Consider the following 72,089-nt stretch of genomic DNA (forward strand, 5'->3'; position numbering starts at 1 on the left):
GATTCACCTGAGAGAACCAATATAGTGAAAATAGGATTTCCAAAGGGGAGGAAAGGAGAAATAATAATTACTTTCTGAGCAAAACTGAAGAGGGGAAAGATTCAGAAAACATTTAGGAGATAAATACAGTAAGGTTCTTCACTATCATTAATCCCATTTGATCATGTTTTCAGAAACAGCTACAATCCCTTTGATTAATTCTTGTATTTCCCAAAACTTTAGTTAAGAAGTCTAATACTTCAGATGATTTCATCTTAAGAATAAGTCTGAGATGATGTTAATTAGTTAAAAACCTATCAAACACAAACAACAAGTTCCCATTGCACAGCACAGGGAAATGTATTCAATATCCTGTGAGAAATCTTAATGGAAAAGAATATGAAAAAGAACAGATAGACAGACAGATAGATAGGTCTCAGTCACTTTGTTATAGAGGAGAAAGTAACACATTATAAATCAACTATACTTCAATAAAAACTTGTTTTAAAAAGCCCTATCAAACACTTGCTTCCTAAAGAACTGGAGGTAAAATTTCTATAGATAGTTCCAGCATTGTGCATCTAGTTGACACACCGCAGCAGGCAGGTATACTTCCTTCGTACACGGTCAAGATTTTTTTTCACCTCCATTTTACCATTCAAGATTCCCTAGAGTCTCATAATTTACCATTAGAAATGTACTCGTGGACTTTCCTGGTGGCGCAGCCGATGGGAATTCACCTGCCGATGCAGGGGACACGGGTTTGATCCCTGGTCGGGGAAGATTCCACCCGCCGAGAGAAAACTAAGCCAAGTCAGCCACAGCTACTGAATGCTGCACACTGGAGAGCCCGTGCTCAGCAAACAAGAGAAGCCACTGCAATGAGAAGCCTGTGCACCGCAAGCAGAGAGTAGGGCCGCTCCTCGCAGTTAGAGAAAGCCCTTGCACAGCAGCGATAGACCCAGTGCAGACCAAAAAAAAGAAAAAAGAAAAGAAAAGAAATGCACTCCTTTAGGGATATAGCAGTAATTTCATGACTGAATGCAAACATTAGAGCTTAATTCAACGCCTTTCGACACAAATCAATGTTAACTTGTTACAGTTTATTAGTTCATTTGTTATCACAAGGGAACGTGATGCGAACAGATTGCTTATAAAGGGTAATGGAAATGATAGGTTAGATTTTTAGGGAGGTCAGACCCAGACAGGGGATTTCAATGGGTCCTCGGAGAACCACTGAAACAGCTTGGACTTGAGATCAGAAAAGGCAGGGATGCTCAGGAGAGAAGAAGAGCTCGTCCGAAATAAAACTCACCATTTCTTTTTGCCCCAATCTACCTAACACCTAATTTTTCTCTTGTGTTCTCTTTCTTTAAGATTCACAATGACTTAGGAGTTCCCTGGTGGCCCAGCAGTTAAGATTCTGGACTTTTACTGCCTTGGCCCAGGTTCAATCCCTGGTCCGCACATTACAACAAAAAAAAGAGAAAAGATTCACAATATTTGACTTCGTCACTAAAACTTTTTATATTCTTTATATTCTGGGTTTAGGGCACATCCACCCTGCTACCCCAGCCAATACTCCTGCAAGCCACCTTCCATGTTCAGTCATCAAGTTCTATTTTCTGTCTTACATATTTAAAAAATGTCTCCAAGACCTTTGATCAAGTGTTTGCTATATGTAACAGAACTAGGCTGTACTGTGTACAAAGTGCCAAGGCGTGCCTCCATCCAACAGATTAGTGGTTCTCTAAGTGTGGTCCTCAGATCTCTGAGGTCTCCGAGACCTTTTGAAGGGCTCCTCAAGATCTAAGCTATCTTTATAGTATTACTAAGATCATAATTTGCTTTTCTACTCTGTAGGCATTTGCATTGATGGGTAAGATGATGGCACCATAGCATAAATCAGTACAGTTGATGTGAAAGTGGCTTAGCAATCATGTGTTCTTCACTGCTACACACTTCAGAGTTGTTTTTTTTTTCACTTAAGTTTCCCTTAAGAATATCCTTGATGGAGTAAAAACTATTATTTTTACTGTCTTAATACTTGAATACATACCCTTTTTATATTACATGGAACAAAATGGGATGTATGCCGTTAAGCACTTCTGCTACATAACTAAGTATGACTGTCGTGAGAAAAAGCACTCAAGTGATTGGTTCGAGTTGCCAGATGAATTAATGGCAAACATTATGCTTTTTGGACTTGGGTATCTGGCAGATATTGTCTGAAAAATGAACAAAGTGAGCCTGTCAATCTAAGAAAAGCAATTGGCAGTATTTTTTGCCAAGATAATGCAAGCTTTCAAGGACAAATTAGAATTTCAAAAAACTCCTATTTGCCTCTCTGAACTTAACAGCTTCCCAATACTAAAGACTTTTCTGATAAAATCAGTGGTGATATTAGTGAATGCAGGTTTTTTTATATTGTATAATGAAATAGGTCAATAATTAGAAAATCTGTGGAACTCAGTGAATGAATATTTTCCAAATGACCAATGCCTGATGTTACAAAATCATTCCTGGGTAAAAGATTTATTCAAATAAAAATAGAAATAAAGATAGCCTTGAAACAGAGGAGGAAAATTTCACTGGCTTTAGTTTCCATAGTACAGATAATGGCCAAGAAGTGACCAGTTGTTGAGTTTGGTGGTAGTAGAAAAGGAAAACACTTTTGTATAATTGTATCAGGAAAAGCAACTAAAATTTTCATCTTTTTTTGAACTATATGTTTGTATGAGGCTGTATTTTCTTCATACACGTTGAGGAAAAAAACATGCCACATCAGAGTATAGAAGCACTTAAGAAAATACAGTTGTCTTCTATTAAAGAGATTTGCAAGCTAAACAATCCTATTCACCTTTATTTTTATTTTGAAAGTAATACATATTTCATAAATAATGCTATATATTGTTACCACAAATGAGGAGACACTTCTCTGAATTTTTAATATGGTAAATATTGATAGCTACAGCCCACAATAAAAAAAAAAATGCTTTTAGAAGTTTCCATTGTAAGAAAGTAAACAAATTCTGAGACCAAAATGTTTGAAAGCTGCTACAGTATAGATAATTACATAAAACTGAAAGTCAACCAAGTTCAAATTTTCTTAAGCTCTACAAGCCTGATATTAAAATTTTACAAAATCAGCATTACAATTTCTATATGTATGTCTTATTGTCCAGGTATGATAGGCCCTTACATTTGCTGTGTGTTTCCCCAGTTAAATTAGGTTTTCCGTATAGAGAGTGATGTTATTTGGGCAGTTTCCTGTTTAACACTTAGTGTTCTCCCTAGTTCAGCCCTCTGTTATAGGAATGTCAGAAACATATTATGTTCTTTTATTTATTCATTCATTCCACAAACCTTCATGAAGCACTGTGGGAAGGCAGAAGGAATACAAAGGTCGTGACTTCCCTCAGGCAGCCTGCAGTCTAGTGGGTGAGACAGAGACAGAGAAGAAAATGAAAGATCATAAAAAGAAGTTTCACAACTATGATAAACATATTCACATTGTGTCATAAAGAATCAGAAGTAGCGCTCAGCCTGGGGGTGGGGGGCTAGCAGGAAAAGCTTCATAAGGACAAGGGACCTTAACTGAACGCTTGAAAATAAGGCAATAATCAGGCGAAAAAGTCAGGGCAGATCAATCCTGGCAGATGACTTTGAAAGAGCGAAAGGTATAAAGGTATGAGGGGCTTTCCATGTGGCTCAGTGGTACAGAATTCGCCTGCCAGCGCAGGAGATGCAGGTTGGATCCCTGGGTCGGGAAGATCCCCTCGAGGAGGAAATGGCAACCCATTCTAGTATTCTTGCCTGGAGAATCCCAAGGTCAGAGGAGCCTGGCGGGCTGCAGTCCATGGGGGTCGCAAAGAGTCAGGCTTGACTGAGTGACTGAGCACGCATAAAGGCAAGAACATGCGAGGGTGCAAGCAGTCCTGTGTTGCCGGGGCATAAAATGTGAGGCCGGAGGGGAAAACATGCAGCAGGAAGGAAGCAGGAACCAGAAGATGATCCGAGACACGGTAAGTAGCCTGAGAGTTCACTGATGGGCCAGTGGGGTTTAAGGGCACTCCAAGAGGCCCTGGCAAGAACAGGAAACTGCAGGTCTGTGGCTATAACTTGGACAGGAGCATGATGCTTTAAGAAGGATTTGTACTGTGTAGCGCAAAGAACTCTGCTTGATACCCTGCAATAACCTAAGTGGGAAAGGAATTTGAAAAACAACAGAGACATGTGGCTGTATAACTGAATCATTTTGCTGTACACCTAAAACTAACACAACATTGTCAATCAACTATACTCCAATATAGAATTAATAAAAATAAATGGATCTGGATGCTTTTCTCCAGTTTGACACAATCTTTAGTATCCTCCGTGGTCTTGTTCAGGTCCCTCCTGTTCCTTTAGTCCCTCTCAGTTCCCCCCGCTACTGACTATTTTACTGACACTCAGGCCATTTTTGTTTCATGTCTTATAGATGCTTCTCATCTGTTTTTTTTTTTTTTTTTCAAGCCCAGTTTTGTTTCTTAAACCCCTGGTATGTGAAGCCTCCCTCCCCCTGGAAAAAAGATGAGAACTCTCTGGAAAAAAGAGAATTCCAAATCCCTTTATTGGAGATTTACAAAATGCATGTGTATATTAATGTCACCAATAAGATCTGTGTTAAACAAAAAGCAACTACTGTAATTTTGTTTAATGCAGAATTTTCCAAACGAAGCCAACCATGGGACCACCCCATTTATTAGGAGAATGTCAAATAGTTGGGGAGTGGAATGTTGCCAAATGAACAAATAAATGAATAGGTCAGAAAGTTTCATTACCATTGAAGAAGCAACACGTGGACTGACAGTGGGGTTTCCAATCCAGCCTGTGGATGTGGGAACACTGTGGGATGGCATCTTTGGGATAAGAAAGGAAAATAACTGCCACGTAGGTAGGAGTGTCACGTGAGGAATGTAATTTACGGGCCTGTGCATGAAGCTACTGCGTCAAGCATTTGTTGTTGCTCTTTAGTTGCTCGATCATGTCCAACCCTTTTGTGACCCCATGGACTGTAGCCCGCCAGACTCCTCTCTCCATGGGATTTCCCATGCAAGATTACCGGAGTGGGTTGCCATTTCCTCCTCCAGGGGATCTTGCCAACCCAGGGACTGAACCCGAGTCTCCTGCATTGGTAGGCAAATTCCTTACCGCTGAGCCACCAGGGAAGTTTGGGCCAAACGCGATTCAGAGAGTTGAGGGAACTCCTTGTAATCTGAAGAGCAAGATGCCAAGGAATAAAAGACTTGCATAAAGCATTGAAAAATGGGACTTCCCTGGTGCTCCAGTGGTTAAGAATCTGCCTTCCACTGCAGTGGAGACAGGTTCCGTCCCCGGCCCGGAACCTAAGATCCCACATGCCCAGGGCATCTAAGCCTGCACACCGTAACTACTGAGCCAGCACGGCAATGAAAAATCTCACATGCTCCAACTGACAGACCTGAGGCAGCCAAAAAGGAAGAAAGAAATATTTTAAAAAGCACTGAAAAAGAATGGATAGGGCTAACTATGAAAATCACTGTGGGTTTAGTAGTTATCATACATTTAAAAAATCTTTGAACTCAATAAAGATTTGTAAAAAGGATGAAATATAGAATTGTCTCCCCAAAGAAGAAAAATAATGAAGAGGAAGAGAGGGAAAACAACCCTGATTTCCCAAAGTGAACAAACAAAAAGTAGGAAGAAACCCAGGACCTCGCGAAGGAGACCCATGTTTGCTGTTTCTCTACTGGAGTTTGAAAGCTCTTCTCCCGTTTCCCCCATCAAACTTGAGGTGCATACACGTATGCATGCTAAACGCAATTTTAAAAATTTACTTATTTTTAATTGGAGGACAATTACTTTACAATATTGTGTTGGTCTCTGCCATACGTCAACATGAATGAGCCATGGGTATACATACGTCCCCTCCCTCTTGAACCTCCCTCCCACCTCCCACCCCATCCCACCCCTCTAGGTTGTCACAGAGCCCTGGGTTTGATCTGAATCGGAACAGATCATTTCATTTGTTTGGGTCCTTTTTAACCCATCCTGGTTGCTCTTCTTCAAAGCATGATGAGCTCTAAGTGTTCAACCGAGAACACAAACTTTGGCGACTCAGAGATGTGCCATTGTGAAAACTCTCCCCTCTTGGAAGCATCCTTTCGAGAACTATGCAGAAAGGGGACACACACTGAAAACATACGGACACAAAGCGAAAACATCCGAACTTCTTAGCTGTGTTTTCACTGGCCGGCACCTCCATTCTCTCCTACTGAAACAGTATCAAATTCTGTGAGCAATGTTCCTATTTTCATTTTCTCGCCAAGGGTACAATTCTGAAGAGAGACTTTTGAAAAGCCCTAGAAAGTTTTCCTTAGCAAGGAAACCCAACATTTAAGGCCACCTCAGCTTTGTGTAGCATTCTCCTTTCCTGATTGGCAGCAGGATGGGCCCTCCTGGGTGGCCCACCTCCCAGTGTATACTCTTATTTTTAGGACAGAAAATAACTGCCAAGTGGTAGCAATGCCATATGACCCAACTCTTTTAGCATCTATGGTCCTATATGTGACCTTACTGGATCCTCTCTCTGTACTGTTTCTGTCTTCTTCTTTCTTTCTTTTTTGTAAGTCTGACTTGGTTTCTATAAGCTTCCTGCTGCCACATTCAAAATCTGCCTCATTTAAAGCCACTTTGAGGGTGCAGAAACCAGGGTTTGGGGAAGAGGGTTCTGGTTTTCTAAGCTTGCCAAAATACACAATCAGAATCTATATTTGGAACCTGTATGCTAGAGGCTGCACCCTCAGTATTCCTGAGGATGCTTCCTGCAGAAAAAAATGGGGGGGGGGGGGTCGTGGGAGGGAAGAGGAGGTGAGACAGACAAGAAGGGCCTTCAGACATCACCAAGTCCGACTTTTTAAATCCTGTAGGGGAAACTGAGGCTCAGGGATGCCGACGGACTCAGGAACGCGTGTAACGTCACCTTCATCCTTGACCAAGGCACTGCCTCACCTCTCCCCGTACCCAGCTCTTGGACGTTCAGAAAGCCCATCTCCTCGAGCTTCAGATGGCGGGCAAGTGGTGTCTGGGAACCGCTGGGCCAACCCACAGCCTCCACCCCCGAGGGCCCCGACGGGGAGGGAGGAGGCCTTTGAGTGAGAGAGGCAGGGAGGGAGGGCGAAAGGAAGGAAGGGGAGCCCGGGGTGGGAGTGGAAGAGGCAGTTTGGCCCGGGGCGGGTTGGCTCGCGGGGCCAGCCCTCCCGAGGCGGTTTATAAGAGTCGGGGCGGCCGGGAGCCCTCCCCGCTGGTCCGCGCGCCCCCGGAGCAGCGCCGGGTTCTGAGCGCCCCGCGTCGAGGCCCGCCTGGCCGCGCGCCGGCTCCGCGCCGCCTTCGGACTTGAGGGCGCGGCAGCCCAGCCCGGGAGGGAGGCGAGCGCCCGAGCCAGGGGGCCGAGCGCCATGCGCCGCGCCAGCCGAGACTACACCAAGTACCTGCGCGGCTCCGAGGAGATGGGCGGCGCGGGCGCCCCGCACGAGGGCCCGCTGCACGCCCCGCCGCCGCCCGCAGCCCCCGCGGCCGCCGCCGCCTCCCGCTCCACGTTCGTGGCCCTCCTGGGGCTGGGGCTGGGCCAGGTCGTGTGCAGCGTCGCCCTGTTCCTCTACTTCCGAGCGCAGGTGAGTGCTCGCCCCACAGGGGCGTGCGGGTGGGGCGCGCCCACCTCGACCCGCCAGCACTTGGCAGGCGGTGGCAGCACTTGGCAGCGGTAGGAATGTTTGGGGCCCACAAGCCGGGCTTCCCCGGATCTTGCATATTCCGGAGGGGAAAGCGACTCAAAAGAGAGCGTGTGACTGCGGGGCAGCCGGGCGCGGGGCCCGGAGCGCTGGCCTCGGTCCCCGCGCGCACAGCCCGGCCCGGCTGATGCGCTGAGGCTGGGCTCGCCCAGCGTGGTGCGTTTGAATTTCCCCCGGCGAGACCGCATTGGTCGCTCGCCTCTTTTGGAAACGATTACGCCCTTTTCTCCCCTTCTGTATCCTCCTTGGAGCAAAGAATGAACTTATTGATGTTCACTTAGGAACAAAATGGAGCGTCTCCAGTTAGGTGTCACCGACCGTTTCCCTTCCCACCCACCCCCCGGAGATTGTGGGGTCCTGGGGCTGGTTGCTTTGCACCGTGCCGAGGTGCGCGCGGAGCCGAAGGTCGCAGTGCGTGCCCTGCCCGCAGCCTCTGGAGCATCGGGTGGCGATGCCCAAGGCACCAGATGGACCAAAAGACACAGCGCGGCCAGGGACGCCTAGTCTTAGAAGCCGGGCTCCTCTCGCTCGGGGTGAAAGAAGAGAGAAGGGCCCACGTGCCTGCCCATGAAGGTGGGCGGAGGAAGGAAGCGAGACGTGTGTGGAGGTGGTGAAGTTCTCTGCCCTGGCACAGCCTGGCGACGATCTAGCAAATAACCAAGCTTTTCAAAGATAGGGAAACCGGCTAGGGACTGGGGAGAGATAGTAGAAAGGAAGGGGTAAATTTGTAACATTATGCTTTCTGGTGGTTTGTGTTTTCTTGGAAATTGCTGTGCAGTTGCTTGGATTCATTCAAATATTCTTGTCTGGTGCTGTAAACTCTTTCTCAAAGGAAGTGGGGGGCTGACTGTGCATTTTTTTTTTTTTTTATGGGAAAAGAGAGCTGGGTTTGGACTTCATTGGTTTTCAGATTCAAAGGTGATTACTAAACTAAATTGGATGCGTGAGACATGGCATTGCCTGGGTTGTACAGGTTTTTGACATGTGCCAGAGTCCTGAACTTGTCATCATAGACTTTTTGCTAAGTATTCAGTATCCACTAATTTGCATTTTGTAGAACTAGTTTGTGAACTGAGACAGAAGTGGACATACTATGCACAGTATTTTATATTTGTATTTGTGTATTAATAAAAATATTTTCCTATTGAGAAACTTTTTCAGAAATCACAACTTTCAAGTAGTTTGGTGTTCAGTCTCTCAGTCCTGTCCCACCCTTTGCGACCCCATGGACTGCAGCAGGCCAGGCTTCCCTGTCCTTCACTGTCTCCCTCCCGGAGTTAGCTCATACTCATGTCCATCGAGTCGGTGATGCCATCCAACCATCTCATTCTCTGTCACACCCTGCCCCCCTTCTCCTCATGCCCTCAATCTTTCCCAGCATCAGGGTCTCTCAGAGTACATAAATCTATATGAAAGTGATGAAACATGTTTCTTTCATTGGACTGTGCTGCAGCCAAGAATGACTGATTTATCCATTTTCTCATCCGGTATATGGTCCTGCCCCCTCCCCCATTGAATACTTATATACTGAGTGCCTGCGCTGCACATGGCACCATTCAATGGTGCGGAATACGAGTTAAGAATCATTTGGTCAACATACAGTGCCCACCTACTGTACTGCACGCATGATGCCAGGTAACGATGGGGACTCTAACAAAAGACTCTAAATTCCTAGTCAAATAAGAGAGAAGCATTGAGAAAAGAGGCAGGAGATGCAGTCGTTCCCTCTGTTTAAATTTAACTAATTAATTGATTAATTTTTACTTCTTGGTCCTGGGGCCTGTGAGTTCTTAGTTCCCTCACCAGGAATCAAACCCACCTCCCCTGCATTGGAAGGGCAGTGTCTTAACCACTAGATCACCAGGGAAGCCCCAGTACTTCTCCCTCTTTTATCTCTTCTAACACCTTAGCATTATGGCATTTTCATAGCAGGAATTGTGAAGTGAGTATTCAGCACTGAAAGAGCTAGGGGATGAATGGATTGTAGGGACCAGGAACAGCTTACATTGACAGGAACCATGGAAATGTGACCATTTCAAAAAGAATGACTTGCTGGGCTGTTGAAGAAATTGTTTGACTTCTTTGTAGGGAGTCCCAGTATTAATGGTCTGGTGGGCTGAGAAGTCTAGCCTTCTCATGATCCTTTAGCAGTCTTGATGTCACATGGATAACAGTGAAAACTTTCAACTATGTTTTCCAAAGTCCACATGTAAGTTAGTAAGCCTGGCTAGAAAAATTTCATCTGGAGAATTTAATGTCATCGAATTTCTGCGTACAGTTTTCCTAGATGTCATGAAGATTGGGATTCTCCAAAATTATGCAAAATGTATTAGCCATTATGCTGAACCCAGCTTTGGGCTGCATTTTTTTTTTTAAGTGGCCTTCTTCAGTAAAGAAGTAATATTTGGAGCAATGTTTTCATAGAAATACCCCACGAGATGTGGTTAGGTTTTGCTAAGGATGATATTTAAAGGAGATACATTCAGAAGAAGTTCCAGATGAAATAGAATGTTTGGAATTTGTTTCAAAATAATAACATGGATGCTTGTAGATGAAACCAGATGCACCGGTAACTGCTGAAACCCCGTGGTCAGTACCTGTAGGTTCAGTCTACAGTTCTTTACACTTTGGCATTTGCTGGAAGCCTTCTTTGAAAGTTCCAGCTGGGAGAATAGACCCAGTTTGACCTGACATCGGTTGAACGTTTTCACTTACATCAGTTCCTTTGGATGAGAACTTGGTACCAAATAAGAGATAGATTTTTGATTTCCACTCAGTTTGTGGGTCACTTACTTGGAATTCCTGAATGCATTTGAGTTAGAATGAAATCATCTAATACCAGGTAACATATTTGCAGTTTATAGTAAAAAAGAAAAGAAAACGGAGCCAGTTTTATTGTTTTTGTTTAAAAGTGAGAGAGGGAAGTCTTGAAAATCCTCAAGAATCACAACATTGTTAATTGGTTATACCCCGTTAAAAAAGTAAAAAAAAAAAAGTTCCATTTAGTTTTAAATGCATTTAGAAAAATATCCCCAAATAATGTAAAAAAAAAAATTATAGTGACTTAAAACAAGTTTCCCTTTCTTAACTCATGTTTGAATAGTTAAAAATGAATCTGCCTCCCGAATGTTTGCAGATTGCTTGTGCCTAAATTAAGAAAAAAAAAAAAAAAAAAGAAAGAAAGTACTAGATCCAGCGTAGATTGGCTTTCCCCCCACCAACCTTGCCAAAGGAAAAACAGCATGTGGTTTATGCTATATATTTACTACATAGCATTCATACTTTGGTTTACAAAGAAAAAAAATCCCTTCCAAAAAGTTGCTTTTAAATATTGGTGTGTATTTAAACACACATACACACAACATCCATATAACCATATTCAAGTTTAGAACTTAGCTGTAAGATAAGTGTTTCAGAAAACTCAGTCTCTCTTCCCTTTTAACTCTTTCCCCAAACCCCCAGCATGCACACCAACCTCCCTGGGCTGTTCTTTACCCAAGAAGGAGAGCTGTCACTACCAAAAGTCTGATGTGGAGGTGTGTGGGCTGTCGGCTTGAAAAAACAGAAAACGAAGTAGCACAGATGGCAAGCATCCTGCCTCATTTAACCTTACAAGCGATGAAGTTTCAAGGAAGCTTTCAGACTGAGTTACTTTCATGTGAACCATACCATCTGATAAATGTGTTTATGGAGTCCAGTTTAAATCAGATATTCAAGATTCACTTAATATTTTCAGTCATTTCTAGGTACAGTGAATTCATTTGTAAGTCCGTTTACTGTGATTTGGGGATTCCCTGGTGGCTCAGACAGTGAAGCATCTGCAGGCTGTGCAGGAGACCTCGGTTCGATCCCTGGGTGGGCAAGACCCCCTGGAGGAGGGCATGACAACTCACTTCAGTATACTTGCGTGGAGAATGCTGTGGACAGGGGAGCCTGATGGACCACTATCCATGGGGTGCAGAGAGTCAGACATGACTGAAGCAACTTAGCATGCACGCACATGGCTGGCCCTGCACCCCTGCACCTCTGCTCTGCCCTTTCTCCTGGTCTGCATTTGCAGGCACGGAGAGTCGCAAGGGCAGCGGACTAACAAAGACATTTGGTTGTAGATGAAAAATAAGTTCCTAAGACACTTGCGCCACTGTGTTCACAGCGGCATGTTCACATCAGCCGAGACAGGGAAACACATGTCCACTGACAGATGACTAGATTAAGAAGATAGGGTACACATAGATAACGGAATAGTACTCAGCCATAAAAAGAACGAAACGATGGCATTTACAGCAACATGGATGGATCATTCAAACTTAAATAAGATAAAGACAAATACCATATGGTATCACCTATATGTGGAATCTAAAATAGGACACAAAGGAACTTATCTATGGAACAGAAATAGACATAGAGAACAGACTTCTGGTTTAGAAGGTGTAGGAGGGACAGATTGGGAGTTTGGGATTAGCAGATGCAAACTGCTATACACACACACATATATATATATATGTATAACTGAATCACTTTGCTCTACATTAGAAAATAATAAAACATTGCAAATTCATTCAATAAAATAAAATTTAAAAATAAATTTCTAATGCATGACCCTCAAGTAAACAAAATAAGTGAGTACAATATCAAACTTAATGATGTCACACTTTCATTTGGGAAAATAATCGGTAACATTTATATATGTTTAGCTCTAAATGTGCTTTCCAGATGACTCAGTGGTAAAGAATCCACCTGCCAATCCAGGAGACGCGGGTTTGATCCTTGGGTTGGGAAGATCCGCTGGAGAAGAAAATGGCAACCCACTCCAGCATTCTTGCCTGGAGAATCCCATGGACAGTAGATGGTGGGCTACAGTCCATGGGGCTGCAAAGGGTCAGATATGACTTAACGACTAAACAAGAAAAAAGCCCTAACATGAGCGTCTGAAGCAGTGGCTCTCACTTACACATTAGATACACTCGGGGAGAGAGATTCAGTTGACCTCAACTCTTAGGGATATTGAATAAATTGGCCCAGGGTGGGACCTGGGCAGGGCTGTTTTTTAAGAGAGAAGAGACTAAAATCTTTGCATCATATTTCTCTTCATTAAACCTTTAGCCATCATTGACCATATCAGTCTTTTTGTGCTGGCTGGTATTACTTGTGAAAAAACTTTACAAGTGGGTGTCCAAGGAAATTTGGAGACATTTTAATAGTAGACAATTGATGTTTGTACCTTTGGTATTTGAAAGCATCACTTCTCAAACCTGAACGTGCCTGAGAATCGCCTTGAATCTGAGTTAGAATGCAGATTCACAGGCACTGCCCAGGGTGGGGCCTGGGCATCTGCATTTCTAACAAAATCTGGCTGAGCTTGTTACCCTGAAGATGACAGGACTATACTTCCCATAGCAAGAGTCATGGGGACTAATGTTTCTGTTGATGGCGCTCAGCTTGTCAGCGGGGTTGGAGCTTAACCAATGTTAGGGTCCCCAGGCGTTTCCCCACTAATACCACACTGTCCCTTTAGCTCAGCGGCTTTCTGGTGGTGAGCCAACTGAGGCCTTTGCAGGAATCTTCTTTCTTGAGGTCTAAACCCAGTGACCCTTCATATCAGTTGCCCAAGCCTCTCTGGTTTTGTGGGAAACTTACTGGTGTAAGTGAGCTTTTTAACAGAACTGTGGCATGGAAAGCTTGCCTTATATGAAATCTCAGATATTATGATTGTCATTGTCTTAAAGACATAAAAGATAAATATGGGTTGCAAGTAGTTTTGAGTCCTGAGTGACACCTCTCCCGTGATTATAGATGTTACCAATCCTTTAATTTACGAGTGGAAGGATAAAATTTGCATTGGTGGGTACACATTTGTTGAAAGGCTATCATTTTGAGAGTTTTGGATATGGGTAGGGTACTTAGTTTACTTCTAACAGCTGGTTAATAAATCTGCACATCTTCCACTGACTTTTAGAAAGATAATTAAACCAGGGATTGAGAGACCTGGTATTAATTGGCTGTGCTTTGGTTATGGCAGACTTACGTAATTCCCCCCTCCTCCTTTTTTTTTTTTTTTTAAGTCTAGCCTGTACCTAAAAAACAAATGCACATGAAGTACCTTGAAGTTTTTGAAAGAAGAGAATGATAAATTAAGCCACTATTATTAAAGCAATTAGATAGCTAATTACCTCTCCTCTTTACTTGGCAGTTGAAACCACTACAAAGACTCGTCAGAGCCCCAGGAGGAGCTGGCAGCCAATTTTAAGAGTAATACATAAAGAAATGCTTGTGCTGGTACCTGTTGTAACTAGGCAACCAGCTGATAACTCTGTGGGGATATTTTGGGTGGGACTATCCCACGTACTTCAAGAATTTTAGCATTCCCTCAGCATGAATATGTATAGGTTGCTCATGAGCCCCCTTCACCACAGCTGATATCAGGCATCACCAAACACATTTTCAGTCACCTTCTGACAGATGTAGCTCTCCCGTCTAAGAAAACTGGTGAGAGGTTCGACAAAAAGGGAAACTGCTTCTGGCTGCAGGTTTTCTTTGGGGCTAGGAAATGGATTTCTTCGGCTGATTAAAACACACATTGATTAAGGGAAAAGGCTAGGCAAACATGGCAGCTGAACATGATGTTAATTTCACCTGATTTATGTAGGTTTCATGCTTTGAATATCCAAGTGGGCTTCATAATCCCACCTGGCGTGCTCCTTAGGACTTAAAAGGCCTGTTCTTCCTGTACTGAACACCGGTAATTTCATTGATGCCCTTCCCCTCAGTGAGGACTTGGATAACGTCAGACAATTTTGATAATTTCCCCATGAATTACATGTGTACGCATGTGTTGTGGATGATAGATACTCATAAAAACAAATTAGAAGTCAATGTTTGCACCAACTGGAGGGTAATTGTATTAACTGTTAGTTGTTGGGGACCTGCATTCATTCTTCCAAGAATGAATTCTGTTGTCTTAATCACACTTGACTCAACAGCAGAGTGATCAGTGATAACCACTCTTACGTCCTCACACTTTTTTCCCCTCTCAGATGGATCCTAACAGAATATCAGAAGATGACACTCACTGCATTAATAGAATTTTCAAGCTCCATGAAAACACGGATTTGCAAGACACAACCCTGGAGAGTCAAGACTCCAAATTAATACCTGATTCGTGTAAGAGAATTAAACAGGCTTTTCAAGCAGCTGTGCAGAAGGTGAGTCCACATTGAGATGATAAGTCAAGGGCCCTCACTGACTCTACTAATGCTGAAAATTAAAATTGGCTAAGTGCTGTTGACTTTGTTCTTTTTTATTTTAATAATTTGTAAGAGAGCTAAAGAGAATTTTTTTTGAGGGATTAGCAGAATCCTTTTGAAGTTGGTAGTGGTTAATTGGGCTTCCCTGGTGGCTCAGATGGTAAAGAATCTGCCTATAATGCAGGAGACCTGGATTCCATCCCTGGGTCAGGCAGATCCTCTGGAGAAGGGAATGGCAACCCACTCTAGTATTCTTGCCTGGAGAATCCCACGGACAGAGGAGCCTGGAGGGCTACAGTCCATGGGGTTGCAAAGAATCGGACATGACCGTGTGGTTAATTATAGTGACCAGCAGTGTTCATGCAAATATTCTTTCCTTTCCCTCTTTCTCTCCCTTCCTCTTTCTCTTGTTTTGGAGGAGGCATTTAAATTCACTCTGGAAAGAAGGACAGGGATGGTTTGTGGTAGTCAGTGAGTCAGTGTGCTAGTTTGAAATCCCTGCCTTAGAAACCATTCTCTCTGCTCAAGGATTCTCCACTGGCTACTTCCCTTAAGTTGGGTTTTGGGATGGGAAGACCCCCTAATCCCCATCTGTGTGTGGATCCAGGGTTCTGTGGAGAATACGTATTAGCTGATCCTCTGTTGTCAACTGACTTGCCGGGGGAAGCGATATAGAGCAGGAGTTGATGTTGGGGGAGAGGAAATTCTCTGGTCCTTTTCTGATTTTCCAGGAGGGCTGAGTGAAAAGGGAGGGGATGGGGACACAGAAGACAAATGACTTCTCTACACTGACAGTCTCCGTGGAGAAGCGCTGGAATAAGTGCCTGTTTTCTTTTCCTGGATACGGTCCCTTGAGAATTCTGTAGCCTTGGCATTATTTTACTTACTGACTCCAGCAAGGACTGGGTAGAGCCCCCTGACTCCAGGGCATGTGCATGCGTCCATATTTGCTGCCTCACATAACACATCTGATGGGTTCTTGCATCTGCTCGGGCATCCCAACCTCTAGTTTGCAGCTCCCCGGGCTATCTCTGATCATCTCACAGTAACTTCTAAATTTCTCAAATATCTCAAACCTAAGTTGAAATTTGAGTTTCTTTTTAAAAAATTCACAAGTAGTAATCGCATGTTTTAAAAAGAGGATATGTATTAGATAGAGAGGTAGGGAGAGATAAACCTGTTTTGTATCACCCTTCAGGCGGGTATTTGCTATATTTCAACAAATTTAAGATACCACGAATTTTCAGCTTACGTTATTATTTCATGCATCACAAAGAGAGAAAAAAAATTGACTAAACAATTAAACATAATCATTATAGATTCTAGTTGCATCCAGTTCAGAGATTCTGAAATATAAAAAAATACATATCGTAGAATCAAGGAAGTATATATCATTCTAATATCTATAAGAATGTTGTTTAAAAAGATTGCATTTTCATCATATTTAGGGTGTAGGTGGTTAGCCTTATGCAGTAGATGCCTATTTTAAAATGTAGGTTTAAATTTGATCTTTTGATCTTGTATTGTAATTTTTGAGCTATTTAGTAACAGTAATTCCATTAGTCTAATTCATTTTTAAATGTTCTATAGCATTTTTCTTTTTCTGCTTTTGCAAAAAATTAAAACTAAAATTAAAATTAAAAAAAAACTAAAAACACGAGAAAAATGAGTAACTTCTGATTTTTCACTATTGGAAGCAATTGGGAATTGCATGACTACTATGTGGTATTTACCTCATCTTAGGTTAGGTGGCACAGCGATAGAGAATCCGCCCGCCAATGCAGGAGACGTGGTTCAATCCATGGGATGCAAAGATCCCCTGGAGAAGGAAATGGCTGCCTACGCTGGTATTCTTGACTGGAGAATTTCATGGACAGAGGAGCCTGGAGGGCTACAGTCCATGGGTTCACAAGAGGCAGACATGACTGAGCAACCAACATTTGCACTCTCACTTTTAGGTCTTTCCAAGTAGTGCTAGTGGTAAAGAACCCGCCTGCCAGTGCAGGGAATGTGAGAGAGATGGGTTCGATCCCTGGCTCAGAAAGATCCCCCCGGAGGCGGGCACGGCAACCCACTCCAGCATTCTTGCCTGGAGAGTCCCATGGACAGAGGAGCCTGGCGGGCTACAGACTATAAGTTTGCAAAGTGTCAGACACGACTGAAGCGACTTAGCACGCTCTCTTATCTTTTTAATCGTGTATATTTGTGGGAGAAATTGTAGCATGTGAAGTCAGACTTAGGTTTGAATAAATGTGATCTTGGGAAAATACGTTATATTTCTTCACTCTGGCTTCCTCATCTTTAAAACCTAGAGTTCACAATCCCTCTGTAAGAGGATTGTGGTTGATTTGAATAAAAGATGTAAAGGACCTAAGCACAGTCCCGGAAATAGAGTATGCACTCATTAAATGTTTATATATTACTTTACCGCCATTGTTACTAATTCATTGTTATTGATGATTTAATCAGACATATTTTTAATGCTCTATCTTACAGCACATTTGATCAGTTTTTCTAAAATTGCATTAACACAATGCAAACACTGAAGCAGGTTGCAGAAATCCACTGTGATGTTTTTATTACTAGCAACACGAAATGTGTTAAGTACGTATTATCCGTAGGAAACTTCCAGGTCTATGTAAGACTTAGACTTGATTTAAATAATGCAGTAATTTAGAATATAGAGAGCCTGTTCTTAAGACATTTATAAGCTGCATTGTGAAGGACAGTATATTAGGGGAGGAAAGAAAGAACATTTGCAAGACCCTCAATTTAAAATTATCTTCAAAAATTCTGATCCACACTGGGAAAAGGGGATTTACTGAGCTGTACACTGTGAAATCTAACACTCAGTTTGCTGTTGTTGATTTAGAATATGATGTTAGTTTTGGATATACAGTGATGTGGTTTAGTTATTTTTCCCACGTTGTAGCCCATTATAGATTATTACAAGATGTTCAATATAATTCCCTGTGCTATTTTATGTATAGTAGTTTGTATCTGTTAATCCGGTACTCCTAATTTGCTCCTCCTTTCTTTTATCCCTTTGGTAACTACGAGTTTATTTTCTGTCTGTCAGTTTATTTATGTTTGTTTATAGATTTATTTGTATTATTTTCTAGATTCCATGTATCAGTGATATAATATTAAGAGAGAAATGAAATACTGCCATTTGTAGCAAGATGGATGGGCCTAGAGAATATATATAGTGAAGGAAGTCAGACGGAGAAAGACAAATTCTAATTCATTGTTATTATTTTGTTCTATGTTTCATTTTTGTTAGTCTGCTTTTAATCCTGCCTCTGAGATATAGAGCAACCTGTCTATAAACAACAATTACATGTACTAGAGGTAATGTATTCGTTCAAAACTGAACCCCTAATTAAGGTAATTCTGGCCATGTAAGTGATTGCCTCCTAATTTTCTGTTTAGATCAACATATATTGAACCTCCTTACAATGCAAAGAAGACAAACTTTTAATTTCATTGGTACCCTGGTCCTTAAAAATTATACTTTGGGTTTCTTCTGGGAAAATGAGTATGCAAAATCAGCCAAGATAATTTAGAAAATAAGTAATATTAAGAACAGATAACCATTAATGTTTACTTATGGGAATGCAAGGATGATTCATTTTAACAGGTCAAAGAAGAAAAACATTATCATTTGCTAGATACTGAGAAGTGAGTGACAAAATTTTGCAGATATTTCTGATATTTAAAATCCATTAGAAAGTAGAACTAGTTGGATTCTTGATGTTATCCTAAATAGCTCAAACTAAAAGGTAGCTAATGATGAAAAATAGGAGCATTTCTCTCACTATCAGGAACACAACAAAGATATCCACTGTCCCCATGTTATTTAACATTGTTCAGAATGTGCTAGCAAATGCAATTACATATAGGAATGAAATAAAATATAGAGAAGGTAGAATTTGAATGTGATGTGCGTGTACACTTGGGAAAATTCAAAGGAACTGAGAGGCTACAAGAAAAATAAATCAGTTTATAAAAGTAATAGGTAATAATCACTAGCTGTCCCCATTTCAAACAATAATTAGAAAACATGAATGAAAGATCTCATTCATAATTTTTAAAAAGCCCTAAAAATTCATTTAACAAGGAATATACAAAGCTTATGAAAATAAAACTAGAAAACTCTACAGAGACATTTAAAATAGGATTGGATAATGTAAAGATGGAACTCTGCAAAGTCATAATCCATAAAAGAGAACAAACGCCTTAAAGTAGACGTCATTGCGTGTGTGTGAATATGATTGTGTATATATATATAATTTAATATAATATAAATTATTTTGTATAGTGGGTATAGTTTAGGTTATTAAAAAATGGAATTAGGACAGTTTGTTTGCTATTTTTAAAAAGTGATCGTGTTACCTCATGGCTTGCATGCACGCTAAGTCACTTCAGTGATGCTCAACTCTTTGTGACCCCATGGACTGTAACCCACCAGGCTCCTCTGTTCATGGGATTCTCCAGGCAAGAATACTGGAGTGGTTGCCATTGCCTTCTCCAGGGCATCTTCCCAACTTAGTGCTCAAACCCAGGTCTCCTGCACTGCGGGCGGATTCTTTACCATTTGAGCCACCGGGGAGGCCCACAGGATGAGTAGAACTTTTTATTAATTTCACATTTATTTTTGTTGTGCTATAGTATTTTACATGTTATTCATGGGTAACAATGTTACACACAGGTAATCCTTTTTAAAGAATAAGAAGCTGTCATGATATACCATTGTGTGTTTGAAAACAAAAGATGCCATTTTTTCCCCCGCCAAGAGACTCTTTAGGCAAAAGGTGTGTGCTGTTCGTATCTTATCATTAGAGCCCAGCAGTGTTCATGAAGGGTGCTGCTCCGCTAGGCACTTTGCTATAACTGCTCCAACAGCAAGGATTTACCTTTCCCTTGAAGTGAAGCGGAAGCTGCTCAGTCATGCCCTACTCTTTGCGACCCTATGGACTATACAGTCCATGGAATTCTCCAGGCCAGAATACTGGAGTGGGTAGCCTTTCCCTTCTCCAGGGGATCTTCCCAACCCGGGGATGGAACCCAGGTCCCCCGCATTGCAGGCAGATTCTTTACCAGCTGAGCCACATTACCTTGGCCAAATAGTGATTTGCCAAATGTGTTATCCTATAATAAGGATTATTGGTTAACGTGACAGCCTGCACATCTTGCCAGAATAATCAGACTTCTCATTGCTCTGGCTGATGCTAAAAATAGAACAGCAGGCACGCATAGGTAGGTGTGACTCTTAGTTTCAGTTCTAATGTAGATATTGGGTGAAACCGTGAGACAAAATGACATTGGCGGCTGCAGTCATTACTGAGAGCTCACCCCATCCAGTGGTAACAAATGCTAGACATAAGCACAGTATCACATTCTATGTGTGCAAAAACTGGTGTTTACCCAGCCCGTCTTTGGTCAGACTAGTAATGCTGTTTTTCTCCCTTTTTTTGTTCGTGGCTGGGTTTTCTTGGCTTTTTTTCCCCTTTAGCACAGAACTCTGAAAGCCTCTTAGTGATCCAGCTCTACCAACCACAATTTACGAAGTCTGTCATAACAGTCTATGACAATAAAGAAAACACGAGCACAAATACGGTGTCCAATTTATAAAGCAGTTCTTGTTCCGGCTTTGGTGGCCTCTCTGGCCTCTGCCAGGCTGAAGAGCGATGTGGGTGCTCAGGCCTGAGCAGGGGTGCATGGCCCTCAGACCTCCCGGCCAGGCTCAGTTTATACACTATTTATATATCCTGAGACCTGGGAGGTAACTCTACTTGATGTTACTGTTAAGTTTAAGTGTTAGTCACTTAGTCGTGTCTGACTCTTTTCGACCCAATAGACTGTAGCCCCCCAGGCTCCTCTGTCCGTGGGATTCTTCAGGCAAGAATACTGGAGTGGGTTGCCATGCCCTCCTCCAGGGGGTCTTCCTGACCCAGGGATTGAACTCATGTCTGTTACTCCTACATTGACAGGCTGGTTCTTTACCACTAGCGCCACCTGGGAAGCTCTGATGTTTCTATGGTTGCTTGCTAATTTCACGTTGGGTACCTGTTTGTGAAAAACTTCCAGAAACTTATTTTGAAGTGTATCTGAAAGGGTGATATGGGGCAGAGAATCCATATACAAATTATATCAGTCACATTGTTCTCCAGTGTGAAGGGCTCAGTGCATTCAAGGTGACCCTCTAGGATGTGGGAAGGAAGGATGGTGGCTTACATGTATGCGTGCGTGCATGCTAAGTGGCTTTGGTGGTGTCCCACTCTTTGTGACCCTGTGGACTGCAGCCTGCCAGGCTCCTCTGTCCATGGGATTCTCTGGCAAGAATACTGGAGTGGGGTGCCATGCCCTCCTCCAGGGGATCTTCCTGACCCAGGAATTGAACTGGCATCTCCTACATCTACCAGCATTGGTAGGCGGGTTCTTTACCACTAGCTCCACCTGGGAAGCTCTTACATGTATATGTATTTTTTAATATTAGCTTTAGAATATTTTTGTGAATATTTTATAATGTATCTAATATTCCACAATGTTTTAATATTCAAGTAAAAAATATGTAAATTTGGGAGCATTGAATTTTTTCCTTCTCTCAAGAAAATGCACAATCAGAAATGTTTAGAGGTCTTGGAACAAAACTGCAGCTCCATCAGGACAAGAGCTGTAGTCTTTTGCTCACATTTGAATATATCACATCTGACTTAGACTCAAGCTGGAAGGAAAAAAAGGACTGATGACTTCTTAAATTCCATTAACTAATTTTTAATTAAACACGGGTCGTTGATCAGTTCATAAAGCCATTCAAAAAGTTATGAGCCTGATTTTCATTTATTGGTTGTCTTACCAGTGGTATGGTTGGTAATTGTTACTATTATAGCCTGAAACAATAATGCCTCCATTGTTGCCGTTGTTCAGTTGCTAAGTCCAGCTCTTTGCGACCCCATGAACTGCAGCACACCAGGCTTCCCTGTCCTCCACTATCTCCCGGACTGTGCTCAGATACATGTCCATTGAGTTGATGATGCGATCTAACCGTCTCATCTTCTGCCGCCCTCTTTTCCTTTTGCCTCTATGCAATCATATTTTGTTGAAGGTTATCTTCAGCTGAACTTCTTGCTTTCATCATGGTTTTGGCCCCTTCATGGCTTGTAACCTATATAGAGGCAGGGCTACGATGGGAACTGGAAACATGGCTCTGGCTTCTTATATGCTCTTACAAAACTCTCTATTTCACCCCAGAGTATAAAAGCCAATGGTGATGGCTACCAATGAATTATGTTGTTAGCACATTCCTACCTAACCATTTCATGGAGTCAGTAGGTCACTGAGCCTCAAAAGATTTACCAAAAATGGGGAGTCAGACCAGAGTCATAATCACCAAACAACTGATTCTTACCTGGAATTCTTATTTTCTTCCCCAGGAATCAGCACATTAGTTGATCTTCAGGGTTCACAATGTGAAACTGTCTCCTGATACTGAGAACGATGTAGCCAGAGATTTGCCATCTTTTGATCCTTGGTCGTACGTTCACTGTTCTTTAGTACAGTCTGTGCTGCTATAACAGAGACCCATCACTCAGTGGAAGAAACAAGATAGAAGTTTTTTCCTCTTATGTGCAGAAATCTAAAGGTGCAAGTTCAGGGCTGGCAGGAAGGCACCTCCATCCTCAACAGGTACTTTCCTCTCTGGGTCCAAGTTGTTGTCTCCATACATTGTCATTCCCAGAAAGCGGAAAGGGAGAAAGAAAGGGTCGAGGCGGTACTTGGAAGCTGAGACATCATCATTTCTAGTAGTGTCTTGTCTGGAACTTACTCACAAGCAGACACTTGGATGCGAGGCGGGCTGCACGTTGTCGTTTCTGGTTTAGCAGCTGTTGGCACCAAAGCTGGATAGAAGAGGGTTGCCTGCCACTAGCTGCAAAGAGGAAAGGATGGATTCTAAGAGGACAATGACTGGTCTCCGATATTCACTAACTCCTATTTAGGCAGGAAAGTGGGCTCACTATGTGAACAAGAGTTAACTCTATGTATATGCTGCTGCTCCTGCTAAGTCGCTTCAGTCGTGTCCAACTCTGTGTGACCCCAGAGACAGCAGCCCACCAGGCTCCCCTGTCCCTGGGATTCTTCAGGCAAGAACACTGGAGTGAGTTGCCATTTCCTTCTCCAATGCATGAAAGGGAAAAGTGAAAGTGAAGATGCTCAGTCCTGTCCGACCCCATGGGCTGCAGCCCACCAGGCTCCTCCGTCCACGGGATTTGCCAGGCAAGAATACTATGTATATTCAAATACACAAATAATTGGAACAGTCAAGATTTTATTTGGTAAAAGTTAAAGTACTTTAGGATTACTTAGATTCCAAAAGGGAGAGAAATTTGAAAGTAGATTTAACGGCGTGCATCTTTCTGAGGAACTTTCAAAGGTTTGTTTAAACTTATGCATCTGAGATCTTTGAATAAATTTTGATTCTCACTTTCCCAGTTTTTGGTAGGTTTACCAGAAAGTTCATCAGACTGAGTGGTTGTTTTTTCCATCTGCAAAGCCCATTCCTTAGAATTCCAATGTCAATTATTACAGGAAACATATTTCTACTTTTAAAACTGAAGTCCATAAAAAAGCAAGTAAAACTGAGTAGATCCTAACTACTTATGAAATTATAAGCATTGCAGTTGTTGTATAGACATTATTTTTCATTTGCTTTTTAGTTAAATTCACATGACAAAAACAAGGGGAAAAATTAAACCCCATTCATTATCTCTTTGCCTTTGTATATAAGAGTATGTGTCCCAAGAAAGTTTCTTGTAAACCCACAAGGCAGCTTGGGGTTTGGGGGCACTGACGTTCCCAAGTCAAGATGTTAGTCATGTAGTGGTTTTCCAATGGGATTTCATCTCTGCCATAACAGTTTTGGGAACTGCAATTCAATCAACCCCAATCATATCTAGCATTTATAAAAGCTGCCTTTATGGGAAAGCCAAAGCACGACCCACAGAATTTTCCTACAAAACCAAGCCATCTACTGGTTTTTGTCCAACAACGACCCATTAGCTGTGATGGGCTCAGTCACAGGGGAGACCCAGGGCAAAAGGTAGGAGGGTTTGCGAAAGGGAAATAGCCAGTGAGTGGTGTTGTAGGAGTTGGGCTTATCTTCATGCCAGAACTACTCCAGGGTAGAAGAAAAGATATTCTGGCTTGACCTTAAAAAAGAAAACGGAAGACCAAAGGCATGCCTAGAAGAGGAGCATCTCATTGTGTGACACAGGCTCCTGGGCTGCAAGTCCAGAAGTCAGTAAGACTGAGGGTCCTCAGTGGGAGGGAACCTGGTGAAGGAGGCTTGGATTGCTCCACCAGGAGTGACTCATCCTAGGAGGGGGCCAGCCTGCGGAGCTGGAGAGAATGATGTGCCCTTGAGCAGCATTTCCCAAACCTGACTTGATCTTAAAAATCACTTGGGGAGCTTGTTTAAAACAGAAATGAAAAGTTCCCAGATCTGCTACAAAGATTCTGATTTGGTAGTTCAGGAGTAGACTATGATTTGGGAAATCTTTCTTAGAAGGGCTGGTCTGTTTTCGGGAAGGCTTCAGGGTAAATACTGACCAAAGAGGTGTTCTAAGCCTCTTATGGAGAAGGACACGGCAACCCACTCCAGTATTCTTGCCTGGAGAGTCCCATGGAGAGGAGCCTGGCGGGCTGTAGTTCGTGGGGTCTCAAGAGTTGGGCATGACTTAGTGACTAAACTACCACCAGGTGTCTTAGGAAGAGGTGAGAGCTGCTAGGGGACAGGTAAGCCACTGGTAAATGACAGGACTATATTTGAGAAGCAGGGTTCAGCCTGTGTGGTACGGAGAAGACGGGTCTTGGAAGTCGCACAGAACTCTCTATGTCTGGCTCAGTCCTGTCCTACTCTTTGCGACCCCATGGACTGCAGCCCGCCAGGCTCCTCTGTCCACGGGGTTTTTCAGGCTTCTCATGACCTCCTCCGGTGATCTTCCCGACCCAGGGATCAAACCCCGGTCTCCTGCGGCTCCTGCATTGGCAGGTAGACCCTTGACCACTGCACTCCCTGGGAAGCCCATATCTGAGATGACCAGGCAGCAAATACTTGCTTGAACTTTTCAAGATTCAAGGTCTGAGAGGTCCATCCTCACATAGCCTCCTTATCCCTAGGGTGCTCCCTCAGTTCTCAGGTTTAGCTCTTTTGAGAGCGCTGGGTGGTGGCAGTGGTGGTGATGGTGGTGGTACTGTAGCCGAAGCAGCAGTGAAAATAATCATGATAGTTATAAACCGTAACGCTCATATTCATCCGAAACTTGATGAGCTCAGAACCTTTTCTCCTCCACGCATATAGCTGCTTCTCATCTGATCGACCCTTTGGTGGTGAAGGACAGAGCCGTCATGTCCATCACCCCAAACCAGAAGCCAGAAGCTGGTCTTACAGGCTTCCTCTGACTTTCTTTCCTCACCCTCACCTTGTGGGTTCTACCTCCTTCCTAAACTTTCAAGCACTTTTCTCTGCACTGGGTCACGACCGTTGGCCCCTCAGTACGGGCGTCACCATCCCCATCATCGCTGCTCACCTGGACCACTGCCAGGCGGCCGCCCTGCCCTATCACACTGCCTCTAGCCCACCCCCTCTACAACTCAGCGATTTCTCAGATGCCAGTTGGAACATGTCACTTGCTTTCCCGCTTACGGAAACCCTTCAGTGGACCCTTGTAGTCCTCAGGATAAAGTCTGAGCTGCTGAAGATGGAATACCAAGTCTTCTGTGTTCTGAGACCCTCCTTCCAACCTCCGCCTCTCCAGCCTCATTATCCTCTGGCTCCATCTCCTCACCCTCCTCGGCTGTGCTCAGCGGCCCCACCTCAGTAAAGGGTTAGAGTTCCCTAACCTGGCTGTGCCCGTCCCCATCCGCCGCTTCCTACCTCCTTGCTGTGACTGTAAGCACAGTGAGGGCAGAGAGGATGTTGGTTCTGGATGCACAGCGTCTTGGCCTCCTGCAGGACGCCTGGCCCTTGCAGCCATCAGCAAGCCCTGCAGAGTGGACGGCTGGGTGGATGGATGTATGGGTCTTCGTGCGTGTTCCGTGTGTGCCATTCCAGGCTTCTCTTTGTGTACAGTATTCATTTGTCTTTCAAATTTAGCTCAGCCATTTCTTCACACACAAAAAGGTGAAAGTGTTCATCACTCAGTTGTGGCCGACTCTTTGTGATTCCGTGGACTGTAACCCACCAGGCTCCTCTGTCTATGGGGTTCTCCAGACAAGAATACTGGAATGGGTTGCCATTTCCTTCTCCGGGGGATCTTCCCCATCCAGGAATCGAACCTGGGTCTCCTGCATTGACAGGCAGATTCTTTACCACCTGAGCCACCAGGGAAGCCCCCAGTGATGCCTGCCTGCCCACCTTTGGGGTAGGAACCCCTGTGATGCACACCTGGGGCTTCTTGTATTCACCCCAGCATAGCATCGACGCCAGGGGCCTGGTGCTGGCCTGACACACCCAAATGCAAGTTTTGCAAGGGCAGAGCCTCTGTGATGTTTTGTTTCTCTACCCAGTGGCAGGTACGCAGCTGGTGCTCAAGGACTGTTTAAAGAACCAGCTTAATGAATTTATGAGTGATCTGTGCTCAGCCCTGCTCTTGATGTCATCAAGCAGATGATGGTTTAATATTGCCAGAAGCTGGCCACATTATCAGTGCCTGGAAGATTCTCCTTAAGGGCTGGAGGGCATTCTCAAGCGTGGTTCTTTAAGGCATGAGCATGACAGGGACTGTGAGGCTGGAGAACCCTCATGGCCAACCTCTCCCCTCCCTCCCTGGCCTCACTGGTCCACAGCGGCTGGCCTGGTACCTCTGTCCCACTTCGAGCTCCTCTTTGTGGATGTCAGAAACTCCGCCAGTGTGAGGTGGCATGATTATGTTGAAAAGTGGCAAAAGAGGACTTCTCTGGCGGTCTGGTGCTTGAGAACCCACCTGCCGATGCAAGGGACACAGGTTCGATCCCTGGTCCTGGAAGATTCTGCAAGGCATGGGGCAACTAAGCCACAGCTGTTGAACCTGTGCTCTAGGGCCCAGGAGGCGGCTACTGGAGCCTGTGTGCAGCAGAGCCCATGCTCTCCGCCAAGAGAAGCCACCACAGCGAGAAGCCCTCACACCACAGTGAAGAGCAGCCCCTGCTCGCTGCAGCTGGAGAAGAGTCAGCACAGCAACAAAGGCCCAGGCTGGCCAGAAGGAAACAATGACTTAATTAACCAAAAAAATAAAAGTGGCAAAAGAGAGCAGAGATGCAGTAAATAGCGCAGTTAGCCCAAGATGCTCCACTGCAGTTAGTCGGCTAAGCCCTTAGATGAAACTTTGTAACAAGTACCCGAGCGCAAGACATTTTAAAATGGAGCTCTTTATGAAGACTAATATTGCTGTCATAAGGCTACTTTATGAAAACTCGAGGGGACCTTTAACTGCAGCAGAAACTTCCTCATTTAAACCATGAAGGTTAAACAATAAAAACTAATTTTCTATTCCCAGTATAGCCATCGCCCGGCCAGGAAGGCATCACTCTGCTTTAGGAAAACAAGGGCACTGTATTCTTCAGCCCTTCGGTGGGTAGAGTCCATTATCTGTGTGCAAAGACATGTCTTTTCCAATCAGCAGCCTCTTCTGGGAGAAATGAGCCCCCGCTCGCCAGCTGTACTTAGTGGGGGAGGAGGAGACTGGTCCACATCTTGGTAAAGCTCTTCCCTGAGAGTTTCCAGGGATGGTCATGGCTGAGGTGGGTGATTCAGTGAGGAGACAGAGATGAGGAGATTCAGAATGGGGTGCGTGAGGGCGGAGAGGTAGAACCCTTGTTTGGCTTTGAGGGATTTTTTTTTTTTTTTAATTGGAGGATAGTTGCTTTATAGTTGGAAGGACTGATGCCGAGGCTGAAACTCCAGTATTTTGGTCATCTTATGTCAACAGACAACTCATTGGAAAAGCCCCTGATGCTAGGAAAGATTGAGGGCAGAAGAAGAGGGTGTCAGAGGACGAGATGGCTGGGTGGCATCACTGATGCAAGGGACATGAACTTGGGCAAGCTTCAGGAGATGGTGTGGGACAGGGAGTCCATGGGCTCTCAGAGTTGGACACGGCTGGGCAACTGAACAACATCAATTGCTTTATGAAGCCATGTTAGTTTCTGCTGTATTGCAAAGTGAATCAGTTATATCTGTACGTAACATCCCTTCCCTGATGAGCCTCCCTCACACCTTTCACCCTAACCGTCTAGGAGAGAGAATTTTGTTTAAGCAATAGTGTTTGGTTAAAAATAAAGAATTTTAGGGAACAAAGGGTGAAATTACAAATTCAGGTCTGAGACGGCTCTTACCTTCAGGGTTAGTGGGGCGTCTGTGGTATCTCCTGCCCCCTCCCCACCCAGACACTCGCGAGGCTCTGGACCCCTCCCCCCTCCCATCGGATGGGAGCTGCCCCGCCCCAGGCGGATGGGTGGAGCTGCCCCGCCCGCTTCCCAGTGCAGCGGCCCTCTCTGTACTGGTACCCCTGTACCTCCAGGGGCTCTGGGCCTGAATAACAGATATTTAGGTGGTGGTGTGCCGTTACCCAAGTCGTGTCTGGCTCTTTGCAACCCCATGGAGGGCAGCATGCCAGGCCTTGAGGTCCTTCACCATCTCCCAGAGTTTGCTCAAATTCATGTCCGTTGAGTCGCATCCTCTGCCGCCCTCTTCTTTTGCTGTCAGTATTTTCCAGCATCAGGGAACCCCTTAATGGCTCCTGCCCTTAAAGTTCTTTGCCTTGAGGTGTTTTCAGAGTGTTAACCATTGACTCTTCACAACAAGCCAGGAGGTCTCCGGCTCCATCCAGGTGCATATGAAGTGTCCCCCGACATCCTGTGGATTAGAAATTCCAAGTGGAGGGACAAAGAGGGGCTGAGACATCGATTCTAGATCAACCCTAACCTTGTCACTTGGACTTCCCTGGCAGTCCAGTGGTTAAGACTCTGCACTGTCAGTGTAGGGGCGTGGGTTCAATTCCTCATCAGGGAACTAGAGCCCACATACCAGGTGAAGTGAAGTAGCTCAGTCGTGTCCAACTCTTTGTGATCCCATGGAGTGTAGCCTGGCAGGCTCCTCCGTCCATGGGATTTTCCATGCAAGAATACTGCAGTGGGGTGCCACTTCCTTCCCCAGATTTTCCCAACCCAGGGATTGAACCCGGGTCTCCCGCATTGTATGCAGATGCTTTACCATCTGAGCCACCACATGCCAGGTAGCTCGGCCTAAAAAAAACCAATCCTGTCTCTTTTGTTGTTCCATAGCATCTGGTGGTTATTCTTTCTGTGCTTTGTGAGCCAAGAATGCCCTGGAAATGAAATCTTTGCAACGACAGATGAGCTCTTGATAAGACAGTAAGATCTCTCTCCAGGGGAGGAGCTGTGTGCCAAGTCTGCATGGCTGGAAGCACAGGAGACCTGCCGGAGATGACTGTGCAGTGGCGCCCTGTGGCTTGAACGCCCAGAGGTTCTCAGGGGTGATGGGCTTTGGGTGTGCAGGGGAAGAATGGCAGGAGAGCCTGGGGTGGTAACCAGCCCAGTCATGTGCGGCCTTATCAGCCCAGGTTAAGAATTAGACTTGTTCCTGAAGTCTGCAGGCAGCCCCTGGAGGGTTTTCGGAAGAGAAGGGACTTCACCAATAGAGGAACAGATGAAGACGTGGTGCATATACACAGCGGAATATTACTTTGGCCATAAATATTAATATTTATATTAATTGTCCATATATATATTTGTATATAATTGGGCAATGGCACCCCACTCCAGTACTCTTGCCTGGAAAATCCCATGGACGGAGGAACCTGGTAGGCTGCAGTCCACGGGGTCGCTAGGAGTTGGACATGACTGAGCGACTTCACTTTCACTTTTCACTCTCATGCATTGGAGAAGGAAAAGGCAACCCACTCCAGTATTCTTGCTTGGAGAATCCCAGGGACGAGGGAAGCCTGGTGGGCTGCCATCTATGGGGTCGCACAGAGTCAGACACGACTGAAGCGACTTAGTGGCAGGGGCGGGCAATATACATAATGTGGCCATAATATTAACTGGCCATAAAAAGAATGAAATAATGCCATTTGCAGCAACATGGATAGATAAACCCAGAGATTATCATACTAAATGAAATGTCAGACAGAGGAAGACAAATACCATATGATATTGCTTATATGTGGAATCTAAAAATAAGATACAAATGAATTTATTTGCAAAACAGAAATAGACTCACAGACATAGGAAACTAACTTATGGCTACTGTCATGGTCCGGGCACGGGTTGGTAAAGAATTTCCAGACATGAGGCAGAATGAGAGGGAAATAAAGTTTATTAGAGCGGGAGACGCTGTTAGAACAGCGGGCCGGCTCAAGGGAGAGCCGATGTTCAACAGGGCTCCTTAGTCCACTTTTATACCCGGGATACAGGGAATGGGGTAGGGGTCTTGCGGGTCATTTGCTACAGATGAGGAGAAGGCAATGGCACCCTACTCCAGTACTCTTGCCTGGAAAATCCCATGGACGGAGGAGCCTGGACGGAGGAGCCTGATGGGCTGCCGTCTATGGGGTCGCACAGAGTCGGACACGACTGAAGCGACTTAGCAGCAGCAGCAGCAGAGGCGTGTATACTGGGTTAGGGGAAGAGTAAGGCAAATACCTTCTCCCTATGGGTAGGAGGGGAGACAGGTTATACCACTCAAGAGGACCTGAAATCCATTAATAGTTATAACACAAGGGAGGGAAGGATAATAAGGGTCCAGTTTATCCGTTCCTGCATTCCAAGACCCTGCTTAGTTTTATCTGCTCTTTTGTCCTTGGGTCACCACAGTTACCAACCAGGAAAGAAGAGGGAGGGATAAGTTAGGAGTTTGGGATTAACATATACACACTACTATATATAAAACAGATGACCAGCAAGGACCTACTGTGTAGCATGGGGAACGTTACTCAGTATCTTGTAATAACCTATAATGGAAAAGAATCTGAAAAAGTTTATCCACACCTGATGCAAAGAGCCAACTCATTGGAAAAGACCCTGACGCTGGGAAAGGTTGAAGGCAAGAGGAGAAGGGGGCAGCAGAGGATGAGATGGGTGGATAGCATCAGTGACTCAGTGGACATGAGTGTGAGCAAGCTCCGGGAGATAGTGGAGGACAGGGAAGCCTGCAGGATAAGACTTAGCGACTAAACACACACACATATATCTATGTATAGATATATAGTATCTGAATTGCTTTGCTGCACACCTGAAACTAACACAACATTGTAAGTAAACTGTATTTCAATAAAATTAAAAAATTTTTTTAAGAAAATAGAAGATAAGGGCCTTGCTCACTTTTGGACTTTCTGACGCGTGCTCTAGCAGCGTTGGGCTGGTTTGAGGAAAGCGGGAGCCCAGAAGAGGGGGTAGGAGGCTATTATTGTAACTCTGGAGAAGGCAATGGCACCCCACTGCAGTACTCTTGCCTGGTAGGCTGCAGTCCATGGGGTCTCGAAGAGTCCGACACGACTGAGCGACTTCACTTTCACTTTTCCCTTTCATGCATTGGAGAAGGAAATGGCACCCCACTCCAGTGTTCTTGCCTGGAGAATCCCAGGGACAGCGGAGCCTGGTGGGCTGCCGTCTATGGGGTCACACAGAGGCGGACATGACTGACGCGACTTAGCAACAGCAGCAGCAACGAGAAATGATGACAGCTTGAAGGAAGGCAGTGGTCCTCTGGCTGGAGGGATGAGGATGGATTTCCGAGCTCTTTACAAGGTGGAAGTCTGCAGGATTTCTCTGCAGGAATAGGAAACTGGCTATTCATTTTCAGAAACAACCCTCGTGTGGCATTCATGTGCTAACTCGGCTGATGAATACACTATTCTCCTAACTAGGTTGGAGAAGAATTACAGGAAGGGTATCATTAAGATGTTAAAATGAATGCATTACATATGTTAACAAGTGTATGAACCCTGTATTATATCTGGCAAACGGGGTGTTAAATCCTTATTCAACCAGCCAGATGTCCCTGCAGCTGCCTTTGGGATTGCAAAGGGAGGCAGCCACCTGAGACCCCAGCTAGGAGCTGGTGCCAGGGGCTTCCGGAAGCATCTGGCTAGACAAATTGCTCCTCCTGCACTCTGACTGACAGGTACCGCATGGATGGCACAAGTCACATCACAATGCACCGGTGGGCTCTTTAGTCTGATGAGACCAGACTCCAGCGACTTGACTTTTCTCAGGGTTATCTTTACAGTTGGGAGTATCCTCAGTGAAGATTTGTATCTGTTTATCCATATGATTTTATAAGACCAAGTTAATAACGTTCACTTTTGAATTGGAAGGCTCTCAAAGTCTTGTTGGGGGCGGTTATCCAGCTGAGTTTGCAGAGGCTGGGTTAACCGTTTGCTGTCAATGTTTAAATAACCTGGAGCAAAATTCCCATGACTGCTCAAAAGGAGCTGAAAATGCTGACAGGTGTTTATATTTATTCTTATAGAGTACGATCTCTCCTAAGTGGCTCTGATAAATCAAGATTGAGCCAGTCCTGGGATGTCTCTCCCCTACTTCTCTTTGGCAAAATGATCCGAAAATATTGTAAGATGTTCAGGGGCACCTAGCCCAACAGTCTCCCCATCACACTCCCGGGAATCATACTTAGATGTTGAGTTAAGGCGGAAGTTGAAGAGAAGCCATCCTAGAGACCACAGTTACACAATCCTATGGATCTCTTGTGTACTCTCTTTCTTGAAGGAGAAATTGTGAAATCCTAACATTTTTCTATGAGTGAAATAAAAAGTGGAAATTAAAGAAAAAGGAAAAATCATACCGGTTGTTTTCTTGTCTGTTCAAATGTACTGTGACGGCAAAGATGAAAAAGTCAGTGCAGTCTAAATAGGAAAATACCACAAGGAGAAGATTTTCAAAATATTTTGTAATTTCCTCCTCATCTATTGTCTTTAGAACTTCGTGGAGTTGGGGCAGAAGGCAGTTTCAAAGCTAAAGTCTGGCTTGTCAATGTTAGACAGTGTCCACTAGGGGGCACCATGTCAGAGGATTTCTTTTATCCTTGAATTGGCAGTGATTTCTTTGGCTGTCTACCAGTAGTTCGGTTTTTCTTTTTTGTCCCGTTTTGAAGGGTTAAATGAAGCTCTCACAATTTAGACGCAAATTATGCTTATTTAAAAATGCATAAATTAGCTGAAAAGCCTGCTTGTTATAGTGTGACCATAAATAAGTTCATTCATGCATGGGATTTTCCTAGGAACTTAAAGGTAACGATCCTACTGGTCCTGAGTAGATTTTGGAAGCCAGTGGGTAGTTCTCTTTGTCCTTGAATGTGACAGCCGCTAAGCATGCTCTCTTCTGAGAAGGCAGATCGCCAGTGTTCCTGGGGAACAGGACGCTGGGTTCTCTTTAGGAGTTCTCAGCCAACAGAAGATAGCAGAGAGGGCTATCTGCCCAGCTTTCTCACCCTGGAGACTGTTTCTGGCTTCTGCTGGAGGCTGTTTGCTGGGAGGCGTGTCAAAACTCTCTATACTTCTTTATGCAGAGCTGTGGGCATTCTGGATGACATGAGGGAGACAACATGTGATTTTATTATGTGTGTGTCAACTTAAAAACTATTCACAACCTAGAAGTTGAGAGTTATGTTTTATTCAGTGGGAATTTTTAGGACCTCAGGCCTGGAGACAGCATCTCACATGACCGTGAGAGAACTGCCCTGAGGAGGCGAAGGGAGGAGCCAGGTTACACAGAAGTTTTGTGATAAAGGGCAGGGAGTCTGAACGTCAAAAAAATCAATGCTAATTAAAGGAGACGGATAACTGAAGCTAAGGCATTTAGCGCTTTCCCGTGTTTGAGAAGATGCGAGAGTCTCCGCTCACTCAAATCATTCTCTTGATATGCCCCTCAGCTATGGGGTTTCCCTGGTGGCTCAGATGCTAAAGAATCTGCCTGCAGTACAGGAGACTCAGTTTCAACCCCTAGGTCCGGAAGATCCCCTGGAGAAGAGAATGGTATGCACTCCAGGATTCTTGCCTGGAGAATTCCATGGACAGAGGAGCCTGGTGGGCTACCGTCCATGGGGTCGCAAAGAGTGGGACCCAATTGAGAGGCTCACGCTTTCACCTTTCACCCTGTCAGCTCTCTGGGGCCGCGCTCCTGTTTTCCCCGCCCCGAGTTTCTCACCACAGGGCGTGGCTGCCGCCTGGTGGCTGCCAGACGGCCGGCAGGTATTCTTTCCTTCCTGAGCTCCCTCGGGGCTCATCTGCTCACCAGCGGCGGTGGCTGCGATCGCCCGTGACTGTGAACATCCTTGTTTACTGAGCCGGCAGGAAATATTCCATTTCTCAATGTGTATCCAGGGAGTTAACTTTCAAAAAAAAATTTACAGCTGGATTTAAAATAAGATAAAACCCATATAACGTTCTTTAAAAGATCTCTTTCATGTGAATAATTTGTTCAGAGGAAAGGAGTTTGGATGTGCTTTGTAGTGTCTTCCCCAAATTAGACAGATCAGATCTTTCTGAATTCAAAGAAACCAGAAGCGGTGTCGGAATGATAAGATTTAGGACTAAAGAACTCGGCGAATTTTAAAATACTCTAATTAATGTGACAAAAGGAGAGGACGACTGTGGATGAAAATAAATGTAAATGCAAAGCTTGGGAGATAAATAGAATCATACTCCTTCAGAAGAGTCTCCTATAATCTTGAAAATTAAGAATATTAGGAGGCCATTCGAGAGAGAACTGCATGGTATGCACATAGTCAAGTGTCTGAGCTTTGAGAAAAGGGACCAGGGTGGCCCTGGTGTGTGGCGGGGCCTGCCTGGCTGAATCTGGGGGCTCCTCCACCCGACAGGCAAGCTCTGAACTCGTGGGGCAGGTTCTGAGCCTGCTGTTCTCTGAAGACTCTCTTCCTCCACCCCAGGAATTCTGAGTCCGTATTTCCTGATGTTGAGTTTCCTTTTTGTCAGATTCCCTGGTCCAGGTGGGCCTCCTTTCAGAATGACTACTTCAGGGAGGGAACCACCCTCTAAAGATTTCCTGACAGGTGGAAAGAGGGGAAAAAAACCTTTTCCCCTCTCCCCACTGAGGTTCACCAGTGGGGGTCCTATAAATTAGATTGACAAAAGATAAGTTAATAAGAGAAGCCATCCCAATTTATTTAATGTAAGTTTTATGCGACACAGGAGCCTTCATAAGGAAATGAAGACCCACAGGAATAGTTAAGCTGAGTGGGTTTTATACTCAGTTTGATGAAGAGTGGAAAGGTGTAGGAAAAAAATGGGACAGGACAGGGTCTGAGTGAAGGATGGTACGCTGGGGAAAACTCGGCAAGGCCTGTTCCTTCATGTTTTTGGTTGTTTTTTTTCCATATTTAAGCTAGATCTTGCAGCAATCACTTTTTCCCCCAAATAGAAAAAAAAAATAGGATAATGTTTTCTTAATCAACCTCGGACACAGCTCTGTAATATGATTTTTCCAATATTTGTTGCCCACATAGTCTTTGTTCCTCTATCCGAAAATTGCGTAACCTTTTTTTTTCTTCGAACTTTTTATTTTATATTGGCATATAGTTGTTGATTAGTGAGGAGGGCGTGGCAACCCACTCCAGTGTTCTTGCCTGTAGAATCCCCTGGACAAAGGAGTCTGGTGGGCTACAGTCCATGGGGTTGCAAAAAGTCAGACCTGACCAAAGCAACGTAGCAGGCACGCACACATAGCCAACTGACAATGTTGTGATGGTTTCAGATCACCCGCAAAGTGACTCGACCATACATACAGGTGTCCATTCTCCTTCAGTTTCCTCTGGGTGTCGTCCCATCTTAAGAGATGAAGAGGCTCCTTTCTTCCAGATAGGGAAGTTACCTCTCACCTGAGGGTCTATGACCTGCTTCAGGGGAGAAAAGGGAGGCCAGGTAGGTCTTCCTGCATCTGCCATTTCTCAAAATCATATGGTTTAAAATATCCCATTTGCTAAATCACTATGTTTGGGGGCAGCGTGTCCAGAACTCCATCACAGGCCACTGATGCTTTCCTGCCAGCCTCCTAGAGTATAGTCGTCTAAAGAGGAGCATGTGTGTGCTCAGTCACTCTTTGTGACTCCACAGACTGTAGCCCAGCAGGCTCCTCTGTTTGTGGGATTTCCCAGATAAATTGTGAGAATATAATAAATACCTAAATAGAGCTCTCACCAAACCACCATTCACAGAAATGCTCAAATCATAATGTTTCCGTGGAAAATCCCATGGGAGGAGGAGCCTGGTGGGCTGCAGTCCATGGGGTCGCTAGGAGTCAGACACGACTGAGCGACTTCACTTTCACTTTTCACTTGCATGCACTGGAGAAGGAAATGGCAACCCCCTCCAGTGTTCTTGCTTGGAGAATCCCGGGGACCGGGGAGCCTCATGGGCTTCCATCTATGGGGTCGCACAGAGTCGGACATGATTGAAGCGACTTAGCAGCAGCAGCTACATATTAGAATCACCTGGGGGGAGATTATTGTAAAAAAAAAAACCAAAACTAGCAAGTCAATATCAGACTAACTGAGTTAGACTGGCTGGAGTTGGGCCAGGGCACCCCAAAGCTATAGCCTTTTTGTTATGTTCATGATTAATATATGTACACATAAATAAGAATGATCTTAGAGTTCAAAAGATTGGAGGTGGGCTGAGAATATAAGAACAGACATTGAGTCTACATTTTTTGTCCTTTGCTTTTCATGTGGATGGTTTTCCAGAAGAAACTGCAATTCTTGGATACCCAAAATCGTATAACATGAAAGCAGTGTTACCTCATGGGTCTTCTGCTTGAGTTTTAGTTCATCCTGGGTCATGACGCTTTTTTTTTTTTTTTAAGCAGCCATTGAAAGTGCTTCTGAATGGCTCTGGTTATTGCATTTTCTTGTAATAAAGAGATTCTATGACAGCACTGACCTCGCAGCTGCTGATTAAATGGACAGAAGTTCATTCCCAGGTGGGAGAGAACAAACTTTCCCTGCCCACTTAATCAGTGACTTCTGTCTGCTGCTTCTCTGGCCTGGTCTCAAGCTTTGAGAAACTCTCAGAGGTGCGCATCTCTGAAATCTTTGGGGATGGGAGTGGGGTTGCTCTTCTCAAATGGAGGCCCCAGGTCAGCCACGCCAGCTCACCTGCGAGAAATGCACATTCTCAGACGCCACCCCTGGGAAGTCAGGCTTCACGGTCAAGGCTGAGAACCACGTTCAAGGCTGAGAACCGAGGAGCTGGCACAACGGTTCTCTCCTTGTTTTTCTCAAGAACAAATGTGCTCTTCTCAGTAAAAAAGCAGCCAGCAGGCGTCCTCAGGCCTGTGTCACGCTGGGCGCTGCCTCCTTCTTCCTTCCCCCACCGCCTTCTCAACAGCTGGCTGTGATTCGGGGGCTCCGGCAGGAGATGAGTGTGCGTCCTTCTACTCCGCCGTCTTGAACCCCGTTCCCACCTCTTCCTTCTGATGAGGTCGATCAGGGCTAGAGGGAGAATGAGAGGCAGCTTGAAGTCTCTAAACTCCTGTCACCCACGTTCCGACTCCTGTTCCGTCTTCTCAGAGGTAGTAGTCAGATGAAGATAAGTTACAGACACCTATATAAATAGATAAGGAGATGCACAATGTATAAAGATATACTTGATCATAAATATATAAAGCTATATACACTGTATAGTAAACATTTCATATATTGGGTTGGCCAAAATGTTCATCCATAAGATGGTACAGAAAAATCTGAACAAACCTTTAGGCCCACCCAATATGTATCTTCATTTTATATATATAAATATATATAATGAATAAAGAGACATTCTGTATGCAATATATTACACATTTGTAAGAGATGTATACGATGTATCATTGTGTATAGAGAAATGCATAAATACACACACACTGTAAAATAGGTGGGTTGTGCATATATAAATCTTTGTTGAGATTGCAGGCAAGGCTAAGAAATTCCAGAAATCACGGTCCCATTGGGAACCCAGAGATCATGAGAAGAGAGTCAAGGGATGGGCAGTCAACAGGGGAGAGAAATAAATCTTGGATGAAGTGGGGAGAGGGAAAGGGCCTGGTGAGGACCACTGCACAACCCCAAAGGACCAGCCACTCTTTGCCCCAGAAGTGTGCAGGGCAGTGCCCTGAGCAATAAGGGCAGCAGGTAGTCCTGGATGAGGCTGGAAAGTTTCCACTAAAAGAGAACAAATCTGTGGATACCAAAGGGGAAAGGGGAAGATGGGAGGAACTGGGAGACTGGAACGGACATATATACACTCTCAGTACTGTGTATAAAATAACTAATGAGAACCCACTGTACAGCGCAGGGGACCCTACTTAATGCTCTGCGGTGGCCTGAAAGGGAGGATGTCCCAAAGGGAGGGGATATATGGATATGTGTTCATTTTGCCGTACAAGAGAAATTAACACAGCAGCGTAAAGCAGCTATACGCCAATAAAATGTTTAAAAACGATCCCAATGTGCAAAAAAAGAAAGTTAGTCACACTGTGTGTAACTTCTTTAGGCCATTAGAACAGGTCATTGAAGACAGCTCTGCTGTGTCCTCCAAGGGCCTTTAAAAATGAGATTCTCCATGTCTCCACTGCTGCCCTGCAGATAGGTTTATGAGCACCGTCTTTCTAGATTCCACATGCATGCGTTAATATGTGATATTCGTCTTTCTCTCGGGGGGGCGGGCAGTGGGAAAAGGGAGTGGGGCGGATTGAGAGAATAGCACGGAAACAGATAGATGACCACACGTAAAACAGATCGCAAGCGGGAATGTGCTGGGTGACACAGGGAGCTCCACCCAGACACATGCTCTGCGATGACCTAGAGGGGTGCGGCGGGGAGGGAGGCGGGAGGGGTGTTCAGGAGGGAGGGCACCTGTGGATGCCTGTGGCTGATTCATGTTAAGGTGTGGCAGAGGCCAACACACTATTGTAACGCAATTATCCTCCAGTTTAAAAAAAAATTAGAAAAAATAAGTAGCATAAAGTCTCTTCTCTCTTGGGGGTCCTGAAGGCAGACAGAAGAATCAGTGTAATTTTATCACTTCTAACTATTAGCAGTTGAAACTGTGTTTCTGCCTCTATCTACCCACCCATCATCTGTCTCAAAGCCCTTGTCTCCAGACACTCAAAGAACTTGAGCTATCTGGCTCATCTTTCAAACATTGTGGAGGGTGGGGGAGTTAGCGTGGATCACCACTCCAATAACACAGAAATTCAGATTCTCTCCAGAGTGTTTCTAGTGTTGATATTACTAATTGTTTTTTGGAAAATATCTATTTATTTGTTTGTCTGCATCGGGTCTTAGTCATCGTGTCATGTGGGATCTTTCCTTGTGGCAATAGGCTGCATAGTTGTGGCACAAGGCCTTAGTTGCCTCTCAGCATGTGGGATCTTACTTCCCTGACTAGGGATTGAACCCATGTCCCCTGCATTGCAAGGCGGATTCTTAACCACCCAACCACCAGGCAAGTCCCTCTAGTAGTATTTACATGTATGGCTTTACCAGACCCCTTGCTAAGTGCCTACATGTATGAGCTCACTGAATCTTCACAACCAGCTATGATAGAGGCCCTCTGTGATCGGGGTGCTGTTAATATGTATGCTAGTACATCCAGGGGACTGGGAAGGGACTTGACCTGAAGTCAAAGCCTGAAGTTTCATCCGCATCACTTTACTATTTAACAGGAGCTAAGGTCTTGATATAGGTGGGTCTGCAGTTACCTGTTGGACCCTTCACTGTTAGGGCTCAAATAGAGATAAGTAATTCCCTATACTCTTTGTGTGGGGTTTCCCCAGTAGCCAGCGGTAAAGAATCTGCCTGCCAGTGTAGGAGACGTGAGTTCAATCCCTGGGTTGGGAAGATCCCCTGGAGAAGGGAACTGGCAACCCACTCTGCATTCTTGTCTGAGAAATCCCGTGGACAGACGAGCCTGGCGGGCTACAGTCCATGACATTGCCAGGAGTCAGACACGACTTAGCGACTGAAAGACAATGCTTTTTATGTACTTGAGCTCTTTTTGTTTCTGCCTTGAGCTTCTACACCTCGATTTGCGGCAGTATTTTCAGTTAATTACCGGTAATCTAGAAGCTCCTGGACATCCACATAGTACTTTAAATACACTGTGACTTTTTAAAATAAAAAATTAACCGCTGGGAGCCAGGCATCTTTCTCTTTCTTATGGGCTGAGCTTCAACGTTATAACAGGAATTCACTAATGAAACAGACATAAAAAGAGCCTCCCTAAAGATTTAAGAGGGTCATATATTCTGTGGTAATTGTTATTTTCCTAGTTAACTTCATCTTCGTTTGTGTACCTGCTACAAATGTTTAATTATGTTTGGTGATTCCATGTTTTATAATTTACACTGTCTTTTGTTTCCTCTTACTGTCCAAAGTATTTTGTTGGATAGTATGTGTGTAATCTACTTTTTAAGCACATCTGATAATTCTTTGGAGATGAACTTCCCTGATGGCTACTGCGAGAAATTTTATTACTTACGTATTTTTGGCATATTTTGAGGGAAAGAGGATTAATTTATTGTATGTATAACAGTCCTGAATTCTTAACTGCCTTATCAAAAGAGTGAGTGTATAAATAAGATTTTTTTCTTTTTATTGCAGGAAATGCAACATATTGTTAAATCACAGCACATTAGAGCAGAAAAAGGTAAGCGTGGACCTGTATAAATATTTGAAAACTGCTAGGGTGACTCCTCCTTGGGCTAACGTGGCTTCTCTTATCTCCAGCCATGGTGGAAGGTTCATGGTTAGATCTGGCCAGAAGGAACAAGCCTGAGATTCAGCCCTTTGCCCATCTCACGATTAATGCCACTGACATCCCATCAGGTAAGTTCCATTTGCATCCAGCTTGAACAATATTTCAAGAATCATTTGTCAGCCCAAATGAATACTCAGACCTATTGTTAGCCTGTTACCAAAATTTTGAGAGCCTGTAACTTCTAGACCAGAAGAAAAGTCAATCTGGTCTTCAGTTAGTCATCCACACCATGGAAACAGGGATTCTCAATCATGCAGGAATGCGCATCATCACTGTATTCAATTTCAGACCATCAGAGTGACTTTATGTTAAACAACTGCCAGGTAAGGTGGCATAGCTGAGAAGAATGGCCTCTTGGTATACTCATCTCTGTTTATCCAGGCCAAAGTTGACACGTCCCCATGGCTGGCCTGTGAAGTGCATGAATTCCTCCAGGTAGTCATATACTCGGGGCTTCCCAGGTGGCTCAGTGGGTAAAGAATCCACCTGTAACGCAGGAGAAGTAGGAGATGTGAGTTTGATCCCTGGGTCGGGGCGATCCCCTGGAGCAGAGCATGGCAACCCACTCCAGTATTCTTGCCTGGAGAATCCCATGACAGAGGAGCCTGGTGGGCTGCAGTCCACAGGGTCGCAGAGAGCCGAACACGACTGAACTGACTGAGCACACACACAGTCATATATTCAGCCGTCTCCTGCGGAGTGCCAGGTAGAAGCTTAGCAGAGTGATATTTCAGAGGCAGGAGCCCTCTAGAAAATGAGACACACTCCTTCTCCAGGGGGTTATCACTTTTTTTCAGGCTAGGTATTTAGCTCAGTGGACTGGAGACCTGATTTTCTTCTGGAAAGGAGACTCAGATCTCTGCGTCTCCATTTGCCCAATGTAGTCCCTCATATAATCCCCAGTGGGTCCTTCACATCAGGCTAGGTGAGCGTAAGAAAGATTACAGAGAACCTTATGACAGTTTCGGCTCCATATTGGCGCTTGCCATCTGCCTCTACAAGGATTAGAGCACGTGCTGTTACAGTTGTTGGCCCCCAACACCCCCTGAAGGGAGTTCAGGGTGGAGATCAGGAATGAGGCGCTCTGTGCTCTGGGGAAACTGGTGGAACAGGTCTTTAGATAGATAGATATTTTCAGGATCTGATTTTATGAGGTCGATCCTTGTATCTTCTCATATCTAGGAAAGCACTAAATCCCTTCATGGTGACCTCAGCTCCTCGTGACTAACAGAAAACTTTTGCAAAGATACGTGCTTGATTGCACTGAACTCCCCCTTCACCAAAATCGTATATATTGACCTTCCCCCTACCTCTTTGGAGCAGTTTTTCAGAGCTGTCTGAGGTGCTGTCTCCCAGGCTGCAGTCCTCATTTTGCCCCAAATAAAGCTTAACTTGCATAAAACTTAACTTGCAACTCGCACAATTGTGAAACTTTTTAAGTCAACAGTAGAGTTAACAAGGAACATTACTATCGTTATACTATTTATTGAATACACACTATGTGTCAAGCATTTTGCTTTGTGTTCATTATCTTTACTGCTGCTGCTGCTAAGTCGCTTCAGTCGTGTCCGACTCTGTGCGACCCCATAGACGGCAGCCCACCAGGCTCCCCTGTCCCTGGGATTCTCCAGGCAAGAACACTGGAGTGGGTTGCCATTTCCTTCTCCAGTGCGTGAAAGTGAAAAGTAAAAGTGAAGTCGCTCAGTCGTGTCCAACTCTTAGCGACTCCATGGACTGCAGCCCACCAGGCTCCTCCATCCATGGGATTTTCCAGGCAAGAGTACTGGAGTGGGGTGCCATTGCCTTCTCCTAATTATCTCTAATTCTACAACCCTACAAAATAGCGATTATCATTCAGATTTTGCAAATAGGGAAACCAAGATGCACCTAGTATAAGCTACCTGATCCAGGCTACAACATGGCAGGCTTAGAGACTGAATTCCACTCTAGTTAATTCCCAAGTCTGTGCTTTTCACTCTGTAGATTATCACATAAGTACCTTGTGGCCAGTTGGCTTTGTCAGAGGGAAATACATTCAGTGTTCTTATGTTCCTCTCTTCCTGTAAGAAGTAGATGAATGCAGTTTGAATAGCAGCTGTCTCAGGGCTGACTGCCTGGGTTTGAGGCCCCACTGCCCTACTTCCTGATTGGGTGGCCTTGTGTATATCACCGAAATCCTTTGTGTGTCAGCTTCTTCATGGGGATGGTAATAGTATGCACTTCCTGCAGCAGCTATGAAGATTTAACCAGCTCACGTACTAACATGCTTATGTGGAAATGAGCATAGAGTAAACACTCAGTGCACGTAATTTGTTATTTAACGTTTAATTAAATAATTATACATATTCTTTTTTTCCAGAAAAATTATTCAAGGCAGATTTTTCTTTTGCTGTGCTGTGCTCAGTCACTTCAGTCGTGTCCGACTCTCTGTGACCCCATGGACTGCAGCCCGCCAGGCTCCTCTGTCCATGGGATTCTCCAGGCGAGAGTACTGGAGTGGGTAGCCATTCCCTTCTCCAGAGCATCTTCCCAACCCAGGGATTAAACCTGAGTCTCCTGCATTGCAGGCAGATTCTTTACCCACTGAGCCACCTGGGAAGCAGGTGGTAACCTTCCCAAAAGGTTACCACTCCCATACCAGGAGTTGAACCTGGGCCGCTTGGATGAAAACCAGGAATCAAGACCACATGGGAAGTGCTAAATTTTTAAAAAATCCAAGTTTTAATAAGCAGTTTTGAAGCCACTATTACATTTAATAGTATGGACCACAGAGGAATTTTGCCTGACTGCAGACATAGAAAGTGAGCGACCAACTGTTTGATTTTCAGAAGATTCTCCTCAACTAACTCTCCTGTCCCAGATATTTGCTTCATAAACACATTTACTCTGTCTCTCTCTCTGTGTGTATGTGCCTGATGGAACTGTTCTAATTTTCTGAGTGGAAAACTATTTTGCATGTTAGCAGAGGCAATCAAATTAATACTGATCTAGCATCCGTGTGTGCTGTGAATGCACTCTGCATTTATCTTTTCAGTTCATTTTAAATGGCATATGATAAACATTGCATTAGACTGTGTGCCAAAGTCTATTTGGCAATAACAAGCATGTTTTAGTTATAAAGCTCTCCCTCCAGGCACCTAGCATCAAATCATTGCCAAAAACAAGGCAAAACTCCCGGACATTTTCTGATGGTTATTGAGCTTGAGACGGAGTGAAATGAACTAGTGTATGCTTCTGTTTAAGAAAATAGAATTTGATCTTCTGGCTCGGTCAGTGATTCCTTGAGTTCGTTTATCTCCTAGTTTGGACCAGGATTGGATACTCTGGAGAAAGATGGCTTTACGTTTGCATGTTCATCTGGGGTCTGTTTTTCATACTTGTGATTAATTGTTCAGTCGTGTCCTGCTCTTTGCAACCCCATGGGCTGTAGCCCGCCAGGGTCCTCTGTCCATGGGGATTCTCCAGCAAGAATTCTGGAGTGGGGTGCCATTTCTTTTTCCAGCAATCTTCCCAACCCAGAGATCAAGTCCTGGTTTCCCACCCTGCAGGTGGGTTCTTTACCATCTGAGCCATGGGCTTCCCTGGTGGCTCAGATGGTAAAGAATCTGCCTGTACTGCAGGAGGCCTGGAGAATTCTGTGGATAGAGGTGCCGTTTCATACTTATTTGTACTTAATTACATATATGAAAGGAATCAGAATCTGCCTTATACTGATATATTTCAAAGCTTCTTGAATTTTCATTGGGGAGCATTTTGTGAGGTCGGGATTCATGGCTTTCTTAAGGGGAGCTGAGGCTAAATATCTGGAGAGGCTTCTCTAACAGCTAATAGCAGTGACTCTAGGGGTTGGGGAGGCTGGGAAAGCTGAAGGTCCTCTAGTGATAGAAACTTAGGCGTGCATGTGAGGTCCTCCAACCTGATGGGGGCGCTCTTCTTGTCTTTTCGCCCACTGGCATTTATTCATGAACCCTCCAGTTCACACTGATGGTGTTTCTCCTTTCTCCTCTGCATACTGTGTGCGTTCCATTCTTTGCTTGAACAGTTTCTTTCGCTCACAATACTCTGCCTCTTCTCAGCTTATCCACATTTGATCCAAGTTCTCCCTGTTCTCTGTCACTGGGCTGAACTTACCTGATCGCCATTAATTTCTGCAGCTTCCACTTGCAAGTTGCTTTAACTGAAGTTCAACCATGTGTTATGTGACACGCAGAGATGAAAATGTTACATTTTTCATTTTGCGTGCCCGTTTCTTATTTTCTTCACTTCTAAGTTGTAAGCGCCTCGTGGGTATTCTGCTTGATATAATTCTTAATTATGGGTAGAATGAATGCCGATAGGAAGCACTAATCAAATATTTACTGAATGACTGAATCGATCAGGGAATGGATAAAAGTAAGTCTGTAAAGCAGGAAATTAGGATACCCCTTCCACTTGAGGTAACAGTGACAGTGGCAGGTAGTCAAGGTTTCTACATTCTTCCCTGCCTTCCCAGACCAGTCTCCCAGCCCTTGGTCTCAGGCTGGCTGATCCATCCCATTGAGAGGATAGACCTCACCTTAGACATTCCTTTGCTCTCTGTTAGGAAATGGCAATCCACTCCAGTACTATTGCCTGGAAAATCCCATGGACAGAGGAGCCTGGTAGGCTACAGTCCATGGGCTCCCAAGAGTTGGACACGACTGAGCGACTTCACTTTCTTTACTTTCTTTCTTAAGGACCATCATGGAAGGAAGATGAAGTATAAGGCCAATTATTGATTGGATAAAGGATTGAATACACGAGTAGGGGAAGAAGGAGGTAACCATGTGTTGATCTGAGATAGGAAACACCTTTGAGTTTTATTAGCTTTGTCAATGGACTAGGTGGCTGTTTACGAGCCTGGAGAAGTAACTTTGCTAGTGTTTATGAGGATGTGATGAGTAGAGTCTGAGAGTCTCATTTCTGACTCAGTTGGGGCCATGGAATGATACTTATATTTGGGGTGCTTTCATCTGGGATGATCTGAAGTAGGACGTTGGATGAAAAAGGGTGAGTGCTCTGCTGGTTCTGGAGGCCACGGTGCCTGGGATGGCTTCTCAGACTCACTCTAGCGCCCTCCTGTGGATAAGATGTGCAGTTCAGGAAGTCTGTCCTATTTCTGAACTGAGGGATTGGAAGCATTGACTTCTTTGCCTTTGAGGCCTAAGAATGAGTGGCCCTACTGTAGCTTGGATCCTCCTGCATTTTTTTTTCTTCCTGGTGGAGGAAGAGCCTGGTGTTGAGGTCCCCAGACCATATTAGTTGCCCAATGGCCCTCTGGAGGTGTTCTAGAAAAAGATGATGTAGGTGTTCAAGTTTCCCCAGGATTCAGGCCAGTCTTGAAAGGTAGCTAGTGTGGGTTTCTGATTCTACAGGGTTCACCCAAGGACCCACTCTAACCAAAGGGCTGTCAGCTCTGATGGATCCATGGAATTTACACTCAAAGTAAATTCCATGGACTGATTTCTCTTGGCTGGCAGGCAGCAAAGAACTTCTCCCTGGCTGCAGAAACTACTCCTAACCCCATTCTGAGACTCCTCGGCTCTGTTTTGCCTTGTTGCAATTCTAGCATAAGTATTTACAAAATCCTCTGGAGGAAAACTTTGGATTTTCCACAATATAACAGCTTTTTTCTCCACTAGATGAGACCTTTTCCAGTTGGGTAATGGGTATCCACATAAATATAAATATTTAATTAATGGGGTTTATCATGGATTTATCATGTCACAATTTTTAAAGGAGGGCTTCCCTGGTGGCTCAGTGGCAAAAAAATCAGCCTGCCAATGCAGGAGACATGGGTTTGATCCCTGCGTTTGGAAGATCCCGTGGAGAAGAAAATATCAACCCACTCTAGTATTCTTGCCTGGGATATCCCATGGACAGGAACTTGGTGGGCTACAGTTCATGGGGCCATAAAGCAGTTGAACACAACTTAGCAATTAAACAGCAACAACAACAATTTCTAAAGACCTGGTAAGATACACTAAAAGACCTGAAATATTCAAAGCATTGGACACATTTAGACGACTTCTAGAAACTTCCACTACTCCAAAAACAGTGACATGAAGATCAGTTGTCACATTTCAAGTGCGAGAAGAGGCTACAGGAGAATTCTGGTTTCTCAGAAGACATTTTAACCATCCTTTGGTCTTCACAAAAGACTGCATGAAATTGTGAACCCAGCGAGGGCAATATCAAGGATGTTTTCTCTGTGAATTTCTCTACGGGAAGCTTTTCATTCGTGTGAACTTGGGAGGCATTTGGGCTGTTGGAGGAGGGGAGAATCAATGGTGATGAGAATATAGTTTAAGAGTTTGACTTTTTAGTCAAAGTTGCTGTGACCCAGATTTTCAGCTCCTTCTATATCCCTCTCTCCGTGAATTAAAAGAGAAGGTGGGGCTATGTGAAGTCCGGATATTCTCTTCCTATACTTCTTTTTTGCTTTCTTGATTCAGCCGCCTTTGGCTGATTCTCTTCCTTCGACCTTTATGCTCTGTAGGCTGAATCCTATTCCTTCTTTAGGTTATTAGGCTCAGTAGCTGGTGGCTCAGTGGTAAAGAATCTGTCTGCAATGCAGGAGGCTCGGGTTCAATCTGTGGGTTGGGAAGATCCCCCAGAGGAGGAAATGGCAACCCACTCCAGTATTCTTGCCAGGAAAATCCCATGGACAGAGGAGCCTGGAGGGCTACAGTCCATGGGGTTGCAAAGAGCTGGACCTGACTGAAGCGTCTGAGCACACAAGCCCAGCAAAACCATTCTTGATCCTTCTGGAAGGAAGTAATCTCTTTCCTTTGAATTCCCTTTGCAAATCTGCACCTTTCTTATCAGGACCCGTGCCTTGCTTCCTGTCTGAACATATACTACGCTTATCCTTTGTGTGCTGTAGGCTCCTTGAAAAAGTGAGATTGTGTCTTTGACCCCTCTCAGGTGCCCAGCAGACAACACAGGGACATATTAATGTACTTGTACTTTCCTTTTAGAAAATAAATCTTGAGAGGTCGTTCTCCCATTGGAACAATGGCTGTCTCAGTACGTCTTTCTGCAACCTCACAGAATTGTGAAGATATGCTTCTCGTTGCAGGAGTAAGTTTTAAATCACTTGCCTCTCCTTTCCTCAGGTTCCCACAAAGTGACTCTGTCCTGCTGGTACCATGACCGAGGTTGGGCCAAGATCTCCAACATGACCTTCAGCAATGGGAAACTGATAGTTAACCAAGACGGCTTCTACTACCTGTACGCCAACATCTGCTTTCGACATCATGAGACTTCCGGAAACCTCAGTGCGAATTATCTTCAGCTGATGGTATATGTCACCAAAACCAGCATCAAAATCCCCAGCTCTCACACTCTGATGAAAGGAGGAAGCACCAAGTACTGGCTGGGGAACTCTGAATTCCATTTTTACTCCATAAACGTGGGAGGATTTTTTAAACTACGGTCTGGTGAGAAAATAAGCATTGAGGTCTCCAACCCTTCACTACTGGATCCAGATCAAGACGCAACATACTTTGGGGCTTTTAAAGTTCGAGATATAGATTGAGCCCCATGTCGGGGAGAGTTTTCCCGTGTTTCCTAGGATGTATAGAAAATGTCCAAAACAAGCCAAGAAAGATGTATATAGGTATATGAAACTACTCAGAGCTATGACCCACAGGGTACAAGAAGACCCTACCCATGCCTTTGACTCTGTAGGGAGCAAATATATTTACAGCCAATAGGAGATGTTGGACTTAAGGTGTATAAAAATCTAAGGGTTTTCTTACATAATGGTTTATAAATTTTGTAATGAATTCCTAGAATTAAAGCAGATTGGAGCAGTTATGGCTGCCTTTATGAAAAACAGCCTTTGGGCAATGGGAGGGGTTAATTCTCTAGCTCTATACTCTGTTGGTTATATACCACCATGTAGTTGAAGTGGAGAGGGTGTCTTCTAATTGCAAACTGATGACCATCTGAAGGGTTAAATTCTTTTGAATTGTTACATCTTGCTGGAACCTGCAAATAAATACTTTTTCTAATGAGGAGAGAAGAATATATGTATTTTTATATAATATCTAAAGTTATATTTCAGATGTAATGTTTCCTGTGCAAAGTATTGTAAATTATATTTGTGCTATAGTATTTGATTCAAAATATTTAAAACTGTCTTGCTGTTGACATATTTAATGTTTTAAATGTACAGACATATTTAACTGGTGCACTTTGTAAATCCCCTGGGGGAAAACTTGCAGCTAAGGGGAAGAAATGTTGTTTGCTAATATCAACTGTATTATATTTCTCCATTCTTTTTAACTTAATAGATTTTTCAGACTTGTCAAGTCTGTGCAAAAAAATTAAAGTGGATCCCTTGAATAATAAGCAGAATGTTGGCCACCAGGTGCCTTTCAAATTTAGAAGCTAATTGACTTTAGAAAGCTGACATTGCCAAAAAGACACATAATGGGCTACTGGGCTCTGTCAAGAGTATTTATATAATTATTAAACAGGTGTTTTTTTTTCCTACAAGTGCTGCAAAGTGTAAATTTTTTTAAGGAAAAAGTTATCAGTGGCTTATGGCAAAGAAATTCCATTTTTAATTTAGTGGAAGTTATTTTATACTATACAATAAAAACATTGCCTTTGAATGTTATTTTTTTGGTATGGAAATAAATTTATAGGAAAACCTGCCTTGTGATTTTGAGCTTCTCTTTTATGTCTGTCTTGCTCTGTGATCCTTTCTCTCCAGTATGGTAATGTGGCTTCTGTCTTTCCAACAGTTATTTCTCCCAGTAGGGAGAAATGCAGATTTAATTAAAATTAGGAACAGATTCAGTTAAATTAATGAACCTCCGAATTTGAAAAATAATTTACAAGGGATTTGTATGCAAGACTGTAGCCAGAACATAGAGACTTTACCACTCAGAAAAGAAAAAAAAAATGGTTATGCTTATATTGTGAGAAAAAAATAGTGCTTTGCACAAGTTCATAAGGCCCCACAGAACAATCATTTGACCTGGAGGAACCCCTGAACTAGGAAGGATACACTAACAGTCAAATGTAGAAGAAGCACTAACGGTGCTTGTTAGCGCTGTGAACAGGACAGGATGTTAAACTAACAGGACAGATGCTTGTCCTCATGGAAATTTATGTGAGGGAGCCATCAATCCCGTGTTGATTACTCCGCATGAGACAGAAGAAAATGAACGCTTGGGAAGACAAGGGAATCTATAATTCAAGGCACTTGCCATTTGTGGATAAATGTGTCTTGATAGTTATAACAGGATAGAAGGAGAAAGGAAATATTAATAGCAGAGGGTACAAAGAAAAAAATTGTAATTTGTTTTTGATGGTGGGACATTGATAGTGGGACTTAACCATTGACCAAAATACACCTGTTGTTTTCCAACTGTCAGTAAGTCTGAGGTAGATTGGTACAGTCCCTTGGCCTGCAAGGAGATCAGTCAGTCCTAAAGGAAATCAATTCCTGAATATTCATTGGAAGGACTGATGCTGGAGCTGAAGCTCCACCACCAGCTGGAGCTTGGCCACCGGATGCAAAGAGCTGACTCACTAGAAAAGACCCTCAGCTGGGAAAGATTGAAGGCAGGAGGAGAAGGGGACGACAGAGAATGAGATGGTTGCATGGCATCACCAAATCAATGGACATGAGTTTGAGCAAGCTCCAGGAGATGGTGAAGAACAGGGAAGCCTGGCGTTCTGCAGTCCATAGGGTCACAAAGAGCTGGACACAACAGAACAACAATAAGATTGGTACAAAATGCCACTTCAGTGTTACATATCCCAATTGCTGGTCCTAATTATTCTTCATTCGATAAAATATTAACTTTGAGGGGCAGTTGGAGAATTTCTTTTTTCTCCACTGACACAAAATCTTGTCATGTGAGAGCTTTATTAGCTCCCTGGCTTCTAGAATATGATTCTATCTTTTCCAAAGATCAATAACATTCATTCAATTGTTTGCAGCACCAACTATGTGCTAGGAATTTTACCAAGCACTGCGAGTACCATGGGCTTCCCAGGTGGCGCTAGTGCTAAAGAGCCTGCCTGCCAATGCAGGAGATGTAGGAGACACAGGTTCTATCCCTGGATTGGGAAGATCCCCTGGAGAAGGGCATGGCAATCCACTCTAGTATTCTTCCCTGGAGAATCACATGGACAGAGGAGCCTGGTGGGCTACAGTTGATATGGTTGCACAGAGCTGGACACGATTGAAGTGACTTAGCATGCATGCATGATCTTGGATATTCTTCTTGCCCTGAAGGAATCTTCATCCTAGTAAGAGTGTAGTGAGTTCCAGGGCTTGGACATCTACAGAATGCTGTAGGAATAGCAAGGAGGCCATTGGACCCAATCTTAGGGATCACAGAAGTTCTAGAAAGGAAATCAAACTGGATGGGAGGGGGGCTGCATGACTCCAGAAGTGGATATAGAGTATCCATCCCCACTTTTAACTTAGAAGCAAGTAACTTGCAGTCTCTAAAAGGTGAATCTGGTAAGAAGATAGATGGTCGCACCTGCCAGACTGGAGAATTAACATGGTGGTTGATACGCAACGCTAAGAGAGTCAAGAGATCCTCTGGAGAAGACCTTGGAAATTGAGCCGAACCATAATGTGAATTTCATGTATGTTGACAACCCGATAGGTCAGAGATTTTTAGAGCTTCACTGGAATAAATCTGTGACAATGAAATGTTGGTTTATTCCCTGAAGGAGGCAACTGATATGCTGGAAGCAAGTGGATATGCTAGGAGGTCAGGAAAAGGCTTGTTCTCTTCTCTAGTGATGCTCAAGGCTTTTCGGGATCTCAATGTGAAGTGAAAAGTGAAGGTTAGTCTCAATCGTGTCTGACTCTTTCTGACCCCAAGGACTGTAGCCCACCAGGCTCCTCTGTCCATGGAACACTCCAGGCAAGAATATTGGAGTGGGTTGCCATTCCCTTCTGCAGGGGATCTTCCCATCCCAGGGACCCAGGGATCTTCCCATCCCTGGGTCTCCCACATTGCAGGCAGATTCTTTACCATCCGAGCCACCAGGGAAGCCCCAGTTTTCCGGCTCACATGCTATGCCTTTTCTTCTCATTCACCCCCTTTTCCTCTTCCACTCTTAGTGTGTTAATCCTTTCCTTTCTTCTTGCCCCCTGATCCCTGGCTCTGGCCTCAGAGGACCATTTAATTCTCCCAGGGCCCTTGGGGAACTGAAGGCTGCTGCACTGGTTTGCGATGGATCATGTGGGCACTCGGCACCGCGCAGTGAATGTTCAGGAGTCACGGTATGTCAGGAAAGCAACACATACTGGATGCTATGGAACCACTTGCTCGTTTTAACTACTCCATTTCAATTTTCTTCCCAACACCTGCCAAATGTGAAGCAAAGGAAGCATGCCAAATTTGAAGTCATCTGTCCTCTTGAGTCAGTTTCCACAGCTATCCCAGGTCCATGCATCCTTGTGTCCTCCCCAAAACACTGTATGTACAGCCATTCTTGTCTAGCAAATTTTCTTTCCTCCTGCTTCCTTTTGTCTCATTCATCTCCATCAGGCCATGCTAGAGAACTTTCCAGTGAAGATCCATTTCCCCAGGGACTCGGGGAGGGTTGGGGGGGGGGGAACCTAAGCCCCTCATGCTTCATCTTCTCTGTGTGTTTAATTATTGATGTGACTAGAGATGGTGCATGCGTGCTCAGTCGTGTCTGACTCTTTGCACCCTGTGGGCTGTAGCCCACAAGGCTTCCCTGTCCGTGGGATTCTCCAGGCAAGAATACTGGAGTGGGTTGCCATTTCCTCCTTCAGAGGCTCTTTCCTGACCCAAGGATCGAACCTGAGTATCCTGCATTGGCAGGCATATTCTTTACCACTGAGCCACCTGGGAAGCCCGGCTGGAGATAGTGGCCTGGGGTTATACATACACATTTCAGGGACTCAACTTTGACTCAACCTGCAGTTCCACGTTTGCCTGTGGAGTCACTGGGGGCTCTCCAAGAATGTGCTGATTTCCTATTTGGCTTTGTTGATAGATTCTCTAGCTTCCTTGCAATGAAATTGAAATATGTTCCCTAGTAGTTGCATTTATAAATGCTAATTAGTTATTGATTCACATTATTATGATTTAACCATGTGTCACTTTGTACAATAAAAAATTTGTACACAGTGAGTATTAGATGTTAACTATAAAAGAGAAATCTATCCTTTTGATTAATAATACTTTTATGATACTGCTAGTCTCCAAGTCTTATAATTTAAAAATTCTGTTTGCTAATCATCTACCTTCACCTTCCTTCACCTTTGATGACCGATTTTTTTTCCTGTTCTTACTGCACCTTGACCAGCTCTCTGGCTATTTGCAGTGACAAGCTCTTTGATATGATCAGATGTGGACCATTTACATCATTATTCATGTGCTACTGGCTTTCAGTATCTATAGAAAAATCCTGTGGAATCTTCTGTTTTGAAACTTCAAAGAGGTCTCCCTTGCTGCTGGCAAAGGAACAAGCTGCTGCTGCTGCTGCTAAGTCGCTTCAGTCGTGTCCGACTCTGTGCGACCCCATAGACGGCAGTGCACCAGGCTCCGCTGTCAATGGGACTCTCCAGGCAAGAACACTGGAGTGGGTTGCCATTTCCTTCTCCAATGCATGAAAGTGAAGTCGTTCAGTCACGTCCGACTCTTCGCGACCCCATGGGCTGCAGCCTACCAGGCTCCTCCGCCCATGGGATTTTCCAGGCAAGAGTACTGGAGTGGGGTGCCATTGCCTGCTCTGAGGAACAAGCTAGAAGTTACTTACTCCACTGGTAGCACCCAGAGCTAAGATATTGGGAATCATGACCGATTTCAGAGACAATAAGTTCTCCTGATATAAAATAATAGATATTTCCGTCTCCCTTCTCAGGGTCTTCAAATCATGAGATGTCATTCTCTTGGGCAAAATCCATTTTCTTCCTTTTTCTATGGATTCTGAAGAAGCTTCATTTCCTCAGAAGACTGATCTCAACAATCCCAAGTTGGAATGAAAGCACCTCGCAAGACCTGAAGATATTTTGGAAGAAGAATCGCAGATGTGGGCATCAGCCAGACTCGGGTTTGGAATCTGAGCTCTGTTGCCTCGTAGCCAGCTCTGGACATGCTGGCCACAATTTGAATTTCAGTTTCCTTCCTTGTAAAGCGGGAACCTCCCTGTGTTGCAGGGCTGTCAGGATTAGCAATGTATGCTGCTGTGTGCTCAGATGCTTAGTCATGTCTGACTCTCTGCAACCCCACTGCCAACCACCAGGCTCCTCTATCTGTGGAATTTTCCAGATGAGAATACTGGCGTGGGCTGCCATTTCCTACTCTAGGGGCAAGGGAGGAGCTCAGGTAGGAGCCACCACTTTTATCCTCTCATCCCCCTTACTATATCTTGAGTCCCAGGTCAGGACACAGTCGTCTCTCTCTCTAGCTGCCCAGGCACGGCCTGTCTTGAGCAAAGCACTGTGCTCTGCACCCTGGGAGACAGCAGGGGAGAGCTGGTGTTAATCTCCAGGGCAGCAGGGTGGTCACGTGGCTGATGGCAGGAAGGGCAGGAGGGGTGAGAGCTCGGAACCATACCCTGTGGTCACCCTTCGGTAAGTTACCCGTGAATCTCTGGTAAGTTTCCAGCATCCTCAAGAGTTTGGTTTTATTGGGTTTCCAGTGGGAACCAGTGGAAGGGCGGCGTTTGCCCGAACGCTGTGAGATACAGAAGGGAGCAGCCTGCAGAAGCAGGAGAGGCGGGGCATGCAGGCCACAGCTGGAACCACAGGGTGGAAGTGCTGGTACTTTGAGGCAGGGCCCTTGAACCTTCTCCGGGTGGGGAAACCTGTCCTGAGGACATCTGATCAGGTTGAAGAAAGAGTATTCAGATTTAGAAGGAAAGCATCCTGACCCTAATAAGTAAAAGGAGAAAAGTTCACACACAACTCTAGAGGAAGCACGAACACTAAATAAATGCGTCTTACCAAAAATGTCCGAATGAGACAGTACATCATGAAATAGGCAAGGGACATCTAGAGGGGTTTATTCAAATCCCAGGGCTTCCCAGGGGGCACAGTGGTAAAGAATCTGCCTGCCAGTGCGGGAGAAGCAGGAGACATGAGCTTGATCCCTGGGTCAGGAAGACCCCCCTGGAGGAGGAAATAGCAACCCACTCCAGTATTCTCGTCTGGGAAATCCCATGGACAGAGGAGCCTGGTGGGCTACAGTCCAGGGGGTCACAAAGAGTCTGGCAAGCACTGAGCATGCACATATTCAACCTACTAAATATTTCAAATCCCCGATCCCAACCATCAACTGGACCAGATGCTCTGGTATCCTCCCTTCAAGGGCAATGGTGTCCGGGGCAGGACTGGGGAGACTGTGACTATAGGAGTGATCCAAATTTCCCAGATCTGTGACTTGCATGGAGGCAGATCCCCGAGGGGACAGGCAAACATGAGACTGTTGCTGTGTTATGAAGATGGGGTTGTGGATGTTTTCGCCTTTTCAAAACTTCTCTGACTGTCCTTACACTACACTGAGTCAAATAATAAAGAGCATTGAAGCTGATCTTTTCAATAGAGAAACAACACTGAAGCTTTTGGCACTAAATGAGTCTAGAGCCCCATGATGTAGCCCTGTGTGCTCTTTTGGTTTTTTAATTGAAGAATAGTTAATTTGCAATGTTGCGTTAGTTTCAAGTGTACAGCAAAGTACATTCATTCCTTTTCAGCTTCTTTTCTGTTATAGGTCATTACAAGATATTGAGTATATACAGTAGGTATACTGTACTGTATAGTAAGCCCTTGTTGTTTACCTGTTTTATATAAAACGGTGTGTATATGTTAATCCCAAACTCTGAATTTATACCGCCCTCACCCTGCTCTCTCCTTTGGAAACTGTAGGTTTGTTTGCTATGTCTGTGAGTATATTTCTTTTTGTAAATAAGCTCATTTGTATCACTTTTTAAGATTCTATGGATAAGTGATATGATATGATACTTATCTGTTTCTGCCTGATTTAGTTCACTTCATATGATTGTCTCTAGGTCCATGGGCTGTGATTTTGAAATGGAATAGCCTAGAAACTTGGGGAACTGTTTTAGAATGAGAAGAAGTGACTTCTTCATAGTGTGTTGTCTCTGTTTACAGCCTTCCACTCAGGCTGTGTTTGAAATTAGGGGCCAACCTGCCATGCAGGAACCAGGCTTAGCATCCAACATTCATTCCCTCCTGACACTCATCTTTTAACCATCATCCTGGTTTTAGAAGACAAGATGAGGAAGCAGGACAGTTTAAGGAAGAATCCTTCCCTAAAGGTGTTAAACCCAAGAGGCTTGAGTTAATTTTTTAAAGATGACTTGACAACTCGTTCATCTTGTTTTCTGCCCTCAACAAGGGCCTAAGCTTGACAGACAGGGACAAGTTAATTGTAATGTTCCCTTAGTAGGCAAGCTCCTTGGGGAAAGATGGAAAGATGCCATCCTTGTGGCATGGCTGTTTAATAAAGTGTGTGGTTTTTGTTGTGTTTTTTTTTTTAAACTAGATTGTTAAGAGGAACTCAACAAGTCAGCTGAACACTTTTGTTCATGATATAATAAGGATTGATGACAAAGGCTTTTGTTATAAACAGAAACTTCAGGGACTTTCCCAGCAGTCCAGGGGTTAAGACTCTGTGTTCCCGATGCAAGGGGGCGCAAATGTGATTCCTGGCCAGAAAAGTGTGATCCCGCATGCTGCATGGCGCGGCGCGGCCAAACAAACGAACACCAGAAACTTCAGTGTTTTAAAATCTAGGAGTTTTTATTTAAATCTGAAAAATTGGCCATAAGTCCAACCCTGCAACCTGTAGTGTCTATAGAACCTCTACTGGCCTGAGAAGAGGGTTAAGCTTCTAACCCAAGCACAGTGAATGAGTGAGTGGAATTCTTTAGCTGTGTCTGACTCTTTGTGACGCCATGGAACGCAGGCTTTTGTCTCCTGTGTCCATGGAATTCTCCAGGCAAGAATACTGGGGTGGGTTGCATTCCCTTCTCCAGGAGATCTTCCCAATCCCTGGATCAAACCCACATCTCCTGTATTGCAGGCAGATTCTTTACCATCTGAGCCACCAGCGAAACTCTCTGACCCAAAACCATTGCAAAATTTCTGCTTTTTCTATCAGTAAAAGCTGGCTAACAGGAGGAAAACAGGCATACAGGTGGAAAATCTTTCTTATCTGTGCTTTATTGGGCTTCCTTGGCAGCTCAGATGGTAAAGAATCCACCTGCAGTGCAGGAGACCTGGGATTCAATCCCTGGGTTGGAAAGTTCCTCTGGAAAAGGGAATGGTTACCCTCTCTAGTATTTTGCCTGGAGAATTCCATGGACAAAGGAGGCTAGCAGGCTATATAGTCCATGGGGTCACAAAGAGACACGATTGAGCAACTCTCTTTTTAGGTTTTTGAGAGCCTCCTATATATTGAACATTCAGTTCAGTTCAGTCACTCAGTTGTGTCCGACTTTTTGTGACCTCATGAACCGCAGCACGCCAGGCCGCCCTGTCCATCACCAACTCCCAGAATTCACCCAAACCCATGTCCATAGAGTTGGTGATGCCATCCAGCCATCTCATCCTCTGTCGTCCCCTTCTCCTCCTGCCCCCAGTCCCTCCCAGCATCAGAGTCTTTTCCAATGAGTCAACTCTTCGCATGAGGTGGCCAAAGTACTGGAGTTTCAGCTTCAACATCAGTCCTTCCGATGAACACCCAGGGCTGATCTCCTTTAGGATGGACTGGTTGGATCTCCTTGCAGTCCAAGGGACTCTCAAGAGTCTTCTCCAACACCACAGTTCAAAACCATCAATTCTTCACACTCAGCTTTCTTCACAGTCCAACTCTTGCATCCATACATGACCACTGGAAAAACCATAGCCTTGACTAGACAGACCTTTGTTGGCAAAGTAATGTCTCTGCTTTTCAATATGCTGTCTAGGTTGGTCATAACTTTTCTTCCAAGGAGTAAGCGTCTTTTAATTTCGTTGCTGCAATCGCCATCTGCAGTGATTTTGGAGCCCCCCAAAATAAAGTCTGACACTGTTTCCACTGTTTCGCCATCTATTTGCCATGAAGTGATGGGACCGGATGCCATGATCTTCGTTTTCTGAATGTTGAGCTTTAAGCCAACTTTTTCACTCTCCTCTTTCACTTTCATCAAGACGCTCTTTAGTTCTTCTTCACTTTCTGCCATAAGGGTGGTGTCATCTGCATATCTGAGGTTATAGATATTTCTCCTGGCAATCTTGATTCCAGCTTGTGCTTCATCCAGTCCAGCGTTTCTCATGTACTCTGCATATAAGTTAAATAAGCAGGATGACAATATACAGCCTTGATGTATTCCTTTTCTTATTTGGAATCAGTCTGTTGTTCCATGCCCAGTTCTAACTGTTGCTTCCTGACCTGCATACAGGTTTCTCAAGAGGCAGGTCAGGTGGTCTGGTATCCCCATCTCTTTCAGAATTTTCTACAGTTTCTTGTGTCAACGTTTCTATAGTCAAAGGCTTTGGCATAGTCAATAAAGCAGAAATAGATGTTTTTCTGGAACTCTCTCACTTTTTCAATGATCCAGCAGATGATGGTAATTTGATCTCTGGTTCCTCTGACTTTTCTAAAACCAGCCTGAACATCTGGAAGTTCACAGTTCATGTATTGCTGAAGCCTGGCTTGGAGAATTTTAAGCATTACTTTACTAGCATGTGAGATGAGTGCAATTGTGTGGTAGTTTGAGCATTCTTTTGCATTTCCTTTCTTTGAAATTGGAATGAAAACTGACCTTTTCCAGTCCTGTGACCACTGCTGAGTTTTCCAAATTTGCTGGCGTATTGAGTGCAGCACTTTCACAGCATCATCTTTCAAGATTTGAAACAGCTCAACTGGAATTCCATCACCTTCACTAGCTTTGTTTGTAGTGATGCTTCCTAAAGCCCACTTGACTTCACATTCCAGGATGTCTGGCTCTAGGTAAGTGACCACACCATCATGATTATCTTGGTCATGAAGATCTGTTTTGTACAGTTCTTGTGTGTATTCTTGCCACCTCTTCTTAATATCTTCTGCTTCTGTTAGGTCCCTACCATTTCTGTCCTTTATTGAGCCCATCTTTGCATGAAATGTTCCCTTGGTATCTAATTTTCTTGAAGAGATCTCTAGTCTTTCCCATTCTATTGTTTTCCTCTAATTCTTTGCATTATGCTAGGGCTATTTTTACATAATCTATTTTAATCCTCAGTGCAATTCTATGTAGTGACATTTATGATCCCAATTTAGAGATTCATAAATAATAAATGATATATGTGTGTGTGTGTGTCTGCCTGGCTGTGTGTGTGTGATTGGGATTTGAGTATAACAATGTACAGGCTTTCTTCAGCACTCCTGCAGTCATAGACACTGATGTCAGTCCTTCTACCTGAAATGGCCCCTCCCTTTTTCCCTGGCCACATTTTCACCACCCTTCAGATCGTTGTGTGAGCCCCACTGCCCCCCATGGACCCACCAGTCATCTTTCCCTTGAGAATTGAACTTCCATTGTTTGTTGTGGTTGTGTGTGTGTGTGTGCGTGTGTCTATCCTAGTGATTCCTCTTCTCTCCTTTAACCTTGACTGATATATACTGTCCAAGTCAACTAACATGAGTATTCAGTCTAATAATTCATTCACTTAACCAAGAATCATTCAGCGCTGTTCTTTTTGTGTTTCAGCCAAATCTAAGCGTCAGGCATCTCTTGTCTCATCACCTTTAAAATGCACATGTCTTGGCTCCTCTGGGTCTCTGTTGTTTGGGGCAGGCTTTCTCTGGTTGCAGAGAGTGGAGGCTACTCTCCAGTTGTGCAGTGTGGCTCTAGTTCACGTGGGCTCAGTAGCTGATCAAGGCATGTGGAATCTTCCCAGATGAAGGACTGAACCCATGTCCTCTGCTTTGGCAGGCAGATTCTTAACCACTGGACCACCGGGGAAGTCCTCTTATCAACTCTTGATTGTCTCCTAAGTTTTGGTCTTGCCTTCCAAAAGGGCTGTGAGCTGCTTCACTACAGGAGAGTCATTCTCTATGCCTCTCTTGTATTCCCAAACATGTGGAGCAGAGAATGGGGGAAGAGTGAAAAGAATTCTATATAGGATTGTGGAGTAAGTGATTTATGACGTCACTTGGGTCCTTGGTCAATTGTGAGCAGCCACAGCCCAACTTGTGCGTGTGGTTCTTAAAAGCTCTCTGAATTTTGGCCCCAACTTCTTGCTGAGGCTCCGCAGGGTTGGGTGAGTGGTGGGAAGGGGAATGAAACCAATGGGGCCATGTCCACATTAGGAGCTTGTCCAGGTGTAATGCCTTCACTTCAAATCCCACGGCAGGGGGCAGATAGGACCGAACGGAAAAGAGAACAAATCTGTTGTTTCGAGATCAGAGAGACAAGTCTTGCCTCTGCAATAACTGTCTCAAACTTTGGATCAGACACTTAACCTTTCTGTAGCTCCCCTACTGTTTTCACAAAGTTAAAATAGTAATTCCACTTCACCTCCCTTGTATGTTTGAGAGTTCAAGTCAAATGAATGCACAAACCTGTCAGAGGGAATAAACTGTACTATGGTGTGGAATGTGTCATAATGCTTGAAGGCAGTTAGACCAGTTACACACTGGACCTGATGGGCATCTAGCAGCTGTCCTGAAGGCCAGCTCATTCTCACCCTCTTTAGCACCATCTCCCGACTAGGAATCACTTCCGGGGAAGATTTTAGGGGTTCGTGTGATCAGTTCCTGTGTTGGTCTCTATGTTGACTCCAAAGGAGTTCCACCTCTGTTTGATACTTGAAGTGGTTTTTCTCTTGTTGAGCTCTGGTTTCATATCTCAGAGACTGAGCTCATCTCTTCCCAACTTTCCCTTTTTAAAGTGGAAGAGAATGGAGGCAAGGCAGAAAGAGAGTGTATTTTCACCACAGTGGCAAAGGATCACTTTCTTTATCCTGCAGGCAAAGTAAAAATGTCCTCAAGGTAGCAGTGAATTAGAGTCTCAGGACCAAATCCATCTCCTTCTCCCCTCCCACTAAGCCCTTCTTAACTTCCTTCTCTCAGCCTGGGGGAGCTGATCAGCCTTCTGGTAAAAATGAGGGGAGTCCATGGAGATGGCAGCCGAGATAATTCTTCTTCATTAAAAAAAAATGTGTCTTTAAAAACCATCCCCATCTAAAATCCTCGTAAGCTTACAGTGTCTAGCATTTCATAAGGACTCAATAAAATATTGAACAAAATTTAAAACAATTTTTAGAGAAATAAAAAGTCTTAGGATTCCTGGAGATATGTGTATTAAGTAGAAAGAAAATTCCCCAATAAAAAGAAGAGCTCATAAAGATAAGCATTTCAGGAAGCAAAAGTTGGTTAGAAAAGAAGTATTTTGTGTTGTGTTGCTGTGTATTTGGGAGGTATAACTCAGGATGCTTATATCTGCAAGTATCAAAAGACCCCCAACTCAAAGACCCCCTCAATGTGACTTAAGCACTGAGGGGACCAGGAAATTTGCTTTTTTTGCGTCGTATGACTTCCAACAGACGATCACACTACAGGTACAGTATGTCAAGGCTCCGGATTTGCTTCTTACTGTTCCCTCTGATCCCCTCTCCTTCCTGTGTTGGCATCGAAGGAAATGGCAACCCACTCCGGTGTTCTTGCCTGGAGAATCCCAGGGATGGCGGAGCCTGGTGGGCTGCCATTTCTGGGGTCGCACAGAGTTGGACACGACTGAAGCAACTTAGCAGCAGCAGCAGCTAGGTATCAGAAGATACAGCCGTTCTTGGCATCCAATCCAGATACAACAATGTTCAGAAGGAGAAATAATAAGCACGACTGGCCCAGGTTCGGCCAGTGCCCATGAGGGGCTCCCAGTGTGAAGGGAGTAAGTTTTGCAGGTCCCACAAATGGGCTTCTACTCAGAAGCCAGATGAGAGCAGACGGAGCTCTATGCCTACCTTCTGGAAAACCATATTTATAAGGGTTCTGTATGCCCCTGTTGTGTACAGAAGGCAAACTGGAAGATTTCTCTGCAGCAAAGCCCTGTAGAGCACTCATCCACCCACAGCTGTGTGGCCTTCACCTGAACCTTTCCCTCCCTGCTTACTTGGCTTAAAAGTAATGCTTAGGGGCCGGATTTGCAGCCTGCACACATTTTTCTGAAATCTGAAATTCCCCTTCAATTTTCCGCTCTAGCCAATACATTTGAGGCTCTGGTACAAAAACTTCCTCTTCTTTGAATAGGCACCCTTGCTGGCTTGCCAGAGGCTTGTTCTTCCAAACCTGTTTGGCTGCTCAGAATGCGAACCCAGTAGTCATTTCAATGCTGAGATGACTTAGCAATTGCTTTGGATCAACTGCGCGACTGGCCCAAAGGACTGCAGAAATCGGTCGTTTAGATGATGGAGGAGAAACATGCTTCAGCTGACTACCAGTCGGATTCATGTCAGCGAGTTGATGTGGCCAAACCCCCATCTGTTCTTCCCTTCCCAGCCCCCACTTCTGCCACCTTCCAATCCCCCCTCACATCCTCAGGGGACAGGACAATTTTCTAAAACACGGTCACAGTCGTGTCACTCACTGGAGCCATACCTCATTTCTCGGTGACAGCGGATAAAGTGCAAAACAGCTCCTGGCGTCAACCTCTTCTTCCGCAAGCCTTTCTCCTGAGCTCTGTGTCCCCTGGCCTGTACAGGCTATACTCCCATCACACCAAAATGCCACCCGTGGGGAATTCCCTGAAGGTTCAGTGGTGAGGATTTTGCATCCTGCTTGGGGAACTAAAATCCCATAAGCCATGCTGCGTGGCCAAAAAAAAAAAACCACCTTCACGCTTCTACAATTGTGCCTGCTACCCTGGGGGAACTTCCCCTTCACCATCTCATATCTGCACCTCATCCTCAGACATGCAGCTCCAACATCACCTTCTGCATGAAGCTGTCTTTATTCTCATGACCAGTGGCCAGTTGGTCCCTCCTATGGGCCCCTGGGGCACTTTGCTTTAATGCTCAGAAGTTAAACTGTATTCCTGTTTGTTCTCGCTAGAGCAAGGACTGTTTTTTATCCACCTTTGTGGCCATGGTACCCAGCCTGGTGACCAGCAACTAGGGGCTATCCAAGGAATATTTAATGAGAGAGGGAAGGAAGGAAGGAGGGAGGGAAGGAAGATGGAAGGAAGCAGAAATGAAGGAAGCTGGTCAACTGCCGCTGCTGCTGCGAAGTCGCTTCAGTCGTGTCCGACTCTGTGTGACCCCATAGACGGCAGCCCACCAGGCTCCTCCGTCCCTGGGATTCTCCAGGCAAGAACACTGGAGTGGGTTGCCATTTCCTTCTCTAGTCCTAAATGCCAGCTCTCCTCATCTCCCTCTCAAGTCTCATCTCTAGCCAAGAGTATAATGAAGACTGCGGGTAATGCAAAGATCTGGACGGTAGCATCTGGAGGGTGTCTACCTGCCCCAGGCAGCTCTTTAATAGCCAGCCTAAACAGCCCATGCCACAGCCGTCTCTCTGTAGAACAGATGCTTCTCCCTTGCAAATGTTACACCGAGAATCCTTTCTGTGCCAAGCATGTGCCAAGTACCGTTAAGAAAAAAAAGAAGAAGAACTAGACATGGCCTTTGGTGGCCTGTTTCAATTTAGTTAGCTCAGTCTTCTCTTCTGGATTCTTCAGATTCCATCCACTTTTCTCACATCATAAACTTCCCCTTCTCTTTAGTTCTGTGTCATTTCTGAACCCTGGATGTCACAACACAAAGTCCAGAAAAATGCCCCTATTTTCACATCTCACTGAGCCTGAATGCAGAAGTCTGAGGGTCTGGCTCTTTTTTTTTGCTTCTCTTGGCTCTCCTTCCCAAATCGGCTTTTCACAGTATTCTCTCTCTCCCCTATTCATAGGACTCCAATTACACGTACATTAGGCCGTTTACTATTTCCATGTGTATCCCACACTCCCTTCTGCATTTTCCATCATTTTTTATCTCCATGCTCCACTCTGGGTATTTTCTACTGATCTGTTTTCCAGCTGTCTCACCCTAGCTGGTGCTGTGTCTTATTGCTGCTAACCTCTTTCGAGGAGTAAATTTCAGTTATGGTGCTTTTAGTTCTAGAATTTCCGTTTGATTTTTTTCATAAATAGTTTTCTGATGAGCTTCTCTCCCTTGTAATCTATTTTTGAACCGATTAATCTGTGTTTCATATGTTCAGTACCTTCAATATTTGTGTCACAGCTCTGATTATTATTGCTACACACACACACAACCCAGCCCAAAACTTCACTGTGTAAAGCAACCATTTAGTCATTTAGAGATGTCTTCACTCATGGCTGGCCATTGATGCTGTTGGCTTGAGGGGCTTTCTGATAGCATGGCTGCCTCAAGGTGGCTGAATTTCCTACATGGTGTCACTTTAGAAGCTAAATGGAGATTATGGGGACTGGAGGGTGGGAAAGTAAGAGTGTGGGGAGAACAGTCAGATGGTTCTGGCTGCAGGGTCAGATTTCAGCATCCAAAATACTGATGTTTAAACAGTAAGTAGTAAGGGCACATGAGCACATATCTCATCCCCCACCCCAAGCTTATGCCAAGCTGCAAGAAAGTGAGAGATTGCATTGTAACAATAATTTATATACTATTACATAAAGATAATTAACATTTACCAAGTGATTACCAGGTACCATCAAGCCTAACATCCTTGCAAAATAATTGCTATTATTATCCTCACTTTAAAGATTTGGAAACTGAGGCAAGAGAGTCAGAAACTTGGCTAAGGGCACACAGTAAGTGACAGAGCCTGATTTCAAATCCAGGCAATTGTAGTCCACAGGTTGCTAGGCAACACAGTATTAGATACAATACGATGGGCCAAGTACACACTGTCTTCCATTTTCTATCCACATTCTGTCTAACACCAGGCAGCAGGAGTTACTGGGAGCTAAATGCAGGCATTACCTTTAGGCAGGAGAGGTCAGACTTCACCATCCCTTATGGTTACCTAATCAAGGCCCCCAGTGACTCCCAGCGGGGGAAGGCTGGATTTGGAATCTGGATTTAGTCACAAGACCTGGCTCAAGTCTGTGCTCTGGCATTTGCTAGTTCTGTGACCCTGAAGAAGCCATGTAAAATGAAGATACTAATCCTGTAAATGATAACTGGGGCTTCCCAGGTGGCCCTAGTGGTAAAGAACCCGCCTGCCAATGCAGGAGCCGCAAGAGGCGCAGGTTTGATTCCTGGGTCGGGAAGATCCCCTGGAGGAGGGCATGGCAGCCCACTCCAGTATTCCTGCCTGGAGAATCCCATGGAGAGAGGAGCCTGGCGGGCTACAGTCCATAGGGTCACAAAGGGTTGGACACACAAGCGACTTCGCACGCATGCATCTTCATGACTATGGAATTGTAGGGGAGAGAAAGAGTGAACAGGCTCACTCCCCACCCCCGCCGCAGCTGGGACAGGCAGGGAGAGGGGCAGCCACCAGCCAGAGGAGGACAGCATTCAGATAGAGATCCCTCTGACCACACAGCCATGAAGCAGTGAATGATGTGGTGAAGTGTGTTGAGAAGACGGCGCATAGGAACTTCTTGCACAAAATGAAAATGAGGAAGTTGAAATCTTCTCTCTCCCCTGCCTATGCCTGCGGGGGGCAGAGGTCAAGGGCCGAAGGTGGGCTTCTCCTTCCTCCCAATCCCCCCACAACCCCGTCACCGTCAGGGTGTGTGTGTGGCGGGGAGGAGGAGGTGTACGGTGTCTCCCGGGAGGATGGGGCAGGGATGGGGGAGGCAGCGGCAGGTGGGACCGCAGGCGAGCTGACACTCCAAGCTCCCAGCTCACATTCCACTGTCCTATCAAATATTAGTTGTAAAGCAAAGCAATCCAAATATAAAATTACTAAGAAGGGTAAGTCGATGCCTGCAAAGCCTTAAAACCCTCAGTGGCAGGACCACACAGACCTGACCTGGCTTAGGCCCTGGGCAGCTGCGGTTGGCTGGGAGACTCTGCATCAAAGCCTGGCGGGCCTGGCGGAGGACCTGGGGCTGCATATCTGTCTGGAAGTCTTCCAAAGGCAACATTATAGATTGAAAACACAAAGGACTGTTTTATTAGGTTCCCTGCCTTGGATCTACAGGTTCAGCCACCTCTGCCCTCTCCTGACCAAGAATGGTCTTTGTATTAGCTTTTGCTGACCACTCTCTGTTGGGAAGGGGGCTTCCCTGGTACCTCAGTGGTAAGGAATTTGCCTGCCAGCACAGGAGCCGCGGGTTCAATTCCTGATCCAGGAAGATCCCCTAGAGAAAGAAATGGCAACCCACTCCAGTATGCTTGCCTGGAGAATCCCATAGACAGAGGAGCCTGGCAGGCGATAGTCATGGGGTCACAAAGAGTCGGACATGACTGAGCGACTAAATAACAACCACCTATTTTGAGGAGGTTTGGATACTGATGTTCTAGCACTGAAGTGGTTATGCTAAGTGAAAATAAACACTAATAAATCCTGCCTTCCACACCGGGGTCACATGTTGGCTTTAGGGAGCCATTTACATCCCTCTATGTTTTGCAGCGAGGCTTACGGCGGAGAAGTAACACTATTCCCATGTCAGTGTTTGACATGCATGTTATTAGACGAAGGACCACTGAAAAACGCCACCCTCCGGTCAGTTTTAACTCTTCTGCTGCCATACAATTGTTGCTAGTGTCACCTTCAGGGAGCACCTTGTCTAGACAGGGTCACTTTTTGTTTTGTTGGATCTGATTCATTTTTTAAAAATGGCTCCTCAAAATGAATTGCTATAGAAATGGGTTCCAGATATATTCCAGATAGAAGGATCAACTTTAATCTGACTATAAGATGCAGTCAGTGATATATAATATAAAAACACAGATATATTGCATCTGGAATAAAATCCCGTGGCTGTCTGTAATAGAGTAGTCCTCAGACAGTTTAAATTTTATCAACATTGCCTAAGAATGTCTAGTCAAGGCTATGGTTTTTCCAGTGGTCATGTGTGGATGTGAGAGTTGGACTGTGACGAAAGCTGGGTGCCGAATAGTTGATGCTTTTGAACTGTGGTGTTGGAGAAGACTCTTGAGAGTCCCTTGGACTGCAAGGAGGTCCAACCACTCCATTCTGAAAGAGATCATTCCTGGATGTTCATTGGAAAGATTGATGCTGAAGCTGAAACTCCAATACTTTGGTCACCTCATGCGAAGAGTTGACTCATTGGAAAAGACCCTGATGCTGGGAGGGATTGGGCGCAGGAGGAGAAGGGGACGACAGAGGATGAGATGGCTGGATGGCATCACCAACTCGATGAATATGAGTCTGAGTGAACTCCGGGAGATGGTGATGGACAGGGAGGCCTGGTGTGCTGTGATTCATGGGGTCTCAAAGAGTCGGACATGACTGAGCGACTGAACTGAACTGACTGAAGAATGCCTTCCTTATGAATTGTATATCTTACTAAAATTGTAATATTGGCTCTGGGACATGTTAAATTCTTAATTAATTATTAGAATTGGAGGGGGCTGAATTTCATTTTTCCAGCTTTATTGAGATATTGACATAACATATGTAAGCTCAAAGTATACAAGATGATGATTTCATACCTGTATACAATGCGAAATTATTACTAGAATTTTAAAAATTAATATTATTCTTTGGATTATTGATATTCTTTAAAAATGTGCAGTCAAAATGTATCAAGTTCCCTAAAAAGTCAGCATCTTTCAACAGAGAAATTCTATCATAGAAGTATGAGAGAGAAACATATATGTAAAAAGGTGTTTACCAAAGAATCATTAGTTAACAACTGCAAAATACAGAACAGTACTTAGTTATCCAACAAAGAGTTGGGTTTCAAGCTCAGACAAATCCAGTCATCTTTGGCTGCCTCCAAAGTTCATCCTTAATCTTGAGACTATACTGTTTTCCTAATACCATCACTTATGTAATTATTCCTTTGTTGGATATATGTAAGATATGTAAGGATCTTCCTACTCTGCTACCTTAATCATGCACCTCTGGGGGAAGATTTTAAATATAAAAATATTAAGTATTGGAGACTGATAATATGGGAAGGCAGATTTACATACTTAAACTGAAGTTACAACCCACCACACTCTTTCCACAAGGCAAGTAGTCAATTCTTTAAAGTGTTTGTATGTGGCATTCTCTTTCCAAGTATACCTCTCCTAAGTAAGTCAGCCAGAGATGTACATAAAAACCGTTAAATAAAGAAGATCAGGAAAGTATTACATATTATAGCCTGCAGATCAGTAAAGTATTACATATTATAGCCCGCGATGGGAAGCAGTGATTCGTTGGTGTGGAAGAGCTCTATTTGCAAGCTTGTATACATCTTGTGTTGAGTATCAGACTCCCACCCCCACCACGTTTTAACAGGACACAGTAGTCTCCCACCAGCCTCACCGTGGAGTAGTGAATAGAAATGATGTGAGTGACTTGAAAGTCACACCCATGAAAGGAAAGGAATCACTTCCCTCCACTAGCCCCGAGCTGGGGTGCAGGCATGGTGTTCATGAGCAAACAGACCATTTGTCTACAGCAGGAGTCTAGCAGGTGAAGGAACAAAAACCAGAAGAGACCTGGGTCCCTGGGTGATGTCATGAGCAGAGACGCTTTCATGTCCAGACTCCATATTTTATGAGAGAAAATTTCAATCTATTTTGCAATATTGTATTTTGGGGTCTTCTGTAACTGTAGCTTAGTCTTGAATCATTAAAAAAAAAAAAAATTGGGACCAGAAATACTATCCTGCAGGGGTAAAAAAAAGCACACTATATCACTTTAACAATTGTGTGATCCTTCAACAATTGTGTTAAGATGGGTCCTTTAATGATTGTGGGACAGGCAGTGAGGAGATGATATCATGGGCAGAAAGGCTGATGACCTTTGGCAAACCATAGCAAAACGCTGGTCAGACTGGTTCCTGTGATGACCTGGAAGATAGGTTACATGCTTACCACTTCTGCTGCTCTGGGGTAAACAGTGAGACAAAACTAGAATGCTGGTTTCTGGCGGCTGATTCTTGCTGCTTTTAGCAGAGGGTGACACAGTTTGGCAAGAATTTGTCAGTTTCCAGCTGAGACAGGAGGAAATACAACCCCGGTAGGGATGTCCCCTGTGCTTGGGGCTGCCATCTGAATTGACTAGAAGTCTTGTAATTTAGGCCTCATGGAGCTGGAAAATTGAACTGCTTCAGAACCATAAACAGAAAGAGATAAACTGTGTCTCGGAGCCTTTCTCCAGGGCCTGTTGTTAATGGAACCAGAGGAGCCAATATGATGGCAAATATAGAATTAAGCGTGTTGTTGTCTCACCCTAGCCTGTTATTTTCCATGACCTCAAAGTTGCTACTGAATTAGAGACAGAATGGTCCAAGTTTAGAGATGAGTAAACAAATGCATTCATAAACTTAAGACCGATGCAGACGAGATCGTGGGCTATCCTTACATGTTCATGGAAATGACTGGGAGCAGACAGTCTAGGAAACTGCTAAGAACTTTGGAAGAATTATGGGATCAAAGAAACCACAAACCTGGCCTGCTGAAGCTGTAATTTTCTGGTCCCTAAAGCAACCCCCGGGAGAGTTGTGTGTCCCCAAGTAAGGCATGCTCCCCCACACTCACTGTAGCTGTGGCCACAGAAGTTAATGGACAGGCAGAGTCTCTGAGAGGTCAGTGGACAGAGGGCTGTCTCCCAGAGAAGAGAGGCAGTGTCTACAGACCAAGGAATTTTCTTCCTTGGCCGTGGTGGAGACTTGTCGTAGCTCCTTCCCAGTAAGATTTCATCACTCTTAAGAACCATAATGATTTTTTTTTTCTCCCATTTACCCTTTTTCCATTTGGTTTTGTTTTTAAGTTGCAGCTATCTTGCTTGACTCCCCTGTTGAACACTTCAGTATGGGGAAGATGCCAGAAAACATGTCCATGAATTTAAAATTATCTGGGAACCTCCAGCCTGATGGAGAGGACTTAAAGCCACCCAGAAATCTTGGACTATGAGTTGGATACAGTAGTTGAATGGTTTTTGAGGCTGTCCCCTCGGTGAAGGAGTGAGTCTCTTCTATGTGTGGTTAGCGGGACACAGACAAGTGATCGGAGACTTGCGAGCCGGGCTGGCAATTGCTCCTAGTATCCACTTTCTCCTTACATTTAGTAACAAGCAATGCCATACTGGGGTTTTACAAGATACATGGTGGGGCAATGGGGCGCTAGCCTTTCCCAGCCTCCCTTAGAACTAAACGTAACTGTGTGGTTGAATTTTGGCAAATGGCAGTGGGCAGAATTAAGAAAAGAACAAAATCACTGCCAAAGCACATCTTTAAAAGAGGAAGCCGCTTGCTTTCCTCTTCTGTATCTCTTTCCTTTTGGTTGCAACACAATGTGATGCTGTTGGGTCTGCTTCAGCCATGTGGACCAGAGCAATGCCTCAGGGATGTGGGCACAGACCTGGGTCCCTGGGCAACCACAGGCACAGAGCTGCCCAAGCCCCCTGGAAGCCCTGTCTACTGCACATCTATCTATGAAAAACAAAAACGCAGGTATCATGATGGAACCACTGCATTTGGGGCTTTCGTGGTAATAGTAGTCTAGCTACCCTAAAATCTCAGGATACAAAAGAAATCTCAAACCAAAATGTGACTGATGACCTCACATTAAATGTATACACTATCATGTGTAAGATAGAAAGCTGGTGAGCAGTTGCTGTATAACACAGGGAATCAAGTTTGGTGCTCTGCAATGACCTAGAAGAGAGGGATGGGAGAAGGGGAGGGAGGCTCAAGAGAGAGGAGATGTATGCATAGTTATGGCTGATTCACATTGTTGTTGTATGCCAGAAGCCGACTTAACATGTAAAGCAATTTTCCTCCAATTAAAATATAAATTTAAAAAAAATGTATGCAGGCATAGAATGAACCTGAAAAGTTAAGTGTCAAAACATGTATTTTTGGATAGTGATAGTATGAATAATTATAGTTTTTTCTTTGCATTTTTCCATATTTTCCTGCTTTCACTTTGCATAAATATCATTGTTATAATCAAGCAGGCACCTATTGGCTATTTTTTTCAAGATATATAACCACAATCACACGTTTCTCTCCCTCACTCTTTGGTAGTCATATTTTCTCCAATGGCCAAAGCTTTTTCAAAACTGGAAGCATAAGACCAAAAAAATGCCCCAGGGAAACTCTAAGTGCTTTCCCTTATCTTTTAATGCCATGAGACCTGCTCAACGCTTGGCTGACATCTATCAGAAGACTTCAAATTTCATAGGAAAACTAGAAGGATAACCACCAGCCGATTGCCAGAGCTTAAAAACAGCCCTCAGACAGCTGCTAAGGCACCCCCAGACTAACAAAGCAGGCAGTTACAGGGAAGACAAATGGCCTATTGAAAATTTGCCCACATTTTCTTTCTCTCCAGAGTCTATTTGGCAAACTTGCCTCTCCTGCTTTATACACGGCTGTCACGACTGTTTTCAGGAAGTATTTTCATGATCTGCTTAAAACCCTTTCTCTCTTCATACGTCCAGTCATTCACTAGAAGGACTGCGGTTAAATCACCTCTTTAGCCCACCCACTTTCTGTGTCCTGACCATAGGTATTTCGCGGCAATGACTCCAGCAAAGACTAGCTTCCCTGCTTCCTGTCTTGCCTCTTTTTAGTGCAGTCTCTACACTGCAATCAGAGCTGTCCTTTTAAGAGACATATCTGATTCCATCACTGCTCTACTTAATGGTTTCTATTGCTTTTAGTTCAGTTCAGTTCAGTTCAGTTCAGTTCAGTTCAGTCGCTCAGTCGTGTCCGACTCTTCGCGACCCCATGAATCGCAGCACGCCAGGCCTCCCTGTCCATCACAATCTCCCAGAGTTCACTCAGACTCACGTCCATCGAGTCAGTGATGCCATCCAGACATCTCATCCTCTGTCGTCCCCTTTTCCTCCTGCCCCCAATCTCTCCCAGCATCAGGGTCTTTTCCAATGAGTCAACTCTTCGCATGACGTGGCCAAAGTACTGGAGTTTCAGCTTTAGCATCATTCCTTCCAAAGAAATCCCAGGGTTGATCTCTTTCAGAATGGAGTGGTTGGACCTCCTTGCAGTCCAAAGGACTCTCAAGAGTATTCTCCAACACCACAGTTCAAAACCATCAATTCTTCGGCTCTCAGCCTTCTTCACAGTCCAACTCT

General features: G+C 44.4%; 1 protein-coding gene across 1 annotated transcript; it reads left to right on the forward strand.

The window, feature by feature from the left end:
• Positions 1-7,457: 7,457 nt before the first annotated feature.
• On the forward strand, positions 7,458-48,421 carry TNFSF11 (TNF superfamily member 11). Its single transcript, XM_052650328.1, has 5 exons — positions 7,458-7,673; positions 14,825-14,992; positions 40,707-40,752; positions 40,833-40,931; positions 48,000-48,421. Exons 1-5 carry the CDS (start codon positions 7,458-7,460, stop codon positions 48,419-48,421), a joined length of 951 nt encoding a protein of 316 aa, XP_052506288.1.
• Positions 48,422-72,089: the final 23,668 nt, after the last annotated feature.

Source organism: Budorcas taxicolor, chromosome 12, assembly GCF_023091745.1.
Source record: "Budorcas taxicolor isolate Tak-1 chromosome 12, Takin1.1, whole genome shotgun sequence".
Taxonomy (NCBI): domain Eukaryota; kingdom Metazoa; phylum Chordata; class Mammalia; order Artiodactyla; family Bovidae; genus Budorcas; species Budorcas taxicolor.

Bases quoted from the DNA above. Each gene is read 5' to 3' on its own strand.
- TNFSF11 (XM_052650328.1), top strand. From the start codon at position 7,458: ATGCGCCGCGCCAGCCGAGACTACACCAAGTACCTGCGCGGCTCCGAG. The intron at 7,674-14,824 runs GTGAGTGCTCGC...TTCCCCTCTCAG, and splicing joins TCCTCTACTTCCGAGCGCAG to ATGGATCCTAACAGAATATC. The intron at 40,932-47,999 runs GTAAGTTCCATT...TCCTTTCCTCAG, and splicing joins TGCCACTGACATCCCATCAG to GTTCCCACAAAGTGACTCTG.